Source organism: Homo sapiens, chromosome 3, assembly GCF_000001405.40.
Source record: "Homo sapiens chromosome 3, GRCh38.p14 Primary Assembly".
Classification (NCBI taxonomy): Eukaryota; Metazoa; Chordata; class Mammalia; order Primates; family Hominidae; genus Homo; species Homo sapiens.
This window is the reverse complement of record NC_000003.12, coordinates 123,940,226-124,001,173: the sequence shown is the minus strand read 5'-3', so window position 1 is coordinate 124,001,173 and position 60,948 is coordinate 123,940,226. Positions and strand designations below refer to the sequence as shown.

The window sequence follows — 60,948 nt, the reverse complement described above, 5'->3', positions numbered from 1 at the left end:
TCAATTTTTTATGCATGTTTCTTCATACCTGAGATCATACTGTATAAAAATTCTGCAATCTGCCTTTCCAGTTAACATTGTAGCTTGTAAGCATTTGAGGGGAGGATATTACAAAATCCAGCCATTTTACAGTTGAGGGAGACATCAGGCAGAAATAGCAGCAATGACAGGCACTCCTGGGCTGGCTCCCAGGAGGTCAAATAGTCCTATCCCACCCATGGTATGGTGCACCCATTTATACAACCTCATGAAGCAGTTGGCAGTGGTTGGCTCCTGGAGGTATGATCAAGGGAGTAGTTTTTTAAAAATCTCTCAAATTCTTATATTTTTCAAAATTTCATAATAAACCAGTATCACTTTTATAGTCAGAAAAAATATTTTAAAGATGTTTCCTTCCTGCTGCCAAGAAAGCAGCAAGGCATTAGAATCTGAATCAAGGCAGAAGAGCAAGTTACCCAGGCTCATCTCACCATGCTTGAGGCTCCCCATCTATGGAATGGGGACAGTGGTCACCCTGGACCCTCCCAGAGTAGAGACTGTAACACTATCTGTCACATATGGAGAAGGTGATGTCAACTCTAGGACAAGGTGAAGAGATGAGCAGCCCATGTTTGGGAGGTGCCCAAGCTTTGTGGTCCATAGCTGCCCACCCCTCCAAAGCCCTCCAAAGCCTCTCAGAGGAAGAACAGGAATTTGCCTTATTTATGATTATAACCTCCCAACTCAGCCATCATTCAGAACAGATTGGCACCTTGGTATCTTTAGACCCTGAAAAAGGAGTTAAGATACATTCTTTTCCCACTGCTCGCAAACAGGGCCAACTCATTCATTAGGCACAGGAGACACAGTAGCTAGGGACCAAAATACTCTTAGGGGTACACAAGATGTTTTAACATATTATATTCATGTATTTGCCATTATTCCAAAACAGTCATAAAATATGATTTTTCATTTTCTTAATGGAGGAAAAGGTCCAAGAAGGCAAAGTGCCTTCTGCCCACAAAAATCACAACATGGCCCTCGTCACTTAGCCTATATTTCAGCTTCATATTTGCCAAGCCTTTCCATGAAATTATCAAGGTGGACTATGAACCAAAATGTCTACTATTCCTCTCTAATCATCTCGTTCATCATTCTGGTAAAGAGGAAACAGACTTTGGGTGTAGATTTTTGGCATGAAAATAACCAGAGTCCTGAGGTTAAACGGAGACCCTCACAGCAGAATTAGGCAGATGGAGACATATTTGGCAGAGAGCAGAAGAAAAACCTTTTTAAATTGCTCCCACAAAAACCATTACAACACTGACGGATAAGACGCAATAACTCTAGGAAATGATCTGGCATTGGCCCCTTTTCCTAGGAATAATTGTCCCTCATTCCTTAGGATAACATTTCTGTGAAATGTGAACATCCCTTTCATAATTTCATAACTCTGGTCCTTTTAAAATTAGAGTTATAAATAAATAAGTATAATTTGCAAGCCATTTGATTACATCCCTGTACTTTACCAAGATTCCCTAAGAAGACACATCACTTTTTACGTCATTAAATATTTAAATAAAAACTAATTGAAGTGAATCGTGGGACAGAAAGGCATTTATGAAGCACATGTTTGATGCAGCAGCGGGCTTTAGATGTAGGGAGCACATAGAATATTTGCTCCCTGCAGACGAGGCATAGCATAACGCAGCAAAGGGCTTTGGAGGGAGGGAATACAGGTTTCAAGGAAGGAAGCCAGTAGAGAAATCCCCAGTTTTACTTAGAGTCCCTCATGCAGCATATTATTATAATTTTCATTGGTAAACATTGATTGAGCACAACACTATGTGAAGAGAGTGGAAATGTTGTATTAAATAGCCCTGACCCACAGGAGTTCGCAACATGGTTAGAAACCATGAAAATACTGGATGTAAGTGGATCAGAGCAATATCAAGGTGTACATGCTGAATGACAGAGGAATGGTCCCAACTGTAAGTTTTGTATGAGATCCAAGAGAAGAGAAACTCCTCAAGTGACTGAGCATCATTGAGGATCCAGCAGGAAGCAGATGGCATACTAGAGAGAGTTTAACTAAGGAAATATTTACTGAAGAATGGGCAGAGTTGAGCAAATCAATCACAGTGGTGAACTTAGGGACTAGCAATTGTGGGAAGCCATTACCACCCCTAGACCTGAAAGGGCAAGGGAGGAAATGATGATATTGGAGCCACATGAGAACTGATTCCATGGAAGATGAGGTGCTAGACAGTAGCTGAGGCTATGGAGGCAAGGCAAGAAGCTCAGTTTGGGAGCTGGGAAATAAGTACCCAATGTCTGATCACCTGCTGATACCTCCAATAGGCCAAATCCAACCAGTTACTAGAGAGCAAGGAAGCCCAGGAGATACAATTCTTGTGCAGATACCAGGTTAGAGAAGACTACAGAGTGGACCTAGCGGGACAAATGGAGACTAGCCCAGCACACAGGCTGGAGAGCTTGCTATGGGCCTTAAGAGAAACGGAAGATACATTGGCATAGAAAAGGAAGGGGGAGATCATCTTAAGCAGAAGTAGACATGTGCATATAGGAAATGGGAAATAATGTTTTTCCAGTGAGGAGGCAATATGCGCACAGTGCATTTTCTTAAGAAGAGTAAGGGTATATCATTCAGGAAGCTTGGAGGAATTGACATAGGTCAGAGTTTCTTTATCCCAGCACAACTGACATTTGGGGTAGGATAATTATTTGTTGGGGGGACTGTCCTCTCTTTTGTAGGATGTTTAGCAGCAGCCCTGGCCCCTACCCTCCATATGCTAACAGCAGGCTATTATCACACTCCCACTTGTGATAACCAAAAATGTCATCACACATTGCCACATGTACCCTAGAAATGCAAAACTACCCCCAAGTTGAGAACCACTGGGAGAGGAAACGGAGGAGACCGTGATCAGAAAACCACTGAAACACAGGGTGAATGTAAGATGCTAAGGGCTTAGATCAGTGTGGAGCAGTGACACTGGCAAGAAATGGACAAAGGCACGGTACCTGTAGGTGAGAAGCATATGGGCTGTGTGAGGAGAGGCAGAGGGGAGTGGCTAAGGGTGATTCTTAGCTTTGTAGTGGGGTAAGAGGGAGGAGGATGTCTCCACTGACAGCACTATGAATGTCTGAGGCTGGCCCTGGGGAAGATGATGTGCCCTTTGTGAACTTGTTTGAATGAGGTCCAGGACATTTGGACAAGGGACTGAGTTGAGCAGGGAGGTTGAGACTTTAGGTGTAGATTTGAGTCATCCACGCAGACAGCTAGCTGGAAAACTTCTATCCTTAGGAGGATAGGAATTCTCATGAAGGGAAGACAGAGAGAAAACCAAGGACTGAGGAGGTTTTCTTTTCTTTTCTCTCTCTATTTTTTTTTTTTTTTGTGTGTGTGTGTGTGATGGTGGGGAGCAAGGGAGTGTTGTGCATATTTAGAAGATGAATAATGTGGAACAGAAATAGAAGGCTCTGGAGGCAGGAAAACCAGGCAGTTTTCTGAGGGGTGAGAGTGGGCTGAAGTTCAGCTCCTACCCTACTTGTCAGGCCATATGCCCAAGGGGGTATGTCTGCCCCTGAGCGACCACCTTTTTCTAATGTATGTGAAGATGCCATACAGCCTAGGGGAGTCCTAAGTAGAATCAGGGCAGCCACAGAAGACACAGGTGTCAAGAAGGAAGGAACCGTGTCCACACAACTCACCCTGCCTCCCAGTGACAAATATTCTCCTTTCCCCCCACCCCAATCACTCAAATCCTTAAAGAAGTAGACTTTGATTAGGTAGACATTTTCATTTATGTGGAATTTTGTGGTTTGTTTCTCATAATTGAGTGGTTATAGGAGGTGTTGCTCTCCTAGGTTCTAGAAAAAGACTACACACAGAGGTAGCAGGAAGAGGAGGGGATCCAGAACCACAATGAGTAGCTGTGCTTGTCGTCTCAATGGTTTCAACTCTGAAGAGAGGTAACGGACCTTCCCATCAGTTTCTTTCATAAAGAGGCATATTGTGGTAGGCAGGATTCTAAGATGGCCTCCAACATTTCCACCCCCTGGTGTACATGCCCTGTATAATCTCATCATCGCTGTAAGTCTGGGTGAGACCTATGAATATGAGGAGATTTCATTCCTGTGATTAATATTCTGTGGCAAAAGAGAACTTTCAGATGTAATTAAGGTCCCTAATCAGTTGACTTTGAGTTAGTCAAAAGGGAGGTTATCCTGGGTGGATCTGACCTAATCCAGTAAGCCTTAAAAAACAGACAAAAGAAACAACAACAGGTGCCTCTGCTGGCCTGGAAGAAAGCAAACATCAGTGTCGTAAACTGCCATTCCAGGGCCATGGAACTACGACGTGAAAGTGGCTTCTATGAGTTGAGAACAATCCCTGACCAAAATCCAGCAAGAAAATAGGGACTTCAGTCCTACATCCCCAAGGAACTGAATTTTGTCAACAACCAATGAATATGGAAGAGGACCCTAAGGCTCATATGAGAGCACAGCCCTAGCCAACACTTGGATTTTAGCTGGGCAAGACCCTTAGCGGAGGACCCAGCTAACCCACTCAGACTCCTGCCCTGTGGAAACTGAGATCAGAAATCTGTGTTGTTTTAAGCTGCTAAGTATGTGGTAATTTGCAATGCAGCAAAAGAAAACAAATGTATATGTGAAAGGAGTTTATGTACACAGGGTTGACTGGCTCCACGGGGAGTCTAACAACCACACCCCACAGCTAAATCACAGAATTGTGCTGAACCTGAGTATGGTGTACCCATCATCACTGCTCAGCCCCAGCCTCACCATGATCCAAGCAGCAGGTGGGACAGGGTCACTCTCGTTTCCTCCTATGAAATGGCACATTTAAGATCTGGGGAAAGTGACCCACAATATAAGCCACATAGGATAGGGAGAACTGACTCTCTGAGCTCAGAGATAGTATGAGACAGTTGATATTTATTATAAGGCTGAGATGGTAAGAAGACCGTCAGGATTCCCACTCTCTGGTGCCAGACCTATGGTTACTTGGCCAGATAGAACTTTAGTCCCTAAGATACTGAACATGCAAAGCTGAATGGACACTAAAGTATCATTTTTCAGAAGGCCCTCTTAAGGAAGGAAGGGGAAACAAGGTGGAAGGAGAGAAAAAAAAGGAGAATTTAATTCAGTAAACAAATATTTATGGTACCCATTATGTGCACAGTTCTGTTCGAGGCTCTCGAAATACAGCGGTGACTAAAACAAACAGAATCGCATGCACTCCAGTGAAAAAATATAGAGAAATCAATAAAACAAAAATTTAAAAATACATAGTATGTAATGATTATAAAGCAAGGGAGGAGTTGGAAGGGATATTGGTGTTCAACTTAAAAGAGTCAGATAAGACTCCCTTAGAAGGTCACATTTGGATACAAAACCGAAGGTGCTAAGGAATGAACCCTGTGGATACCTGAGGAAATCATGTTCCAGGCAGATGAAATGCAAGTGCACAAGTCTTGAGGCAGGAGAGGGTCTGGCCTTTCTGAGGGATAATAAGATGGCCAGCATGGCTGGAGGGAAGTGATGAAGGAGAAAAGAGAAAATGATGGGTTCAGAGAGTTTAAGGGCCTGTGGGTTATTTTGACTTTTACTTGCATAAGGTGGGAGCCACTGAGGGTTCTAAACAGAGGAATGACATGATCAGTCTTAGGTTTTCAGTAATTCGATCCTGCAGCTGTGATGAGAACAGACCCCTGGAAGGGAAGGGCGGAAACAGGGAGACAGGTTAGGAAGCCATTGTAGTGGTCCGGGTAAGAGATGAAGTTTGCTTGGACCAAGGTGATGGAAGTGGAGAGAAGTGCTCCAATTCTGAATGACTTTTGGAGATACAGCCAATAGCATTTGCTCTGATTGGATTTAAGGTGTGAGAGAAAAAGCAGCCAAGGATAATGCCAAGGTTTTTAGCCTCTATGAGGAAGCCTGGAGGAACTGGTTTGGAGAGGAATCTTAGAGTGCAGTTGGGGTGTATTAAGCCTGAGAAGCCTAATAGACATCCAGTGGTGCAGAGTAAACAGTTGGATGTTCTAATGTGGTATTTAGGGAAGGATTAGGGCTGAAGACATAAATGTAGTATCCAAAACATGAAACTGGATGAGATAAAAAAGAGAGTGCATGTAGATAGAGAAGTCCAAGTGTAAATCCTAGGGCACTCCAAGATTAAAGTGCCAGGGAGAGGAGGAAGAACAAGCAAAAGAGACTGAGAAAGAACAGCCAATGAGGAAGGAGAAAAACCAAGAGTCTAATGTCCTGGAATCCAAGGAAAGAAAATGTTTCAAGCATGTGAAAGTGATCAACAGGGTCAAAGGCTGCTGATAGGTTGAGCCGAGGCTGAGAGATGATTTTGGATTTAACAGCATGTCATTGGGGACTTTAACACAAGTCATTTCAGTAGAGTGGTGGGGATGAAAGCCTGGTTCAAGTATATTAAAAAGAGATTTGGAAGAGGGAAATTAGAGGTGGCAGGTATAGGCAACTCTTTTAAAGAGCTTGGCAATAAAGGGAAGCAGAGAAAATGGTCAAAGCTGAAGAGGAAAATGATGAAGGCATGTTTTTATGTTGATGGGAATTATCTAGTAGAAAAAGGGAAATGATGAGAAAGGATATAGTCAATATTCGTTCGTACAAGAAAATAGCAGAAAACAGTGTAACCTACTTGATAAAAGATTGTATGTAATAAAAGATTTTATTGTAATATTTAAGACAGATTTTTTACTGAAACATAATAAACACCCATGAACCCATCACCCACCCCAAAACTAGACCACTACCAGTAACATCTATGTGCTCCTCCCTCTCTACTCTTACCTCTGTTTTAGAAGAAAGCAACTTTCCTGAATTATGTTATTATCATTTTCCTGTAAAATTGTATTCTCTTGACTGTATCCTGTTATATTTATTGACTAACAGATCAAGGATAATCTAACCTAGGCCTCTCAACCTGGCCTCCTACAGACAGACATCAAATCGCCTCAGTCAGACAGTCCCATGAAATTCCTCCCTTGTGTTTAACTTGCTACACTAAAATTCTATTCTGTTTCATCTCCCATCTCTAGCTGCTAGTGCTTTGTCTGAAAAACCCCTTCTTCTGCACAAAGATCATTATTATTCACTCCTGTCAGCATTATTTACTCTGCATGAAAGCAGGAAGAGATTGGCACACCTTTATCCCATGTGCATACAACAGAACAGACCCCAGTGGCCAGAGCATTCTTGTTATCCTGGAAGATGCACCTGCAGCCCTCAAGCCTCCAGCCTCCCCCTCCCAACCTAAGGCACACCCTGTTTGTCAAGTGCCTATACCAACACCTGGCAGCCCCTCCACAGAGGCCTCAGAAAGGCAGGTGATAGCTAGTGACTAGGTTTCTTTCATCCCCAGATCTTGCCCTGTGGGCAGTGGCCATCCCCAGACCATCCAGGATTCTCCAGGTGTGCAAGGACCTACAGGATTTTGACAAATGCCAGCAGAGTGGCCTCTTTACAAATGGATGACAACAGGCTGTGAAAAGCTTTCTGCATGCGTAACCCAAAAATCTAGTTCCCCCACTTGTTCACTGATGCTTAAAATTGCTTTAGGGAGAGACAAAGGCTTTCATCTCACAAACAGAGAAAGCTTTGAAGGGCCTGGGTGAACTAATCTATTTAGACTAATACACACTGTTGTATAAATGGAATGAAGGATTAGATGATGCAATGGGCCCCTTTAAAATAGGTGTGAAGTGACACGGGATGTAGCAGAGAAAGATGGGGCTTTTCTTGCCTCCTTGGGTGCTTAAAACGAACAGTCTTGAGACCAGGTGCGGTAGCTCAAACCTGTAATCCCAATACTTTGGGAGACCAAGGCAGGTGGATCACTTGAGCCCAGGGATTCAAGACCAGCCTGGGCAACATGGCAAAACCCCGTTTATAAAAATATAAAAATTAGCCTGTCATCGTGGCAAGCACCTGCAGTCTCAGCTACTTGGGAGGCTGAGGTGGGAGGATTGCTTAGACCTAGGAGATTGAGGCTGCAGTGAGTCATGATTACCCCATTGCACTCCAGCCTGGGCAACAGAGCAAGACCCTGTCTCAAAACACACACACACACACACACACACACACACACACACACACACACACACACACAGTCTTGAAACCGGAAGACCTGGAGTAAAGTTGGGCCCTGAGCCCTACTGCCAGCTGTTCGATCACAGGCAAAATTACTCGAAGCCTTGAGCCTGTTTTTTATTTCCAAAGCGAAGGTAATACCTACCTTCAGAGTTTACTGTGAAACTTTGATGTCATCATGTTTGTAAAAGTGCCCTGGCACAGTGACCACATTCTACCCTATAAATATTTTCTATCTTTCCCTGTTGTCCCCAGGCATCTCAGGCTCTGTTCCTATCCACTCCATGCCCCTTTCTTAGCATTATAAGGTCAAGAGTGAGGAATCTGGGACCACGCAACCCAGATTCAGATCCTGACTCTGTCACTTGCTGACTGTCATCTTGGACAAGTTTAACCTCTCTGTGCTCAGTTCCCTCATCTGTAAAAATGGGGATAACAATAGTACTTGCCTCATGGGGTGACAGTAAGGATGAAATGAGTTCATGTGTGTAATGCACTTAGAACAATTCCTGGCACCAAAAACTCATTGTAAGAAGTGTTGTTACTATGATTCCTGAGGAATTCTCACCTGTCCACTTTCCACAAGCCGAAAGATCAAGCTCCACTTCTGCCCTCTCACCTACAAAAGCGCACCGTCAATGGCTACACATTCCGCCCCACCCCCAACGCCCCCAGCCCGGGTTTCCTAACGTCCCCAGCCCAGTCCTTAACCCTCCAGGCCGTCTGGTCCTTCCACCACCAGCAAAGCCCAAAACAGCTTTCAGCGTCCCCTAGCAGCGCCCTAGCGGGACCCTGGGAACCCGCCGCTGCAGGAGAGGCGGGGCGGCTCTGTGACGTCGCGCCCGGCGCTACCCCTGGTGACCTGGCAGCGGAGCCCGCGCAGGGTTTGCCAGGCGAAGGCGGAGCGCTAACGTCTAACGCTAACGGCGGTCGTGCCCCGCCGCTGCTGTCACCCCCGGCCGCTGCTGCCCTCCCCGCCGAGGTTCTACTGCTCTCCTTCTTAAGAAGGGTGGGAGGCACTCGGTCTCTCCCCACACCTCTCGCCTGAGGCCAGGCGCCAGGTGTCGCCTGAAGCCAGACAGCCGGTTTGGGAGCGAGCCTGAGGTAGCCACCCCGAGGGGAAGTGGAGGGAGGGCAGGGCTCTGAGCGCCCCGAGGGCTGCGCTGGTCTGAGGGAGGAGCCCTGCCGGACGCCCCCTGGATTCTGAGCCTCTCCTTGTTCACAGGGCAAGGGGAAGGCAAGGGGATCTTCAAGAGAATGTGACTGTGGGGGATTATGGCTTTCTGGCCAATTTGTGTGCGTATTTTGTACCCAGAATACTATTATACGGTTTCTTACCCGGAGGACAGTGGTTGGGAGGCTCAAGAGTTTGGAATCAGAGCCCTCCACCGAGGAGCCACACCTCTGCTTTTTCATCAGCGACAGGGATATAAAAATACCTCTGGGTGAATTGTCATGTGGATGTCATGGGCATACCTAGCACTTCATAGACTCCTATCACACATTATTTTATACCTAGCACTTCATAGACTCCTGTCAGGCATTATTTTATACCTGGCACTTCATAGACTCCTATCACATATTATTTTATACCTAGCACTTCATAGACTCCTATCACGCATTATTTTATACCTAGCACTTCATAGACTCCTATCACGTGTTCATTTTATAGCTAGCACTTCATAGACTGCTATCACGCATTCATTTTTACTAGTACCTATTGAACACTAAGTTCCAGGCACTGGGCTAGGCACTGGGATGGTGTGGTGAGCAAAAACTGACCAGTCCTGCCGTGGAGTTTGCTGGGGGAGACACATGTTACTCAAAGAATCACACTAAGGATAGGTAAGTGATGCTCTGGAAGGGTATGTACAATGGAACTGACAGGGTAATCAGGGAAGGTTAAGCAGACCTCCAAAGGAAGAATCAACCTGTTAAGAGGAGGAGAATGTATTCCAAACAAGAGTAACCACATCCCAAACCCACCATCTCCAATTCCAAACCCAAACAGGGATGTGCAGTTGCCTGTGCTTGGTTCCAAGTGATACTCATAGAAACCCTCTGAGATTCTGCCCTGGAGCCTTTCATTCATGTTACTGGAGACTTTCATTTATGAAACGGAAGCCCTGTTTAGCCCATACCAATAAAACCAAGTGAGAGATCCCTGAAACAAGGCTATAGTCTATTTTAAGACCTACATTCTTCAGCACTTGGCAGGTATATGTTGGCCTCCATTTTACATTGAGAGGCATGTAGGTTTCACTTAGGAGGAAATGCATTGAATTGAAAGAGTTGGGGTTATGGATAAGCTCTGGAATGTATAATTGAAGAAGACCTACACTATCAAGAGATTTAAAAATGGAAAATAACTTTACAAAATGTTAGAATTGAGGAATGTTAAGATAGAATGGACCTTTCTCCCACTTCTTTGATGTGAACAAATGACCCTTATTGCCCAAAGGCAGGAAAGCTGGGCTTTGGTGCCTCTTCAACTCAGAGAGTCTATGATTTCAACTCTGTGATTCAAAAGTGCATGGAACTCCTGAAAGTAAATGGGAACATGGGGGGATAATTTGACCTGACCCTCCTTTAGTGTTTTCTATTTCTACAAGGGTACCACCACTGTGCACCCAGTCATCCAAGCTTGAAAACTGATAGTCACTCTAGACTTTTCTGTCCTTCACCTCTTCCTCCTTCTCCACCTTCTCTTCTTCCTCCTCCTCCACCTCCTCTTTTCTTCCTCCTCCTCCTCCTTCAGTAGTTACCAAATCCTGTAGATCCTATCTCCTAAATACTTGTCTCTTATATCACTCCCTATTGCAACTACTTTTCAAGGCAGTGAAGCTCCTGGGAGTTGTCAAAAGTGCTGCCATATTCTCCTAACCTGGCTCCCTGCCTGAAGCTTCACCATCCTCTCTTCAGCTCATCCACACAGCTGTCAGTCAACGTGTTTCAGAGTCCAACAAAGAGAAATAAATCATATAGTAATTTTTTGAGCATATAATTTAACAAGAGAAGTTCAATATAAAGAATTGTTAATGATGGGATTGGAGTAATGAAGGATTGGCTAATATGTCAGGAGAGATCTAAAATATACAGGAATCACAGATATAAGGGGCAACCACTACCCCTGAGATAGATCACCCAAGGAAGAAACCTTTCCCAGAGCTTGGTGCATAGGGGATGGCCACAGCTGACTGGAGAGCAGAGAAATTGCTGAGGTGCCAGGCAGGCAAAATTTACTCTCTGAAACACCAGAGAAGCCATTCACTAAAAGGTAACTCACTGACAGCACTCTGCTATAGAGCTTCCCAAGAGAGGTGCCAGGGGACACTGCTAGCCATGGAGCACTGATAGCCACTGTGTACTCCAGCAGTTGGGCACTCAAAAGATCACACACTGCATGAAACAGATGCTAGAAAAGCTGTGTGCTACAGGATCCCAGCATAGGAGAAACTACAAGTTCCTGGAGCCTAGCAAGAAGAGCATACCTAAATTCCTAAGAGAAACCTCTTCCTCCTCCAGTCCTTCCAGTGCCCTGTCCTAACAAAGCATATCCTTATGACAGCTGACAAGGGAAAAAATGTTAAAGGACCTAGTTCAATTTTTGTGGAGGAGGCAATACAAGGTGAATTTGGAGCTGAGAGGCAAATATTGATAACCGGACCTAAAGCTAACACTGATTGTGTGACTCTTGTGCTTAAATTTTCTAGTGGTTCCCCATTGCCTTCAACAAAAAGTTCAAAAGCCCAAGCCTTGAGCTATATTTCCAGCCTTAGGCCCAACCACTCCTGCTTTGTCCACTTTAGAGCTCCATAATTACAGTTCCCTGAACTTGTCACGTTTCTGACAACCCCACATCTTTGCCTAAGTCCTTCTACCTACATGAAATTCTCTCCTTACTCTCATAAGTACACATATGCTTACTGAATACCTGCCCTGTACCCGGCTGTCTTCTGAGGGCTTGCAGTACAGCAATGAACAAACCAGGTTTTTCCAAGTCTCAGTTCAGATATCTCAGATATCACCACTCTTTGAAAAGTATTTTCTGACCTCCTTCTAATACCTGCAGATGTTAGATGCCTCATCCAAGAGTTTTTCTTCTGTTTTTCTTCTGTTCTTCTATATCTAGTGCAGGCTTCTTGACACTTATTATACCTTCTTTGAGTCACTGATTTTCCTGTCACTCTCTTCCACTGGACTGTGAGCTCCATGAAGCAGAGTGTGTGACTTATTTATTCATGTATCCCAGTATTCAGCACAATTCCAATAAAACACATAAATTTTGTCAGATTAATGATTTCCTAAGGATCACATAATTAGTCATAAATAGACCCAGGGCCAAAATCCTGGACTCCTGCCTCACAGTCAAGAGTGCTTCTTCACTACAGCTTCATCTGCCCTCTAGATGTTATGCCACAACTAGCTACGAAGGATAGCAGCCCTATGTTTTGCTTTGGAAAAGGCCAGTGCAATGCTGAATATCATCAGGAATGGTAATGGAAACTGAAGAGAAACATAGCCCTAATCTTATATTGGAAACTATAGTGCATTCACCCCCTCAGAGCCCTTGCTTGTAGGTTTTAAATCTCTGACTCACAGGAATGCTATAATGAAATCAGAAGTAGGAAGGACAACTTCTGATTGTCCTTCTGACCTGATTGTCAGCCTGACCAACATGGTGAAAACCCGTCTCTACTAAAAATACAAAAATTAGCCAGGTATGGCAGCACACACCTGTAGTCCCAGCTATTCAGGAGGTTGAGGCAGGAGAATTGCTTGAACCCAAGAGGTGGAAGTTGCAGTGAGCCAAGCTCATGCCACTGCATTCCAGCCTGGGTGACAGAGCAAGACTCCATCTAAAAAAAAAAAAATGTAGGAAGGACAAGTAAAAGATGAAAATGGTGTGGGGTATTATGACACTTACTCTTAATAAAGACTTTCATACTCTTATATAAGACAGGGCTAAGGTGACCCAAGTGTGTACACCAGGTCCCCAAATCAGGGAACCATGTTGCACAACTTTACAGGACATAGTTTACATGCCAGTCTGTAAATGAGCCATGTGTCCCTAGAATTGTGGATGATGATGCGAATGAACACGAGGGAAATCTTTGAAATATGAGCATGGCTTAGATAAACCAAAAGAGGTACCTATTCATTTGTTAAATAATAAACATGTAGAACTCATGCTTTCAAGAGGTAATACTAGCATGATATATAAGCAAGTTTGGGAAATTTGCTAATAAAGCCAAAAACTACTACTCAAAAAAAGGACAAGGTCAAGTAGGACTGCTCTTAGCAATATTGCTGTTGGCATCCAAATGCTGTGTTGACTTGGCCATGGGTTTGTCTCAGGATAGAAAAAGATCCAGGCTTCTGTGAAACACAGTTGAAGAAGGAAAGTTAATACGAATAAGGCAAATTGGGGAGATCTTGAAAGTCAGACAGGGCATAATTTTTATAAGAAAAGAGATGAAGATCCATTAAACGTTTTTCAGAGTTATGTAAAAACATGAGTGGTTAAGAAATTTTATTGGAGGGCAAGATGGCCAACTAGACGCAGACAAGTGGAACAGCTCCCACAGAGGAACTGAGATGACTGGAGTGCTTTTAACATGTCTTCAGAGGGAAGGCACAGACAGTGGACAGAGGGAAGGCACAGAAGCTTGGCTGAAGGGGGAGAAAGCTGGGAACCCCATACAGGCTACCATACACTGAAGCTCATTTTTGAACCACAACAGCTCTGGGGGAACGAGTGAGTTGAACTAGCAAGGAGCAACCTGCTCTCACCAGGGTCCACTGGAACCCTGGAAGGAGGGGACCCCTCAGTCACCACAGAAACTTGAGGTGGCAGGGAGAGCTGCTTAGAGAAGTAGGGCAGCAAGCCAGCTGATGTGGACCCCAGAGAGTTTGGTGTGGGAGTGTTTGTAGTACAGCATGGCCAGGGATGGCCATTCCACTAGGCTCAACTTGCTCCAATAAGAGACTTTAGCTGTAGGGGAACTGTTGGACCTGATCTCTGCAGGGCGGTCTTGTTCATCAGATGGGGCTGGTCTGATCTGAGCACCCCTTGGTCTGCTGGCCTCTTCCAGGCACAAGCCTGGCCATGCCTGCTTACAGGGCAGTCTCAGGTGCCTTGGGGGTCCACACCATAGCTTCTGCACTGGTGGACCATGCCTGATCAGTGGAGAGCTCCAGCAAGGTGGCCCCTATGGCTGCATGCTGCAGCCAGTACTTTCCCTCCCCATACTACAGCTTCCCTGAGCCCACAACAACTACCCACATCACTTTGCTGGCCCATGTCTGCACAGGCAGGTTTTGTTTTACTTGCCCCGCCAGCACACAAGAGTGTAGTCCACCCCTGCTGACCCCCACTGACTGCCACTGCAGACAGAGCCTTGGAGGGTACAGAACCAGCAAGCACCACCCCTGCCAACACCTTCCCTCGTGCTAACACTGTGCAGAGAACAGCAGATCCTCCTCCACCCTAAGCAACCACCCCTGCTTGCAGGACACAGAGAAGTCACCTGGACTTGCACCGGCCAGCACCCCACCCCCATTCAACACCACCTCCAGTGCAACAGCACACACAGTCTCCATCAGGGACCCCTGCTCCCCACAATAGCTGCCTTGCCTCTGCCACTGTGTGGTCATTTCAGGAACTTTTGTATGTCCCTGAGGACTTTGGAAACCATTTTTGTAATAATATTAATAAAAATTATTAATATTTAATTTTAAATTACCTTTTATGATGGAAAGTAAATAATATATATAAAGTACTTAAGGAGACTATAGGCCTTTTTGACTACAACAAATCAGTTTTCAAAGAAAATATGGCTGTCCTTAAGAATATTTTTAAATAAATCACATGAAATTTTTGAAAACTTAAGCATTTGGTAAGTAAAGGGGGAATTTTGGAAACATTATTTAATTTAGTAATTACAATTCTAGATTTTCACAAAATATAAATATCATTTATTTCAAGTATAATTTAAATATTTTGATTTTTTTTTTTTTTTTTTTTTTTTTTGAGACAAGGTCTTGCTCTGTCACCCAGGCTAGAGTACAGCGGTGTGATCTTGGCTCATTGCAACCTCATCCTCCCAACTCAGCCTCCTGAGTAGCTGGGACTATAGGCATGTGCCACCATGCCCGGCTAATTTTTGTATTTTTAGTACAGACAGGGTTTCACCATGTTGCCCAGGCTGGTCTTGAACTGAGCTCAAGTGATCCGCCCACCTCAGCCTCCCAAAGTGTTGGGTTTACTGGCGTGAACCACTGCACCCAGCCAAAAAATATTTTTATAAGACTTTACTGAAGGCCTAGAGTCTCCTTTACTAAATCATTAAATTATTTTCTATTATTTTTTTAGAGGCAAATGTTTATTATTTTTGTAAACAAACAAGTCATTACAAAAGTCCATTAAGTATCAGATTTTGGATATTTGTTTAACATCAAAAGCCAAGAATAAATAAGTCACAAACAAATCAAGTCACAATGGGAAAAAAAGTGAACAAAATCTACTGTTTTCTTAGGGACAAATGATGATGATGATGGTGATGGTGATGATGAAGAAAAATCATATAACTTCTTTGTTAGGAGAAAATAATGTGAAAAATAAGAGAAAATTAAATCAAAAGTAGAGCTAAGTATTTGCAACACATATGCATAAAGATTATCATTGTCACTGATAATAAATGCATTGCAATTAAAGTAATAATCCAACGTACAGGGATTGTTTTAACAAGATGGTTGAAAGGAAAAGCCCTATAAAGGCGTCTCTGGCAGCAGGTGTTATACATAAAACCTTCGGCACAGAAACAATAGGTAATGAAATCTGGAAGTTTACTGACTGTGCCAAACAGTATCCAAATATAATTTCAACTGTTGTAAGTTTGTAAGTGGTTGTACATTTTGTATTACTATAAAAAGTTTACAACCATCAATCTTTCATGGCACACCTGTAGCCCATTCTGCCATGGCCTCTAGTGGGGAGCTCAGCTTTAGAGAGCAATGAAAGGCAGAAGAGGATTGAGTGGTAATATGCATACTACAAACAATATTTGATGATATCCAAGTTTTCTAGGAAGGCCTATGGCACAGTATGAAAAACCCTGGGGAAGTATAGGGTTTAAGCAGATGAAAGAAGAAGGGCACTTCAAGTAAGCCGGCTAGAATTAGCAAAATACTGAGGGGAAGAGAGAAAAGAAGGATAGATTACTGTTAACAGTGGGCGAGACAGTGTTAAGCTTTGGATATATAATTTTTTTTTTTGGAAAGTGGCCAGAGCAGACTGTATAGGAAATTTGTGTTGGTAAAGAGTAGCGGAAAATTTTTAGTTTAGAATTATAGGTACAAATCATAGAAAACCTTGAAAGTCAGGATATGATTGTCATTTTGTGAGCAGTGCTCTCTGACTATAAAAAGCAACTTGGAAGATAGATCTGGACACACTGAACAGGACAGGCCAGAGAATGACCTGAGACAGGGAGACTAGTCAGGAGGCTGCACAATAGGTGATAAGGGGCTGAGCCAGAGACACAGGAGTAGAAATAGAAAGGGATTAATTGAAGACACATTTCAAAGGAAATAGTGGGATTTAGTGAGATTCAGCAGACTGAAGAAAATGGATGACTCTCAGACTTTGAGGCCAAAGGACTGAGAGATTAGTGGTATCATGTTCAGAGAAGAACCTGGGAGAGAGATTTAGTTGGGAGATGGACAATGGATTCTAGTGAAGTGTCCTGGAGGCAATGGGAAGTATGAAATAGAAGCACAAGGCGAGAGGTCAAAGATGGGAAAACAAGTGCAATCCACACAGTTTTGTCGTAGATAAAGCCGTGAAGAGGCTGCGAGCTCTCCAAGAAGAGCAACAGAAAGAATGCTGAAGACCTGAGTTGGGGGAAGATTGCTAACTCTTCCTCAGAGCAAGGAAGGAGGAAGAGGAATTATGGAAGGAGGCAAAGGAGCAATGCTGAGGAAAATAGACACACAAGAATGGCGTATGCTATCAAAGGAAGAGAAAGTCTCAAGAAGGAAAGAATTGTCATGTCTAGCAGGCCACCTCCCATGTCAGACTATGTGTATTCAAATCCTGCCTCTGTCACTTATTATATGTCATTGCAAAAGTTCTGTTATCTTTTCTAGTTTCATTATCTGTGAAATAATGCTAATATATTCTACCCCATAGGGATATTTTGAGGATTACTTGAGAAAAATGTATGGTCCTGTACTTAGCACAGTACTGGTCCTGTTATGAGTGCACCTGGCACTTACAATAAATTAATAGATATAATTGATAACTTTTAAGGGAAAAATAGAATGATGAGAAGAGAAAAAAAAACTGCAAGAGGTTAAAGAAGGACCAACCCCTGAGAAAGACAATGGGTATGGAAAACTTACAAGAGATTCCTTGCCCCAAAATGAAAAGAGCTTGCAGACCAATTGTTAGAAACAGCAATGGGATGAAGTAAAGGCTTTACTTAAGTTTGCTCTATACTGACTAAGGGTTAACATTGTTACTGTTGTCATGGAAGCTTCCTTAATTAGGATTGGGGCATCTTTTCGTTTACACGAGATTATCTGAGACTCCAGGAGAGAAATTAAACAATTGCACAACCAAAAGATCCTGTCAAAATACATGGACACAGAAAATGGTGCAGCCGCTGTGGAAAACAGTGTGGCAGTTCCTCAAAAAATTAAAATACAATTACCATATGATCCATCCATTCCACTTCTGGGTATATATACCCAACACAATTTAAAGCAAGGACTTGAACACATATTTGTATACCTATGTTCATAGCAGCATTATTCACAATAGCTAAAATGTGGAAATGATCCGACTGTCCATTGACCTATGAATGGATAAAATTGTGGTACATCTAGCAAAATAGTATTCAGCCTTAAGAACAAGGAAATTCTCAGCTTGGGGCCAGTGGTGCAATGGGTAACACATCTGACTATGGATCCAAAAAAAAGGAAATTCTGACACATGCTACCACATGAATGAACCTGAAGACATTGTGCTAAGCGAAATAAACCACACACAAAGGGACAAATATTATATGCCATATGATTTTATATGATAGTCAAATTCATGAAGATAGAAGAATGGTGGTTGCCAGGAGCTGTGGGGAAGGAGAATAGGGAGTTAGTACTTAATGGGTACAGAGTTTCAGCTAGTGAAGATGAAAAAGTTCTGGAGATGGCTGGTGGTGATTGTGGCACAACAATGTGAATGTACTTAATGACACTGAACTGTACATTTAAAATGGTAAATTGTATGTATTTTTAACACAGTAAAAGAATATATATATGTGCAGACAACATGAGCAAATAAGGCACTGCTCTTTGATAGATAAAATGGGTTGAAAAGTCATCAGAAACAACTTATAAGAGTAACTTTTTAAATGATGAAATATTTCATACTGACAAAATTAAATACATGATGTAAGTAGAAGTATAAAAATAATGAAACAAGCATCTAGACAGCAACCATCCAGCTTAAAACATAGAGCATTACTAATAGTACTGAGACCCTTGTTGTATTTCCCTAATAACATCCCTCTCCATCCTCTCCCTCCTCCACCAGGGGTAACCACCATTCTGAATTTGTATTTATCATTCCTTACTCTTTATTATAATATTATAACATATATATGTCACCAGAAACAATATATTGCTTTTCCACCTAGCATGGTGAGACTCCTCCATGGTGATGTCTGTGGCATACTCATTGAGAATTGTTGTTATTGTCTTAACAATTGAAGCTTTTTATCATTTTATCAAAAACAATTGAAGCTTTCGTCACTCTTTTTTCCTAATAGTGCATTTTGCCTTAAAGTATCTTTTGTCTGGCATGAGTATGTCTACCTTAACTTTTATTGGTTATTCTTTGCTTATTTATACTCTTTTCACCTTGAGTCTTTCTGTGTCTTCATTTTTTCAGGTGTACCTATACCTGTATTTTAACTGGCACATTTAAGCCCATTTATTTTTATTGTGATTACTGATATGTATGCATTATTTTCTACCATGTTATTTGTCTACTTTTCCTGTTTTTACCCCTCCTTTCTTGCCTTCTTTTTGACTGATGAAGGGTTTTGTTTGTTTGCTTGTTTGTGTTTTTAAAAAATTCCTTTTTTCCTCTCTACAGATTTAGTGGTTACATTACTGTTATAACTTTTCTAACACTTTGCAAAGTCTAAAATTAATCATTATTTTATCCTCTTTTTCCTCCAAATAAAAGAACATAAATAAAGTAAAAGGTCATGAAGTCCCACCAACCTAAGACCACTTTAGTTTCTTGTCTTGGGATTTCCCAGCCATGCTGGTGTTGGCATAAATTGAAAACTTAGAACTAGTCTGTGGCTACCAACTCCTGGGGGACTGTTTCTCTCCTGACTAGAAGCAGCAATGGAGACAGGTTTCTTTGTTGCTTACCCCTGCCTGTAGGCGGATATTTTCAGCCACACCTTTTCACGCTGAGGGTGTAGTCCCTGGGCGGGTCTCAAGTTTAGGTCAGAAGGGGAGTCCTTTAGTCCAGACATTTGCCTTTTGTGAGCCTAATCCTTGGTCTCTATCCACCCTGCCTAGCAATTTATCTCAAAGCTGCAAGTTCCTGCCATCTACATGTGCCCAGGTGAGCCCTAGTTTCTTCATTTGCCCAGCACTGCGGGTTCCCCTTTACTCACCTCATTGGCCACTGGAAGATTTCTCTCACTTCACTGCAAGCCCAGCAAGGCAATGTGAAAGGCTTGTACTGAGATTTGTCTGGCCTCTAGGTGTTTTGAAGAGGGACAGCTTTTTAGCATATCTAGTCTGTCCCTTTCTCTACTAAAAGCAGAAAAAAATCTTTTGATCTGTTGTTTATTTGTGGAGGGAATTGTATACACTTTATGGATTTTCATATTTTGTTTCAATTTGTCCTGGAACTTTTTGAGAGAAAATGTACGAATTTTCCACCTGACAATTAGAGTGGAAAAGAACATGCAGCTGTAAAGAGAGACGCTCACCAAATGGCTGTTTAATGACTATTTTTATGTGGAAATGGCCTAATGTCAATTCACAGAGGGTTCAGAGTAAATTTTGCTACAATTCTTACCCAACTAATAAGTGCTGGACGACATGGAAAGATGTTCATGATATACTTTTGAGTAAATAAGCTGTTTTGTATAATCTTATTTTTTTATTTTACAAACATATATATACTGAAAAATTCTGGATTTTGGGGGGTGATATCATTATTTTGGGGCGATATCATTAGGGAATTTTTTGCTGACCTCCACTTTTTAAATGAACAAGGGCTGTGTAATTTTTATGTAAAGGACATAACTATTTCCAACAAAAAGTAGGGGTTAGCAGATGGTTTTCTAACCTTGGCGTTGTGTAATAATAGAATGCATTTGTCTTGCAGAGTCCCCAAAATTGAGTGTCAAACAGAGGCTGGGTGACCTCCTGTCCAGGATTGCTCTCATCGTATGAATCGAAGTTTTCATCTTAACGTATTTTTTTCTCCTGAGAATAGGCCAACCAATCAATGGCTCAGACAGATAAGCCAACATGCATCCCGCCGGAGCTGCCGAAGATGCTGAAGGAGTTTGCCAAAGCCGCCATTAGGGTGCAGCCGCAGGACCTCATCCAGTGGGCAGCCGAGTACGTGCTCCTTTCTCGCCTTCACCCCTTGGAGGACGGCCGGAGACAGAGGGTCCTGTAAAACCGCGGAGGTTGTCATGGCTGCAGCTAGGAAGTCCGGACTAACTGGCATCGTCTTTGTTTTAGCTCTTGCATTGCTTTGATGCTTTAAAATCCACACATAAATGCTACATCTAGCTGGGCAAGGATGGGATGCCTCCCCTAAGGGAGCCAGATTGAGCAGTAGGACGCCAGGTCAATAGGCCGTGTCCTGGGGCAAGCAGCAAGTTAGATGACCGCGTCACACCAGCGTATGCACACCCACCTCCTCCCTGCACGCCTTTTCCCACTCCCGGTGGAAAGAAGGGCTGGGAATCTCCGAAGCTTAATCTGCCTTTCTTCGTTCTCCTGTCTCACCACTAGATGGCAGCAGTGCAGCCGGGGGAGGGAAGCGACAGCCCTGGGTGGATGGGGTGGGACCAGTCCTGCTAGTTCACTCCTTTAAGGAGACACTTCCTCCCCTGCTGTTAAAACTCATACTTGGACCCAACCAAAGACCCTTTATATCTTGTCTTGGAGGAAATTATTGTTATTTTCTTTAGTGTTTCTCTGAACTGATTTTGTTCTGCCAACATAAAGATGTCCGCACAGTACACACTGCATTCTGGGGAAAGGCCAAGCAGAGTGATGGGGTCCTCAGGCATGGCTGAAAACAGTGTGCCTCAAACACGGGTGCCTTCTTTCAGGAGAGACCTCCAGAGGCTGCTCAGTAGATGGAGCTTACACAACAATCGCTGCGGGCCTGGATTGAAGTAGCTTTGCACAGAAAGCCTCTCAGCTATGAAATTGCTCCTTGGACAAACTTGCCTGCTTGAAACTGGGGAACCAGGACTTGAGACAGGAGTTGGAAGATAACTAGACCTCACGGACCATTTTCAGGCTATTTTTACTGTTTGATGATTCCCTGCTTAGGAGGGTTTCAGTGGGAAAGTGAGAGTGAGAGAGGCCGTTGAGAGAAAGCCAGTGAGTTGGGGAAGGGAAGATGTCCTCAGGCTGAGGTTGTGAGTGGGTGTCCTGGGCAGATGGTGGGGAGAGTGTGGACACCTTTGAGAAGACACAAAATGGCATCTAAGAGGGGCCTTTCGGAGTCTCTGGGCCAGTGCTGTGCTCCTGGACTGGATTAGGATGTAGCTTTTACAATTGGAAGGAAAATAAGCCAGTGGTGCTCATAAAAAGAAACATAAATGGGGGTTGCTTTGCCTAGTAATGAGCCCTGTTTAGTTCTCCATTTTAAATTTTATATATTGCCTCTAAGATTGAACTTTAGCTTCAGAAGACTAATTTATTTTGGCATAGTCAGATAGACAGACTTTATCTTATACGTTAGTTTCAAACCCATTTGATTGTTCTTGTGCTGCCGTTTTATAGTAAGCAAACTGACATTGCTTAGTATTGTCCCTGACATTTATGGAAGAGGCATTCCACTATTGTAGACTGCTTGCTCTCGTATTGTATCACGTGCTATAATTTTTTTAGACATCCATGAAAACTTAGTTTGTAGTTTAACCACAATGAAAAAGGAGGGCATGACCTAAGAGCCCCCTCCATTCTATCCAGACATGAAAAGCACTGCTCAGATGGTTGTATGTGACTTACTTAAAACCTGTAGCATTTTAGAGAATAAAACTCTGCAAAGTGTTTCCAAGACAAAATACGTTTTTAATCCATTGCAAGTAAGAATTTCCCTACATATGTGTTGTCAATGAAGAAACCTCTTACCAGGCATCGGCAGGACATATACTTATTTGTCCTCTGGTAGGCATGTGTTACAACACAAATTTGCAATATATGTGTATAACCATGGACCTGATCACTTGCAAATGAAGCTCAATAACCCAAAGAACGAAATCCATGATTACAGCTTTGCTTCCATGTTGTCTAACCAATTCCACAAGAAGTCCAGAGATGTTGGTGATGAGTGTTACTCTACCTGGGCAGCACTTCTGTGGAATGAGGTGCTGTGTGTCTCTGTCCCTCCCATTTATACCACCCAAGTCTGGTTTATAAAGCCTGAGGCCACACCCTGCTCCTATTGTCATATTGCACCCACACCCCGCCCACCCCAACACTGATCTGTGTGCAGAGATTTCTCATGCACATTGTTAAAGGTGCCCTTCCTGCTGATGACCTCCAAGGGGTGACTGGCAATTACTGCTTTAGTCCATGTAGCTTTCGCTCTGCCTTGCTACGTGGCTCAGAGACAGGCAATGGTTAGCCCATCATTGTATGGCTTGACCCTGAAATGGACTTTTACAAAATTCCCTCTATATTATTTTCATACTACCTGGATCTGGAGGAAGTAATGGAGGGAAAAAAGCAGGGCGGGACAGAAATTTGTGGTTCATGGATCGTCAATAACCAGGCTTTTGATGGAGACAGACCCTGCCATGCTGCATTGGTGACCCACATGTCAGCGGCTCATGTCCATTCCCTGCTGCAGGCAGCCTCTTTTCATCTTATGCCAGTCCTGAAACAGAACTCAGTACTTGTTCCACAATGCCCCCAAACGAAGTCCACTCCACAAAACATTGAGGAGCAGGCAGATTTCACTGAAAATTTTGAGGGAAGATGGAGAAACAGTTTCATTTCAGAGGCACCATATAGCTTAAGATTGTCTCAAACCTTCTTCGGCTTCTCTTCTCTCCTGAGCCTTGCAGGCTGCCCTGCCAATGCTCTCTCCCTTCCCTCTTGAAGCCCCAAGCCTCACTACCTCCAGCCAGAAACCCTTCCTGATTCACCCCAGGACACTTCCATCTCTTCCCCTTCCCTCCTTTTTTGTTTCTTCAGAGATGGGGGTCTCACTCTGTCACCCAGTCTGGAGTGTAGTGGCACAATTATAGTTCACTGCAGCCTCAAACTCCTGGGCTTAAGTGGTCCTCCAGCCTGGAGTCACCAGATTACAGGCCCTAGCCACCATTCCTGTGCTGCCTTCCCCTTTCTTACGTACATTACTTTTTAGTTCTCTTCCAACTTCTCTTCCCAATATTATATATACATATGTAATATACATCTGCGTGTATAAAACACTCAGAGATGACTGAAAAAGAAACCTGAACCCAATATGCTCCAGGGAATTGCATACCCAAACTTTTCTTGGTTCTTCCTCATCCTTAGAGAAGAACAAAGCTTTGTATTCTCTAAGCATTCTCTATGCCCTAAGTGGAGAGTAACACATTCAGACTTTTCCCATATGTAAGTGAACTAAACACAATGACACATAGAAGCCACTTAACAAAGGTTCCTTTCTCTACCTCCTTCCCTCAGAAGAAGGTGGAAGGATTGCTAGAACAGCCAGAGGCCACTGGTGTATAGGATCCTCCTACTCTCTGACTTTTTTTCTTGTAGTTATTTTGAGGCCCTGTCCCGTGGAGAGACGCCTCCGGTGAGAGAGCGGTCTGAGCGAGTCGCTTTGTGTAACCGGGCAGAGCTAACACCTGAGCTGTTAAAGATCCTGCATTCTCAGGTAAGGGCCCTGCTGCAGCATTGAGGAGAATGTAGGGACAGTGTTGAGGCTGGGTGGGTACAGACAAAAAGCCCTCTGTTCTCCTGACAGTCAGCTGACCACTTAGCACCACCCTAAAATACACTAAACCGTGGACTGAAAGTAAATCTTTCCTTGGCAAATGGGAATAATTTTGAAATAGGCTGTAGGCTGAGTCATTGGTGGGGTCATCCCAGATTTCCTTGAAGCTGGCAGAATGTACAGGGGCTCAATGCAATGCTAATCTCGTCTCTCCAGAAAAGTGCAAGTCCTCAGTCACTGGACAGTGTCTCCTTACTGATCAAGACTGTAATATGATGAAAATCACAGTTTGGGGAAGGGCATATTTTAGCTCCCCAGCTATCCAAGGTCCAGACATTGCTTTTAGCTTTTAGGGAGAGGCTGTGAGCCTCTTCATAGCCACATCATCCTGGGAGCTGCCTGGTGAATGAATGCATGAGGAAGGTGCAGCTTGAGAAAGTTTGTGGTTTGGCAAATTCCCAGGACATATGGTTGAGCACCACCAAACCCTGCTTTATGGTCCAGGACAGAGCGGTTTGGGGTGATTTAGGACTGGCTTGGCTAACCACCTTGGTCCCAGAGGCTTAGCATTTCACTAGAATCAGACAGTCAGGAAAGGTGTTGGAGCACTTCATCGGGCATCTGTGCTCTTGTTGCATTGGTGGCCAACAACCAGTCACCTTCCCTCCTTTTATCCACCAAGTACCTTGTGCAGTGAACATGACAGAGCTCTAAAATACCTGGGATCAAGCAACATTAGGCATCCAGACCAAATCCCCACAGGTCAGCCACATACCCCATATCATTCCTGGGAAAGCATGAGGGATGCACTTGAGGTCTAGAGCTAAGAACTCAGTGCAATCGGGAAGAAACAGACCTATGTCTTGTTCTAATTTTACCATTCATTAGTGGTCTCAGGTAAGCCCTCTACCCCTTGGTTTTGTTTTCAGGCTCTTCTATCTGTCATATAAGGAATAAAACAATTTAGGAATACAATAGCAGATAAAAGCATCACCAGAAATTAAAATGTAATATAAATGTATATCTTTTGCATAATTCTGACACCTAAAGTTTGAGAATTAATAAATTATATTTCAGCATGCTCTTCACTAGGATTTGCAAAGATAACTGCCACACAGAGCCATCTTTACCTTCCTAACACCCCCTCCCGCCCCTTGCCATGTGCTGGGAGATGTGGACCTGGCCTGGGGACAGGGTGTTTCTCAGGGCCTTGTCTCAACTTCTCCCACAACCTCTGTGTTGTGTCTGTCCCCTGCCCTGCAGGTTGCTGGCAGACTGATCATCCGTGCAGAGGAGCTGGCCCAGATGTGGAAAGTGGTGAATCTCCCAACAGATCTGTTTAATAGTGTGATGAATGTGGGTCGCTTCACGGAGGAGATCGAGTGGCTGAAGTTTTTAGCCCTTGCTTGCAGCGCTCTGGGAGTTGTAAGTTAGCTTGACTGTTTTTTGTTCCTGAAGGGGAAATCTCCCTCTGGGCCTGGAAGGGCAGTGCATCTATACACGCGGTCAACTCTGCAGGGCTGATGATAAACATGCCTCTTCTCCTCTTGTCCTTCTCCTCTCTAAAGCAAGGTCATTTCTGTGCTCGTCAGGCAGTGGCAGGGGTTGGGAGGAGGAGAGAGGGAAACACTGTGGTCAGGCTCTGGGGAGAGTTGACTACAGTGTAGCTCTTGGATTATTTATGAATATTGCCCTCAGATTTATTTTCACTCCGCTCCTTCCATTCATATTCCCAGAGACAACCAAGAGCCGACTGTAGAAAAAGACTTCCAGACACCTAGAATATATATCAATAGACACTGTTTAAAAGGGGTACAATCTTATCGAAAACTATGTAATAAACAGAATTGGATGCAGAACTCAGACATAAGAAAGCAAAAAAAAAGAGAGATGAGGCTATTTCTGAATTTAGTCATGACATCTCCATGGATGCAGGATGTTCATACAGATTTATGCCTTTTCCAAATTTGACTTGTTTGATATTGGAAATGCAATTTTACTGTTTTGAAGCCAAAGATGCTGAAATCAGCTTATATGTATAGATATTTAAAGCTTGGGTATCTTATATGTGGACTTACATTGCTAAACATTGTTAAAATAACTTAAAATGAATCAAAAACGTGTTTTTTTAAAAGAATCCCTGAGATACATACAAGTTTGAAAATTATTGAGAAAATAATTGCCTCTGCCAAAACCAAATGGTATGAAAAGGTAGTCTGAATCATTCAGCATATCTAAACATAATCTTGTTCTTCTCAAATATGCTTGGAATACATATTTGACAGGTTTGTTTCTGAGAAAATTTAGTGGAAATATTGTAGTCCAAATTTCCTATAGATTCCCCTACAGCCTTCATCATAATCATTTCTTTAGAGAGAAGTAAACAAGAGGACATTTGTGGCACTTTCTTCATTGTCCTTTATAGCATTTATTACTGAATAAATCACTATCCTCTGAGGAGGAAAGGAAAGTAAGCAGCAGAGGCCTATGAGTTGTCAGTCAGGACTGGGGAAAATCACAAACAGGAAGATAAAAAATGAACATATTTTATTAAATTCTCATAGGGTTACAGATTTTTTTCACACCACATTTGGAGACGTTTTTGGGGGAAAATATACCTTTAAAATTTTATCTGTAGTTAATTTGGATCTTCTTGGTCTACCCCACCCACAAAGGGTCAAATAAGAAAATAAATAAATTCAATCCAATCCTGAAATTTTAGTCTGATGCAGTAACTGAAACAGCCTAAAGGTAAATTTCCCAGTATCTCAGGTTTTTCCTCACCACGCTCTCTTCTCCAAGATGGCAGTTGAATGTAGGCAGAAAGAGCTGACTCTAGGACCACAGAGCAGTCAAGTGAAGGGTTTCTCACATCCCTTAGTCTTCCCTGGCATCTCTGGTCTCCATGGTAATGCCTGTCTGTCTGGTCGCTAGCTGCTTGCAGCTTAAGTTTTTGGTCTCGTCTCTCCCGGACTGGTGAAAGGCTGATGATGCCTCCCCAACTGGCTCATTTCAGTTCTCAATGGTGTCGAGGGCCTCCTTGATTCTCTGCCAGGCTGTCCTATCTGCTCCCTGGCTCTGGTGGTCTACTTCACAGACCCTCACCAGTGTGTGGTGTGTCTGAGTTCTTCCCTTATCCCCATACCTCACAGTAACAAAGAGTGACTTTGGAAAGTCAGATTCCAACCCTCCCTCTGCTTAGCCCACGGTGTAGATGCTAGGTTTCCTCTGATGTACCTGCCTCCCAAACTGGAGAGGGGAAACCATGAGGTGAATTGAATCTTTCTACTTCCCTTCTAAAATAAGGAGGTGGGATTCAATATTCCATGAGGTTCATCTACCTCTGACATCCTGTGATTCTATCCCCACTTCTCTGCTTCCTCTGAGACACCCTCAGGCCCACCTCTGAATAACAGTGAGCTCCTCCAATTCTAAGAGGCCTTGACATATCTGACTTTGCTCCTCATCATCCCCATGTCAAAGAACCCCTAGAGATAAAGTCAGCCTGGAGGTTAAATCTGCAAATAAAGGGTGTCCTATGAAACCAGTAATCAATACCCTTATATTCATTTCTATCATGCTGGAGCTGGACTGTTTCTGGGATCTTAAATGTGGGGTTGGCCAGTGGTACGGTGTGAATGTTTGTGTTCTCCCAAAATTCATATATTGAAATCTCAACTTCCAAGGTGATGGCCTTAAAAGTAGGGCCTCTGGGAGTTGATTGGGTCATGAGGGTGGAGCCCTCATGAATGGGATTAGTGCCCTTATAAAAGTTGCCCCTCCACCAAGTGAGGACACATAGAAGGCATCATTCATGAGGAACAGGCCCTCACCAGAGAGCAAATCTGCTGGCCTCTTGGTCTTGGACTTCCCAGACTCCAAAACTGTGAGCAATACATTTCTGTTGTTTATAAATTACCCAGTCTAAGGTATTTTATTATAGCTGAGACTAAGTCAGGGGTCACCATCTGGTGGAGACCTTGCATCCTAGTTAATTCATATATCCTTAGAGGCAAGCCCAGAATTTCTCTTTCCTTTGCCAATTCAATAGCAAGACAAGATCTCTATGCCATTCAGAAAAGCCAGTTTGTTCCTTGTAGAAGATCTAGTAACAGGAATTTTTACTCTGGTAGGTAATAGGTACATTTACTCCATCTTGAGCTCTCTGCGTCTAATACACATTATTCAGAATGCGATGGCATGCAGACCTGTATTCCTCCTCCCTTCAGCACTCCTTCCTCTGGACTGGCCTATGCCACCTCCTGTTCCACTGAACTGATTATTAAAAAAGGAAGAGATCACGTATGTAGAAAATAATCATGTTCACTGGAAGGAATGACATATTTGTTAGCAAACGATTTACATTTCAAGGCTTTCACCTCTAACTTTGAAAATGAAGCTCGCAAGATGCTTAAAGATTATGTCTGTGAAGCGGATCCCAAAAAAATATTGTGCAAGAGAATGAAGATCTGTTTACTTTAGGTTTATGTCAGTTTACCAAATAGCTCCAGTCCAAAGAGTTATTTATACACTCATCCATTTATTAAATCTTTAAAAATACTTAAAAATCTTATGAGGCAGTAGAATTTGAAGGTTTGTAGTTTGAATAATCAATAAAAGATGATGTTTAGGGTTGAAAGCCGCTATGTTAGTTTGTTGCCATGACTTGGTGGCTTGAACAACAGAAATTTGTTGTCTCTCAGTTCTGGAGGACAGTTCTGGGAACAAGCTGTCAGCAGGATTGCTTTCTTCTGAGGCATTTCTCCTTGGCTTAAAAATGGCCAGCTTCTCAAACTGTGTTCCTCTGTGCCTACATGTCTGGTGGCTCTCTCTTTATATCCTAACTCCTCTTCTTATAAAGACACCCTACTAACTTCATTTTAACTTATCTTTTTAACGGTCGTATGTTCAAATACAATCACATTCTCCAGTTCTGGGGTTAAGGCTTTGGCATGAACTTTAGGGGGAACAATTCAGCCCATACCAGCACCCCATGGGAGAGGGCAACAGAACAAAGCATTAGGGGTGCAGAGGGTTGTTTTTGTTCATTTGTTTGTTTTTTACAGAAACAGGGTGAGCTGTGGGTGGAAATTATAATGTTCAGAGTGTGCTTGCAAATCTACCCCAAACCATTCTCCCACTGACCTCATCTCACATGCATGATTTACCATCCTCCCAGACAGCCTCATATATACTAGTTGGCCCCATGCCTGCCCTCCCACCTGCTCTGAATTAAGTGAAAGTGAGTAGAAGATGCAGTGTTTCACAACAATTTCCATGAGAGGACCCCCAGGGGCAGAGGAGAGGAAAGGAAGGTGGCCTGCCTCAAACTCAATTTTTTTTGACATCATGTATTGAAGATTCTGTTTTATAAAATAACAATGCTTATTAAATGTAAAGAATCAAATTTGAAATATTAACTCAATTAAAATTAATAATTATTACAAATTATGTTTAAATTACTTGCCATCAAGTAAAACTATCACTCAAGGAAGAGTTTATTCACATCCTCAGTACCTCCTGACATAGACTTACGCTCCTGGGTAACACACACCACAGTTAGAGAAGCCTCATCTAGGCAATCATTCTGTTCTGGGAGAGGATGAGAGGAGAACAGCAGACATCAACTGCTAAGGCAGGACAAGTCTCCTCTACTAATCATGTGGGAAGATACAGCAGCTGCTTTTTCACTCACCCTAAGTCACCACTCAGAACTGATCTTTCACTGATCCCTGGAAGAGTGTCAGGATGATCCGTACATCATCAGTTTCAGTAAACCACCAAGATCTGTTGGTGACCTTCATTTCACAACTCTTTTGCTTGTAACATTTATTCAAAGGGTGGGTTATTTAAAGACATGAGATGAGTTCTGAGCATGCTCCTTTAATGTTCAAGTTTCATTGCAAGGAGGGTTTGCTTCTGTAGTAACCCTTCTATTAAAATTCCTGGCACTCATTGTCAACCAATATTTCCCCAGCAATAAAAGGGTTAGTATTATGTAGTATGAAATAAAGCACTAGCTGATTCTATTTAGATGGACCCAGATGCTTTAGAGGAACGTTTATCTTGATGTTTAAGAACATTTTTCCAGTATCTTCCTGGGACTCCATTTTCCTGGGGAAATTACCCTTCTCCTACCTTCTTCTCCTCTACTGTGTCATTGCCACAAGTATCCTGCTGGACTATATAGGCTAGACCATCTATCTCAGCCCTTTAGAGATAAGACTGGAGGGTAATAAGAAGAAATAATTCTAATTATATAGAATGCAAATCAACTTCCCTCCTTTAGTGAGGTTATTCGGGCTAAAGTAACAAATATCTTAAAGTACTTAGGAATGTATAAATTTAATTCCTTGAGTAGTCTTCCAACAAAGAAAGAAAAGAAATAAAGATACCCAATACTTAATATTTTTTAGAATGAATTAGTGACATTTGAATGTAAAAATTTCAAGCTTTCTAGAATCTTAAATTGTTCCCACTTCATTTTATAAGAGCAATATTTTTGTTTTCTTTCTTGTATCTAAACCGATCTCAGGAATATTGCCTGGAAGAGTAACTTTCTCCTCATTTTATCTAACTTTTATAGACTATTACCAAAACTCTCAAGATAGTGTGTGAGGTCTTATCATGTGACCATAATGGTGGGTCGCCCCGGATCCCGTTCAGCACCTTCCAGTTTCTCTACACGTATATTGCCAAAGTGGATGGGGAGATCTCTGCATCACATGTCAGCAGGATGCTAAACTACATGGAACAGGAAGTGTAAGTTAACTTTTGTCAAGTGGAGGTGAAAGAATACCAGGAAAAGAAATCTAGCTGGCCAAGATAGTGAGATTATTGTATTATACTGCTCTGGAAACAGAAAAGTATTGTGAGAAACATGAAATATGGATGATCTGAAAGAAAACGGGAAAGGGAAGGAGAAGAGGAAGGAAAAGAATGATATAGGAAAACAATTCTTTCAGTGCTACTGAGACTAGCAGTAGCGGCAGCAGCACCTAAGAAGATGTTAGAAATGCAGAATCTCAGGCTACACCCTGGACCTATGGAATCATAAACTCTAGGGCCAGAGCCCAGGAATCTGTGTATTTATAAGCCCCCCTAGTAACTCTGACTCACGCTTAGCTATGACCAGTGGAACAGAAGTGGAGAAGGAGGAGGAGGAGAAGCAGGCAGTCAAAGGTTAAAAGAAAAAGAGGGCCGGTCATGGCGGCTCACACCTGTAACCCTAGGGTGGGTGGATGGCTTTAGCTCAGGAGTTCAAGACCGGCCTGGGCAATCTGGTGAAACCCTGTCTTTACTAAAAATACAAAAATTAGCTAGGCGTGGTGGTATGTGTCTGTATCAGTTAATTGGGAGAATAGCTTGAGCCCAGGAGGCAGAGGTTGCAGTGAGCCAAGATTGCACCAGTTACTCCAGCCTGGATGACAGAGCCAGACCCTGTCTCAGAAAACAAAACAAAACAAAAAAAGAGAAAAAGGAGCAACAGCAGAATTAATGTGAAATGAGAGTTGTTTGCATATTGTCTTTCTTAAGATTAACTGTCAATGAACTAACTGCAGATATACCTTTTTCCAAACAGAATTGGCCCTGATGGTATAATCACAGTGAATGACTTTACCCAAAACCCCAGGGTTCAGCTGGAGTAAAAGCACAATTTTGGCAATTTTAAAGGAAGATACAGAGATGATTGTACTTCAGAATGACTGAAACCCATATACCACCCAAAATCAATTTTCTTGTACAACTGGTACACACTAATAAACAATTAAACATATGAGATCAGAAATGTGCAGAATTAAGATGTGAAATTGTTGGAACAAAACACCTTCATTACCAGATTAGTATTCTTCCCACATGGACACTGAGTAAAAGTGGCTGACAAAGCATGGATAGAAAATGCATCTTCAATCAAAGCCAGACTGTCAGATTTTAAAAGGTAGTATGTTAACCAGACACAGTGTTGTTGTTCTGTGATTGTTAGGCATAATTTAGATGAGTGTCTTTTATATGGTCAATTGAAGTTTTTACCAGTTTATTTCTCCATTTGTTGGTACTGTGCTAGTCATTCATTCATCCTCTCACTCATCAATATTTATTGAGGTTAGCTATGTGCCAGGAATAGGGTTGCAAGAAATAAATACAGGACACCCAGTTAAATTTGAATTTCAGACAAACAACAAATATGTTTTGTTTTGGTTTTTGCTAAACCTGGCAGCATTCCAGGAACTATGCTGGCTTCTGAGCACATACAAATAAATAATATCAGAATTCTGCCTTCAAGGAGCTCACAGTCTAACATTAAGATACGACATGAACATAATTCACTTTCATGCAAATGGCCTTGAGAAGAACTAACAGTATGCCAGAAAGTGTGTCAATGGATTTTTCTGAAACCATATACAGATGTCATGGAACCCACTAGAGAAAATCCCCTACATGAGCCTAAGACCTTCTGATAAGGTCTTAAAGATTTTCCTTTCTCGAAAGAAACAGATGAGATTAACAGGCTGTGATTATGGTTCTTAATGTCAGGTGTGCCAAGGTCACTGGGTCAGTCCCTTCTATTTGTAATACTATCCCCTCTTAAAAGTCACTTTTGGGCCAGGCGTGGTGGCTCACGCCTGTAATCCCAGCACTTTGGGAGGTCAAGGTGGGCGGATCACGAGGTCAGGAGATGGAGACCGTCCTGGCTAACATGGTGAAACCCTGTCTCTACTAAAATTACAAAAAATTAGCCGGGCGTGGTGGCGGGCACCTGTAGTCCCAGCTACTCGGGAGGCTGAGGCAGGAGAATGGTGTGAACCCGGGAGGCAGAGCTTGCATTGAGCCGAGATCGCGCCACTGCACTCCAGCCTGGGTGACAGAGTGAGACTCCGTCTCAAAAAAAAAAAAAAAGTTGCTTTTGCTCAAAAATAGTGTTATGTTACATGCATATATATCTCTCTCCATCAATTGAGGAGAAATTTGTCTATTAGTGTCCAAAGGTAAGAGGAGATTGTGATTGGATGTTACCATGGTCCTTAATTTCTGACCCGAGTGAAACAATAAAAGGGACTGAAACAAATTCTTCCCCCACAGCACTGGGCTGCACCTGCAGGGGATGGGCAACAACTAATGCTACCTGCTGTCTACCTTCCTAGCCAAAGTGGCCCCTCATTTCCTTTTTTTTTTTTAATTAAACTTTAAGTTCTAGGGTACATGTTCACAACGTGCAGGTTTGTTGCATATATATACATGTGAGTGGCCCCCTCATTTCTATCTGCTCTGGAACCTAAGGCTGTTTGAGAAGGCTGAAGCACTACAGGTGAAACCTGACACTGTAATTAATCAGGATTAGAGAACGAGTGAAATCCTTTAACCTGCCTCAGATTCTTGGTGTCTCTCAGTTTCTCTTTCACTGTGGCCAAAGAACTGAAATATGATCTTGTCTGCAAATAGGGAATAAAGGGGGACAGAAGAGACAGCTCCAATTTGAAAGACCTTAAAATAATAAATTAGGATCATAAATGTAACAAAAGCAGGAGTCCTTTGTACATTTGGGAAAACAGGTTGAAATCAGACACTTAGTCTTGGTAGCCTTGAACATAATCCCTCAAGACTGAGGCTAATGAAATTCCAACAACCCAGGTGTATACTAGACACAGACATGAAGTTATTGGTGCTGTAGCTATCCGTGCTTACTGAGACTAAGCACAATTGGCAATACCATTGTTCACTGCCAATTGCTCATCTTTTGAGCCACCACTTGGTGTGCACCACCTTCCTCCTCTCCTGCCCTGGCTCACTGGGGCAATGCTTGCTCTAAGCTATTGATATTGCTATGCCACAGCTGCTCACTAGGGACACAGTATCTACAGCACATCTGCCAAATCAACCTGCTTCTGCAGTCACCCCAAGGATGGAAAACAGCTTTGTGCTTTGCCCTCTACCTGGGCTATGCTGTATTAACAATATTATAAATACTGTATTAATGATAATACCCAACATTTATTAAGCACTTACCATGTGTAAGCCACTGTGTATAGTGCTTTATACATTCTCAAATTTTTCCTTACAATATGACCTTATGAGGTCAGTGTCATTATCTCTAAGAAACAATCTTAGATAAATTAAGTTGTTCAATGTCACTGGTGAGAAAGAATTTGAATCCAGATCTGACTCCAAACCTATGATGCCTTGTATATATCCTCAGTGCCTGTCTAGGTATGGGATTCCTCCCACCCCCAGCCTGAAATAATCCCTGAGACAGAGATTTACATGCAAATAGTTTATTTAGGAGGCGATCCCAGGAAAGTGGAACAGGGATAGGAAGAGTAAGATATTATAGTGATGGGAAGAAAGCTAATAAATGGTGTGTTATCCAGCCAGTTACCCCTGTACCCCAATACTGCTGGGGAACTCTGGGAGACAGCATAAAACACATCTCAGAGTTATCCCAATCGAAGGGTGAGGAAGCTCTTCATCCATCACTGGATAATCCCCACCTGTCACTGACTGAGGGCTTCTTCCAGGGGAATTAATGTCCTGCCTTTCCAGCTTGCCTCAGTTTGCTCCTTTTGCTCCAGAAAAAAGGCTCTCAGCCAGGAAGTCATAGATGTTCACAATAAGAAGCCACCTGCATCTGCTACACTGCCTTACAGATATTTTAATAAAACAAAATTTTAACATTTTAATCACTATTAATGTTTCTCTCTTTGGATCACGCAGAAGTCTTCAGGGTCTGCAGGGCAATAAGTGACTGTCATTGTGCTGTATTAAAATTCACAACTGACCCACAAACATGACACATTGTCCCCAACCATTTCTTCCTTGTGATGGGATCATTCCAAAGGGGGTCCCTTGATTCTTGCTGCCAACAGATCCTTGTCAGACCCATCCCACTGGCTTTCCTATCATAATCAGCAATATCTATACAGTCCTAGCATGACCCCAGTTAAACTGTCAAATGAAGGCCCTTGTAACATATGGTTTGTATTTCTCCTTTAAAAAAATTTTCAGGAAGCAATAAAATCAGGATTTTATAAAGCAAAAACAGTGGGCTCTTTCTTTCCTAAATTAAGCTATTTTGATTAAAGTGAAGACTGCAGATATATAAGCTTCAGTGGGAAATGCAAAGATTATGGCCCAATTCCATTTTCTCTATGCTCCATGCCCTTCCTCTCCTTGATGCTATTCCATCAGGGACCTACCATCCCTAGTTAACCAACTACTTCCAGGATCACCAGGGCCCTGCAACAGAAGGAGCTGGACACCCCAATGTGGAAGGCTGGTTTTGAATTAGGTTAGAATAGGAATCTTAACCTGAAATCCTTGGAGAGGCTCCTGAGTGCCTCTGATAACATTATATATGTAATCATGTCTCCAAAATGTGCTCATTAGCATTTTTCTGAAGAAAAAATTATAAGGCTTTGAGCAATTTCTCAAAGTTGTATATTATCTCAAAAGGCCAAGAACCTTTGGGTTCAAAATAGCCCCAGAGAGCACTAAATGGCTTGAGGAAAGACAACAGCACAGTCTCTCAGATCTTTCCAAGCAGAACTGAGCTCACGCTCCCAACATGTGACTTCTTATCCACAGCCTCTTACTTTTTGAATCTTAGATCCTGGCCATAAATCTGTGTTTTTAGTTTAGATCTTCATATACTTTCAACTTTGGTCATTTCCTATAAACTGGAACATGGTCAAACCTGAACAGAGACTTTCACACTTCAGAGGTGAGCCAATTGGCAAAGTCATTGGTCCAATGTGCTGAATTATGAAAGACTGGATAGACAAGCAGAGTTGTGTATCCATGATACTAGAGGCACTAAACCTCCGGACCAAGCTCAAAGGGCTAGTCCTGGACAATCCTGAGCCTTGGACATTCAAGTAGCTGTCAGCCCCAGTGCACCAAAGCAGTCCAAACAATGGCTGATTCATTGGTTTATTCAACAAATAATTAAGAAATTCCTACAAGTGCAAGGGATTGTGCTAGGCACTGGGGATACTGCTTTGAACAAGGTGAGGTCCCTGCTTTCATAGAGATTAAATTCTACTTAGGAAGACAGATATTACATAACTAAACACAAGTTTATAATTGTGAGAAACGATGCTACTACATAGTAGCATGAGGCACACAGTTAGTTTGCAGGGGCAGGATAGAGAGGCTTTCTTGAGGAAGTAATTTGAGAACAAGTTCGGAAGCCACAGGCAACTCGGAAAGGTGTATCTGCAGCCCACAGGTCTTTGCCACGCTCCAGACTCAACTATCCAGTAGCTAACTTGACATCTTTTCTTGGATGACTCCAAAGTACTCCCTAATTTAATAAATCCAAAAATGACTTTCCTGGTTTGCATTTTTTTCATAATAAAATGTTGGAGAGAAATGAATTCACAAGCTTCCTTCCTAAATGTGGATCTCTCCCACCACCTGCCAAGATACAAAACCCAGAAACCAGGGTCAACAAATACCTTCCCCTTGCCTGACTTTCCAACTCTTATCACCAAGTGCTCTCCATTTTACCTCCTATGCATCTCTCAAATATGTCCTCTTCACCTTCCCTCACCACCACCTCCCTTAGGTCCCCTCATCCCCTCCCAGCTACCAACATATTTCATCTGGACTTCCTATCAGTCTGGTCCTCACAGGGAACAGAAGACAATCTAGATTTTTGAGGACAATTAAAAGGTTTACGGCCGGGCGCGGTGGCTCACACCTGTAATCCCAGCACTTTGGGAGGCTGAGGCGGGCGGATCACGAGGTCAGGAGATGGAGACCATCTTGGCTAACATGGTGAAACCCCGCCTCTATTAAAAATACAAAAAATTAGCCGGGCGTGGTGGCAGGCGCCTGTAGTCCCAGCTACTCGGGAGGCTGAGGCAGGAGAATGGCGTGAACCCAGGAGGCGGAGCTTGCAGTGAGCCTACACAGCACCACTGCAGTCCGGCCTGGGCGAAAGAGCGAGACTCTGTCTCAAAAAACAAAACAAAACAAACAGAAAAAGGTTTACATAATGGACAAGGAAAACAACAAGGGAGTTGAGGCACCCAGGGACTAGCAAACCATTATCACCCCTAAGACTGAAAAGACAAAGGGAAGGACATGTTTTATTAGAGTGTGAGAGGACTGGAGCTCCAGGGGCTCCCCTGATGATGCAGAGGGCCAGTGCATCAGCCAAACGGTGCTGAGAGAGCAGGAATATCCCATTCTCTCCCTCTTCTATTGACTAAACAGAACCTGAAGCTGGAGGGCATGTCTGACTGATGTCAGTCCAAGGGGAGGACAGAGAATGGATGCAGGAGGAGAGAACTTGCTCACACCCATACTTGCCTTTCCCCCAAGCACCCTCTATGCTAGTGATCAGCAAACTTCTTCTGTAAAGGCCCAGATAGTAAATATCTTAGGCTTGGCCGGCTAGACGGTCTCTATCACAAATACTCAACTTTGGCAGTTGTAGCACAGATAATGTGTAAACACATTAGCGTGACTGTGTTCCAATAAAACTTTGTAACACTGAGATGATTTTCAGGTAACTTTTCACATCACACAATATAATTCTTTTGACTTAAAAAAAACTACCTGAAAATGTAAAAACTGTTCTCAGGCTACATCCAAGAATGGCAGACTGAATTTTGCCAGGGACTGTAGATTTCAGATTCCTGCTCTACACTACAGCCATTGATCTTTGTAAAACCCCAGTCAGTTCACTGTGTCCCCTGCTTGAACTTTTATGTATTCCCAATGGCCTTAGGATAATAAGCCAAATCATGTAGTCTATGAGGACTGCATAGTCTGGCCCTACATATATTTCCATCCCCACTGTCTATACTTCAGCAGCAAGGAACTCTCTGGGTTTCTCTTTCTCAACATCATGCTGTCTCCACATCTTTAGAATACTCTGCTCTCCACTCTCTATCTAGTTCATTTGCAGATCTCAGCTCACTGCAACATTATTTATAATAGCAAACAACAAAATGAAACGGGGTGGGGGCATAACATTCCCAACACTAGGGAAGTGAATCATGGAACACCAGGCAGCCATTTTATAATTGTAGACTAATGAGAAACAATGTTGATTAGATATTAAGAGAAAACACGCATGTTACAGTAATACCTATTATTTCATATTGTCGTAATACATTTATACATATATATGTAGGTGGAAAAAATCTTGAAGGGAATGCACCAAGCTGTTCAAAGTGATAACTCATGGGTAATGGGGTTATGGGTGGTCTTTTCCTTTTTGCTTATCTATATTTTCTAAAATAAACATGTATTAAGAAAAATCAATATGAATTCAAAAAATATCAACTTAACTAAAAAAAACCCCTTAATTTCAGGTGAATATGTCAGCAAGTTATGAAGTTATGTGAGGGCTGGGGAAGGAAAGGAGAGGTTTTCACAGTTTGATCTAATTCAAAACTAAATCTGTGAAATACTCATTTCCTAAAATCACTCAGGATAAGTGTGTGATATTTTGGTGGACATATTTTAGTTCCTGGGCTTTGACATTAATTGTAACAGACTTTTAAAGCGTAGCTCTTTTCTCCATTAAAAAGAAATGAGGCCGGGCATGGTGGCTCACCACTGTAATTCCAGCACTTTGGAGGCCAAGGCGGGCGGATCACCTGAGGTCAGGAGTGTGAGACCAGCCTGGCCAACAGGGTGAAACCCTGTCTCTACTAAAAATACAAAAATTAGCCGCGTGTGGTGGCACGCACCTGTAATCCCAGCTCTTCAGGAGGCTGAGGCAGGAGAATCGCTGGAACCCAGGAGGCAGAGGTTGCAGTGAGCTGAGATTGCGCCACTGCACTCCTGCCTGGGTGACAGTTGAAATGGAATAAACTGAGTTATCTCTCTTCAACTTGATTTAAATCATTAACCCAAAACTCAATGCCTTAAAAACCAATGACTAAAATCCTCATTAAAATGAGTGCACATGCCAATACTAAGAATGTTGTGTCATTTTTCATCAAAAGTAATTACCTCAACATAAGAGGAGACAAGTACGCATGGAAGTAAACCCAAAATCCCAACTAATGAACACCGTTCTGAGATCAGTGGCCACAGGGAATAATTCTGCAATTTCCATCACACGCAAAGGTAACAACCCCGAGGTCTTATTTTTATAGAATATCAAGAACAAAATCTTCCAAAAGGCACACGATGCCAAACTAAAAATAAAGAGCGAAAACCCAAAAAGTCGCGCTCAATTCCTTCTGAAACCTATTCGCCTCCTACCCCTGTCCCATCCTCTGGCGCTGGCGGGTCCTCGTCCCCGTTTTCCCCACCGCAAGTCCTGGAACCTCCGCTTAACTCTTTTCTCGGCGGCTCCGCCCCGGCCCCGCCCCAGCCATGCCTTGGCCCCGCCCCGTTCGCCGTTTATTGGCTTCTCCCAACCCCTGCCGGTGGGTGACAAGCCGGGAAGCTTGGAGGGGTCTATTGCGTACGCCCAAGGCGCTGGGCCTGGAGCAGGAGAAAGGGAGTGGAGGCGCGTCGGAGACTATGAAGCGCGGCATTCGGCGGGATCCTTTCCGGAAGCGGAAGCTCGGCGGGCGGGCCAAGAAGGTCCGGGAGCCCACGGCGGTTAATTCTTTTTACCGTGAGGCTTCACTTCCCTCGGTCTGGGCTTCTCTGAGGCGGCGAGAGATGGTCAGGTCTGGAGCTCGACCGGGCCAGGTGAGGGCTGAGGACCTGAGGAGTCCGCTGTGGGGATGGAGAGGGACAGGGGGGTTTTCGGGCCAGGAACTTGTAAAACTCTGCTCGAAAAAAGACAAAGACAATGCGGCGACATTAAAGTGCTGGGACAGAGGTGCAGGGAACACCTAATCTTCCCGTCGTAACACGGCCGCTCGGTCTCTAGATGTTTCTGTTTAAATCGTCGTAGCCCTAGTCTAGAGCGCCGGCTTTGGGGTCAGGCCCGGGTTCGAGTCCCAGCCTTCGCCGCTGCGTCGAGTGACTTAACCTCTCCTAGCTTCAGTCACCTGCAGATTGAGAGTCTACTACTTTTTACTGCTCAGAACTTCCTATTCCTTAGCTGCAAAATAGGCAGAAATAAGCATAAAATCCTGTCTCAAAGAATTGAGAAGGTTAAATAAGAGAACCCGGTAAAAACATCGATCACACAGTTGTTGTAGACATACAACAAAATTTAGTTCCCTTTAAAACACGTAGTTTGCCACCATCTTAATGATAACAGCAGCCAACATTTAGATAGGACTTATGTGGCAGATGCTACTGTAAGTGCTTTTATGTATTACATAGAATAACTCATTTAATAGTCACGATATCCTTATGAGGTAAGTACTATTATCCCTATTTTATATATGAGGAAATCGAGGGCTGGAGGATTCAAATAACTTGGCAGTTACACAGCTGTGGAAACAAGATTCAGACTCACAAAACTGATGCCAGAGTCCATTCTTCTTTTAAACATTTTACCTAGTAGATGTATGACTTTGAACAAACCACTTTTCTGAAATTTAGGTTCCCACCTCACAAATAATAACTCACAGGGTATGGATTAAGTGAAAATGAAAGACCTTAGCACACTGTAAGTCATTCTACAAAGGCAGTATTATCTTGTACTTGTTGGTAGGAGATATGACTACTAAGAAATGCTTATATGATTCTCAAATAGCAAAATTAAAAGTTTAATGATAATAACCTCGTAGAAGTAAGTGTAAAATAAAGCAAACTGATTCTCCTGTATTGTGATTAGGACACTCCTTTTGGAGAGCAGCTTTGCAGTTTGTATCAAGGGTTATTAAATTGCTAATAACCTTTCACCAAATAATTTTCTTTTTAATCCTAAATATAAAAAGGCTGTTTTCAGTAGATAGAAAGGCTTATTCCAGGTTTGTTTTTTTAATTGTGAAAAATATGAAGCAAACCAAGACCATTATTATATTACTTCCACTGAAGGAAATATTATACAACCATTAAAAATTTATGAATATGAAAAAGATTTAAAAGTAGAAAACACAGGATTTAAAATTGCAAATATCTAGGTATTATGACTAAGTAAAAAATGCATATGAAAAAAGATTGGAGGCCCCAATAGCAAAGAACACATCTAGTACCTAGATCTTGGTTTCCACGTACCACTGTCCACTAAGGAGTCATGGCTTCTTGGAGAAATGACCAACTCCAGGGCTGAGCAGGGGTAATATAAGAAGAGCATGGACACATCAAACTAAAAAGCTTCTGCACAGCACAGGAAATGATTAATGGAGTGAAAAGGCAATCTACAGAATGGGAGAAAATATTTCCAAGCCATGTATCTGATAAATAATATCCAAAATACATATAAGGAATTTCTATAACTCAAAAGCAGAACAACACATAACCTGGTTAAAAAACGAAAAAAGGATTTGAATAGACATTTCTCCAAAGAAAATGTACAGATGGCCAGCAGGTATATGAAAAGATGCTCAACATCACTAATCCAGGAAATGCAAATTAAAACCACAATGAGCTATCACCTAACCCCTGTTAGGATGACATTAAAAAAATGAAAACAAGTGTTGGCAAGGATGTGGAAGAATTGGAACCCTTGTACACTGTCAGTGGGAATGTAAAATGGTATAGCTGCTATGGAAAACAATATGGAGATTCCTCACCAAATTAAATATAGAACTATATCACCCAGCAATTCTACTTCTGGGAATTTATCCAAAAGAATTGAAATCAGGATATAGAAGAGATATTTGCACTCTTGTGTTCATTGCAGCACTATTCACAATAGCCAAATGTGGGAACAACCCAAATTCTATCTGCAGATGAACAGATAAAGAAAATATGGTATATACATACAATGGACTATTATTCAACCTTTAAAAAGAAAGAAATAGCTGTCATATGCAACAACAGAGACAAAACTTGAAGACATTATGCTAAGTGAAATAAGCTAGTCACAGAAGGACAAATACTGCATGATTTTACTTACATAAAGTACCTAAATAGTTAAAACTCATAGAAACAGAATGTGAGCATGGATTGGGCGTGAACCAGAGGGATTTTTGTTTTTTGGGTTTTTTTTTGTAAAGAACAGTATTGGGATAATTGGCAACATGTGAATAAGGTCTGAATATTAGATTGTAATTCTGTATCAATGTTAATTTCCTGGTTTTGATAATTATACTGTGGTTATGTTAGAGAATGGCCTTGTTTTTAGGAAACATTTAGGAGTAAAGGAGTATTGTATCTGCAAACTTAACTCTAATGGTTCAGGCAAAAAGTACTGCTGTGTATATATATTGAGAGAGAATATGGAAAATGTCAAGGTTCACAGAATCTGAGTGAAGCATATATAGGGCATCTTTGTACTATTATTTCATAGTAGAAACTACAAAAAAAAATTGAAAGGAATTGTTCCAATATGACAGTTACTGTTTCAAGGTGCTTTTATCATGGGTAGTTTTCTTTACCAGATTTTCTATAATATAGCCTTGTGTATATTTTTTGGAGAAACACCATATGTAATCTTACAGTTATGCCAGACATATACCTCAGACAGTGTACTTTAATTGTGGTAGTTGTTTTTGGACTCGATCCAGGGTATAGTATTATAGTGTCATGGCTTGGATTTTTTATTATGATTCCAGCCAAGACATCGACATAAATATACCAAAGGGAAGGACCCTGAGAGTGTGATGCAGAGACCAGTGGTGTGATGTTATACAAGGTCTTATTTCCTACATTGTTGGTTCTCACTGCTGGCTTCATGACCCTCCATCATAATCCAAGTTATCTCAAGACGTATAACTCTTACCAACCCAGTTTTTAAAAAATGTATTCTCAGTGACATTCTTAGAAGGATGGAGCACATATTCAAGCATATAATAGAATGCCGTATAACTTTAGAAAGTTTGGTAGTTACAGCTCAAAGCTATCTGGAGATGAAATTAAATATGTGAAGAGAAATTATAAATAAAACTGCCAACAGTGACTACATCTGGAGGGTGGAACTAGGGGGGGAATCAGGGACTTTCTCATGTCTATTTAAAATTATTTTGAATAAAGATTATATTTATCTGATATAAAATTATTAAGATATAAAATAGTATACCATGGAAAGTGTCCCTTCTCGCTCTGTCCCCCAGATACTCTGTTTCCCTCCCCAGAGGCAACCATGATTAACTGTTTCTGGCATAACTCCCAAGATACTGGATGCATGTAAAAGCAAATGCTTATTTTTTCCTGTTTTTCTACACAAAAGGTTGTCCATTATTGTCACTTTTAAAACAAAAAAGTTTAAGAAAACAACAGTGGTATATGAATTTAAAAAGAAAAATTAAGACAGTGAGATGTAGATAAAGAGACAGGGTAGAGTTCTCACTTCCTGGTCTAATCAGGCATTCTAAAGAATGTACATAAAAGGAACCAGAGTTAAGAACTCTGTCCTATATCATGAATTAACTTGCATGTTTCAAAGAATTTGGGACTATAGAACATATTTTGGGATTAATATAGTCTGAACTTAGTGTAGTAGTTACTTCTGGTTTAAAATAGTATCTCAATTTCCTTTTCACCTTAAATAGACTTAAGGAACAAATATATGTGTAGTTTGCTTGACGTTTTACATAAAAGAAATTTAATATATGAATTAAATTATAATTGTGTATTTTTAGGATATATCACATTAATTAAAACAGTGAATAATGTGGTACATACATATAATGGAATATATTTGACCTCAAAAAGGAAGAAAAATTTTGACACATGCTACAATATAGATGAAGCTTGAAGACATTATGCTAAGTGAAATAAGCCAGTCACAAAAGAACAAATATTGTATTATTTCAGTTATATAAAGTTTCTAGACTAGTCAAATTCATAGAAACTAGGATGATAGTTGCTAGGGTCAGGGAGAAGAGGGGATGGAAAGGTATTGTTTAATGGATGCAGAGTTTCAGTTTGAGAAGATGAATAAAAGAAAAAAATGACATTAAATTTTGTCAAGATAGCATATTGAAAATATAATAGAAAAATATTTGTTTATCTGCTATAATATATTATGTCATAGGTGTTATCTTCAGGAAGGCACACTGGACCTGCTAAATTAACAAATGGAAAGAAAGCGTAAGTACTTGAAGACGTTTACAACTTCAGATTTCAAGGAATTTTTCAGGTCTTTGGGCTGGATGACATGTCGTCTACCCCAGAAAATTAGGTAGGCCTCTACCATCACAAGCTCTGAGGAACAATTTTTCATGTCTACCCATGTTAATCATTTTAGTATTTAACAGTCTTTCTGATCTTCAGAATGTGTTTATAAATTCATCTTGTACATGGTTGGACAAGCTTTCTTGTCTTTGCTGGAAAGAAAATGACTACTTACTAATATATTTTGGGAAAAATATTTGTAAGAATATTAATAAGCTTGTTTTCCAGGACCTATTTAAGAAAAATACCACGTTTTAATGCAGATTCTGGCTATTCCATCCATTCTGATTCAGAAAGTCAGGTAAGATTGAATAGATACAATACACACTATTTTAATTAGTTTTCAAATAGTAGCTAAAAAGTAGGAATAAAATGCAAAGTATTAATTGCTCTAAGGAAGTATGAAGTCTGTTGCTTTAAAACATCTTTTCTACCAATAATAGTTTGTAAATAAACAAATTTTAAAACTACATAATTTATATTTTTTCCTACACTAACAGTCATATACAAATGTATTCTAAATGACTTTATTTCTTACAGGCTGAAACTGTACACGGGCTTGATGGTTGTGCTTCTTTGCTGAGGGACATTTTGAGAAATGAAGATTCAGGTTTTTTTTTTTTAATTCTTTGCTGATCACCTTATCTCAAGTCATTATTTTGATGTAACAAATTTTTGTTTTATTAATAGGTTCAGAAACAGCATATTTAGAAAACAGATCTAATTCTAGACCTTTAGAAAGCAAAAGATACGGATCAAAAAAGAAAAGACATGAAAAACATACTATTCCTTTGGTAGTCCAGAAAGAAACATGTAAGCCTTTTTTCTCTTAGTTATTTAAAGATAATCCTTAATTGTGGGTATTTTGATCAATTATCAGGATTATACAGTTGATTTTCATTTTAATAATCAGTATTAGTTAGGTTTATGTGTGCTTATGCCTTTCTGTATTCAGCTTCTAATCACTGAGTAGTCCACTTTGCTTGCTATCATTTTCTCAAGAAGAAAAATAGAAAAAGAGACTGTCAGGGTTTTGTAGGAGAAAAAGTTCAAACTCAGAATGACATTTGGGAGGTATATAGAGTGATCTTAGTTTCCCCTGCCACTTGTTTTCATAGATAATCATAAATTGGTTGTATTTCAAGTGTATACTTCTAGTAGTTGCTTTAAAATTATTATATTTATATATATATATATCCTAAGTTGGTCAAGCTGAACTTGTCAAGCTACACAGTTAGGATACATGGTACATAGGAAGGTAAAATCGGATGAATAAGGAAAGGCTGCTGCTGATTGGTGGTGAGTATAGCCAAGGGTACTTTACACCCTCACGGCTAACTTTTCCTAGTTTAGAACAAGAAAGTTTTGATTATGTTGTCCCTTGGAGGCCTAGAAAACAAGATAGCCCAAAATGAAGATGAAAAAGTCCACAGTGGGAATTCAGATGGACTAGAATTAGACTAGCCAGTTCTATAGTTCAGGTGGGCCAGAAATGTCAGCACTGTAGTACGTGCTTAGATTCAGCTTGGGCAAGGAATGAAGTTTAGAAAGTCATATAAAGCAGTAGCCCTATAAAGAGATCAGGATTTAAGCAAGGAGGCTGAGAAAGTGTCAGTAGAGCATTCATGGGACTAGAGGTTGATGTTTCAGATAGTCCCAAGGTAGAGAACTAAGGCAAGGGAAACCTAACTCATCTTGGAGGCCAGTAATGATAGCTTTATATTATCTTGACCTGTGCTATTCAAGATGGTAGCCACTGGCCACATGTGGCTATTCAGCACTTGAAATGTGACTAGTACAACCAAGGAATTGAATTTTAATGTTATTTAATTTAATTTAATTTAAAATTAAATTAGAAAACTGATAATTGATCCAGTTATTATAAAACTTTTAAGTATGTTTGGAATAACTTGGGCATGTGAACCTACCTTTTCAAGTGTAAATTTTATTAAATCTAAATATAGACCAAGTATTTCTGATGAGAATTTAGCATCTAGATTGTGCTTTGTGTAAAATATATGCTAGATTTAGAAGATTTAATACAAAATTTCAGTTATTTATATTATACACTGAAATGTTAATATTTTGGATATATTGATTTAAATATTATGAAAAGTAATTTTACCTATTTTATATGGTTACTGGAAATTTCAAGTTACATATATGGTTTGTATTATATTTCTATTGGACAGCATTGGTCTAAGCTCAATACACTACAGCCAGTTTTATAAGTAATGTTTAGTTATTTTATTGTGTAAATAAGATTTTATTAGAATGCAGCCAAGCTAATTTATTAATGTGTTTTTATTAGCTGTTTTTGTGCTGCAGTGTCAGAGTTGAGTAGTTTTGACAGAGATCATCTGGCCTGCTAAACCTAAAATATTTATTTGACCTTTGAAGAAAGAGTGCTAAACCCTGGCCTTAACTCTTTAAAGCAGAGGCCTTTTTATTGGGGCCCAACTGAGAAAGAAAGGAGCGGTAGCACCTGTTCCTCCAGTCTCCTACTTTTTGTCTGTAGGCAGGTTATTTCTTATCCAGGGCACCTTTCCTCAAGGAACTATTATTTGCAATATATGTGACTGGCAGTGGGTGTCATGGTATCAACTTACTGGATCCTGACTTAACTGCCTCTGTCGGTCAGAGTTCCAACAAGAAACAGATGGCAACACTCAAATTGAGGTAATTTTAGGAGGGTTTATTTACAAAGGGACTCATAAAGGTATGAATAGGGTATAGGAAAACCACAGGTTTTGCCTACTAGGTCATGCGAGCCTAGTGCTAGCAGCAGAGCAGCAGAGCTGTTATCATCTCTAGGCCATAAGGGATTAGGAGAGAGAGAGGTTACTGGATCTAGAAAGAGATACTGTTTATAGAATACGCTACCTTGAGAAGAGCAGTGAGCTTCATTGAAATGACGAAGGCAGCCCAAGGTGGCCTTATAGAAAGGGAGCAGGAATAAGTGTATATCCTGACTTCATGCTTCTTCCTTTCCTTGATATGCCAAGACTCCCATTGGATTGAACCCAACTGAAGCCCTACTGATGTATATCAGGTCTGGGATTTGACTCTTACAAGCTAGTAAGTTAGTCTTACTGTGTCATGGATGCTAGCAGAAGACAAGACTGCTGGGTCAGAGACAAAGGACTTTATTACTCACAGCACAGGAAGCAGTATGTGCATCAGCATATTGTGTTGGTTCTCATTCACCCTAGTTCCCATTGGGGTGATATGGTGGACCCATATGGATGCTGCACATGCCTTAGGTTTAGGTTGCAGCTGAGGAACACTGAGCTTGGGGAATCCGTCACTTTGGTAGTAAGCAGTAATCAAGCCTGTGCTTGTCCCAGAGGGAAACATTACCTCATCCTTCAAGGTTGCTCACTGCAGACACAACCCTGAGAAGCGGCCCAGGTAAGGAGTTTAGGTCAAAGCCTTGCTTTTTTGGTATATACAGCAAGACATATTGAAGGACTGTCTTTTTGCAGCCCATATGGATCAGCATTCCAGGGAGACCAGGGTGAAGACCAGTAGAGGTGGGTTTGGATTGGCAGATGGAAGATTCTGGCATTCTGGGTCCATAGCGTTAAATTCTTATTTGGATTACAGCCGAATCAGCAGTTCTGGCCTGTGATCAGGGTGCAATATTCTTATTGTTCTTTCTCCCATATTTTCTTAATCAGAAGGAAGGACCTACTTCCACAGGACAATCTTCTTTAGGGTTGCAATATTAGAAATTAGTTTCTAGTTGTGTGTGTGTGTGGTTGGCAGCTGTTAACCAATAATACAAGATTTTGCTTTGTTACCACAATGCTCAAAAATACACAAAATCCAAGCTCATAACTTGTTCTCTTTACCGTCTCCAAGTGAAGTAATCATAAAGAACTTTAAGCGATCTATTACAGCATGTTAACTAGTATCCATGTATTATTTTACTTTTAACACACATTATCTTGCTATTTTGTGTTAACTGTCTTCTGGGGAGTGGCCTCCTTATGTACTTTCTATCTGGGATGATATGATCATTGAATGCCTACCTGATCACTGAATGCCTATGGAGTCAGGTAAGCACACCATGATGCATTCTGGGACTAAGGAGGCAGAGAAGCCCTTCCAGAATTGTATTGAGCTTATTTGAGAGTGCTTCTGGCATTTAAAAAAAATATGTATTTTTTAAATAAGCAACTTTTACATGTGATAACTGTGTTGAATGCTTTCATGATTTTGCTTTTAGTAACATACATTGCTGTCTTCATCTTGGGGAACTAAACCAACCACAGGCAAAAATCCTTTGAGCATTGATTGCCACTCATAAAGGCCAGGTGTTCTTACGTATTTCAAATTATAGTAGGCATCTAGTGGCTCTTACCTGCACTGGATGTTTGTTCTATATTCGAGTGGCAGGAATAACTTCCTGTCAGACAGTGCTTGCACAGCAGCTAGACTTCAGGGACTGAAAAAGTTTTGTGGACTGAGTAAATGAATACTTTCCTTTCATGAATTCTAGTTATCACCTGACATCACTTAAACATTGCCAGACCAATAGCTAAAATTTTCATGTAGAGTGCGTTGGTGTAATTAACAAGAGCAAGAAAATATACTTCATTTGTATTTGTGTAGTAACAGGCTCATTTGATCATTGGTTTGTTTTATTTTAAAACTGTGTAGTAGTCATATAACTGCAGTCCTTCCCTTATGGTTTCTAACTTGTCTTGGATTGTTTGCTTTAAGACTTCATATCGTTAAGTAAAGTTACTCAACATTATCCGTAGAGATTTGTGTGGACTGAGTTTATAAAGGAGCAGAATATGTCATTTTAGTTCTAAGGCTTTGATTTTGAAGAAATAGGTTTGGAATTTATTAATTTATGTTAGTTGATGACATCTGCTGGCTGAGGCATAATGTAGCTCAGCTTTATTAGAAACTGTGAAAACCACGCCTTGAAAAGAAAGTAAATGAGAGCCTGATGCTGTGACCTGTGTGTGAAATCTGAGAATTCTTCAAACTAGCCAATTCTTAAGGACCAGAGGAAATCCAAGAGCAGAAGGAAAGACCCAGGAATCAAGAGGAAAGGACTTGTGGTATGCTAGATGGCCATGGGCTATGATCTCACCCTCTATCATTTTAGATTTCAAAGTTAAAATATTTTAGAGGGCACTTTTCCATTTGATTTATTATAAAATTGTATTTCTGGTAAGAAATAGTATTTGCTTTACAAAAGTTTATTAACCAGTTTTGTTTGAGCTGATCAGATAGTGAAGGTAACTCTTATTACTTTTGATTTTAATCATCTCAGAGGGGACATGTTCAGAGGTTTATTACTGACATCAGATAGTATGATTTATGAATATGATATATTTACTTGTCTATTGTAAGAGTGCAGCTATTTGGTGATATTTAACATTGAGTTTTTACTGTGTGGTAGACATTGCTTTAAGAAATTTACAAGTGTTACGTCATTTACATCTCTCAATAATCTTATAAAATAGGCATTATTAAAATTTTTCTGATGAGGAAAAACAGGTCAAGAGAAGTTAATTTGCGCAAGGTTACTCAGCTAATAAGTGTTAAAGCTTGTATTTAGGTCTGGAAAGTACATTTATAGGAGTAGATCATCTGAAAAGGAAGCATACCCCAAGTCAAAAGGGAAGCATCTGATATCTTCAGCCATTTTCGTAGTCAAATATTGTCTTTTTCTTTAAATTTTTTTTCTATTTTCACTGGTTATAGTATTAAATCTGCCTTTAACTTTTTCTGTTTTTGCTTTTACATGGAAGTTTTACACTTTTAGTAATATTTTTATTTTCAATAAACTATATTTGAGGGATTCTCTACTTTTAAATTTTTAATTATTTTGTTTTTTAAAAAATTAAGGAATACTTCTCATAAATAATTTTAAAGTACATAAATCTCAATAAATTTTTGCATACGTATACACCCCTGTAGCCACCACCTAGATCAAGATACAGACAATTTTTAGCACCCTGCGAGGCTCCCTCCCTGTCAGTACCCTCACCATCACCTAGACCCTCATCCCTGTGTAACCATTTTCCTGACATCTGTTTCCATTTGTGACTTTTACCTGTTTGATGACTTCCTATAAATGTGATTGAACACTGTGCGCCCTTGTGTTTGACCACTTTCAGTCAGCCTTAAGTGTATTAAACATCCAGGTAGTTGTATATATCAGTACTTTGTTGGTTTTTTAATGCTGTATAGTATTCCAGCCTGCGAGTATACCACAGTTTATCCATTTCTGCTATTCATGGCTATTTGGTGTTTTCAGCTTTGGGCTACTGCAAATCAAGCTGCTGTGAACATTCTTGCACATGTCTTTCAGTAGACATAAGCACTCATTTCTATTGGTGTATACCTGGGAGTGGAATTGTTATTTCATAGAATATATGTACGTTTAGCTTTGGTAGGTGTGACAAATATCCATATATTTTTCTAAATTTATTTTGTATACTGATAACCTATGATTTACCAGAATATTTTCATTTCTGTTAATAGTGTTTTAAAAAACCTTTGGGAAGGGGACCTAATTAGGGAAATAGTATTCAGATTGTTATACCAATCTATAGGTAGTGCTATGTAGAAAACTTTGTTGTTTTTTACTTATTACTTTGTTAATACCGATTTCTACCTTGTTCATAGACTAATACTAGGTTCTGTAAGAGAAAACAATGAAGTACAGCCCTGCTTAGAGAAACTTGTGGTTTAGTCAGAAAGGCAGGAGGATGAAAGATAAGCAATATAAGGCAGTGTGTCAGTGGCATATGATTTCTATAGACAATATGTGCTCTAGGGTGGTGAAGAGTAGTCACTAGACTGGAATGATTGGATTGGAAAAGGCTTCATGGAAGAAGAAAACTCAGATGAGCCTTGGTGAGTGGGTAGAATTGGATTGGTAGGAATGGTTCATGAACAATGTTATTGGAAGGTGAGAAAAGCTTGTTGGGTAACTAAATTGGCCTGCCTGAAATGAAAAATTGGAGTTGGGAGTGATGGGGCGATAGTTGGAAAAGTAGCTTGTGGTCAAGCTTTGGAAACTTTAAATGCCAGGCCAAGATTTTGTTTGTTTGGTTGGTTTTGTTTTGTTTTGTTTTTGAGGACCCAAAGCATCAGAATTGTACAAACTATTCTCTTTCCTATTGCATTTTCCCTTGAGAACATGAACTGACAAGGAACAAGGTGAAGGAGTTTGACTGGACTTTAGGGATAATATAACTCCCTTAAAAGAAGTGTTAAAATGAAGGAGAGATTTTACAAATGGCAAGTAGCATAAAAAATGGGAATTGTAAAGAATTAGTATAGATGATTTTTGACTGGGGAAACTTAAACACTAATTACTTTCAGAAAGAATTTGAGATGATTTTCTTTAGTAGGGGTGATAGTGGTAAAGCCCTTCTATGAAGTATGTGATGGATTGGACTACTTCTGAGAGCCCTTTCTTCTCTTAAAATCTTACGGTAAAAGTTTTTGAAGAATCATATTTCAAGAACTTTTTTCTTCTTCCACATTAGCATCTTCAGATAATAAGAAACAGATACCTAATGAAGCTTCTGCTAGAAGTGAAAGAGACACATCAGACCTAGAGCAAAACTGGTCATTGCAAGATCATTATAGAATGTATTCACCCATAATATACCAAGCCCTCTGTGAGCACGTGCAGACTCAGATGTCACTGATGAATGACTTGACTTCAAAGAACATCCCTAATGGAATTCCTGCTGTACCATGCCATGCTCCCTCTCATTCTGGTGAGTACGAATGCTGTTTAAAAATCGTGAGTGTAAGTTCTAATTAAATTGCTTGGTTACTGTATAAAAAGTAGGATATGTGATTAATTTTTTCTCCCTCTTACTTACAGAATCTCAGGCAACTCCTCATTCTAGTTATGGCTTATGTACCTCCACCCCAGTCTGGTCACTTCAGCGGCCACCCTGCCCTCCAAAGGTTCATTCTGTGCGTACAGTTCTTATACTACATAAGTAACTATTTGCTTATAGCAGTCATTCAGGAGGGACTGTTGAATTTATTGCTTATAACTTAATGCACTAGGATTTAAAGACCAGTTGTTTATTTTTTTTTGCTATAAAAGTTTTACATGTTTATGGCCGAGCGCCGTGGCTAAACGCCTGTAATCCCGGCACTTTGGGAGGCCGAGGTGGGTGGATCACGAGGTCTGGAGTTCAAGACCAGCCTGGCCAACATGGTGAAACCCCACCTCTACGAAAAATACAGAAATTAGCTGGGCATGGTGGCACATGCCTGTAATCCCAGCTACTCGGGAGGCTGAGGCAGGAGAATTACTTGAACCGGGACCCAGGAGGCAGAGGTAGCAGTGAGTGAGATCGCGCCACTGCACTCCAGCCTGGGCTACAGAGTGAGACTCTATCTCAAAAAAAAAAAAAAAGAAAAGAAAGAAAAGTTTTACCTATTTATTAATGACAATAATGAAGGAGAAAGAGGGGAAGAGATCAGTAGGAGGAAAAAAATCAACCATACTGACCACCCAAGTACAACTGCTGTTGACACACTGATAGAGTTCTTTCCAATCGTTTAATCCTCTGTATAGGTTTTAGTTTCTGGTTTGTATTTGTTAACATTTGCTTTCCTTTTAAAATAAAGTTATAAGTCAACAATACAGTCTTATATACTGCTGCTTTCACTTAATACTTTATTAAAAACATGTTTATTAATATATACCCTTTGAATTTTTAATAACTTGTTAATACTGTATTTTTTGGATATACCATAGTCTGTGTAACTACTATATGGTTAGGAGTAGTAACCATATATTTGAGTTTCTTATAATTAATATTATTATTAATAAGCAAGTTTTTAATATCAGAAACTTACTAATATTTTTAGCTTAAAAGTAAGTTGGATTTTTTTCCTCAGTGCAATAAAGATTCTTGTTTTTTAAAGCTTAATTTACCCTGTAATATGGGAGCATTACAAGGCCATGACTAAAATAGACTGTTTACAAATACCACAGATGGTTTAAAAGCATCAAAAATTAGTCCACTTTGGGAAATTACATCATAAGAAAATAAGTTTAAACATACAAAAAGTTTTTGCACAAACATATTTACAGAAATGTTTCAGCAGTGAAAAACTGGCTGTTACTTAAATGTCTAACTGTATGGGAGTAGTTACACAGACTATAGTATATCCTCAAAATATAGTGGTAACTACTTATTAAATATTCACAAAATGAATATATTAATAAACATGTTTTAATAAATATATTTCATATATTTGAGTTTGTTGTAATTAATACCTACAAATGAGTGCTCATACTTCTGAAGACTTGTTTTTATCTTTCTTTAGGAAGTTCAAACTGATGGCAACAGTCAGTTTGCATCACAAGGTAAAACAGTTTCTGCAACCTGTACTGATGTTCTACGGAATTCATTTAATACCAGTCCTGGAGTTCCATGTAGCCTGCCCAAAACTGACATATCAGCTATTCCAACATTGCAGCAACTGGGCCTTGTTAATGGAATTCTGCCACAACAAGGAATTCATAAGGAAACAGACCTACTAAAATGTATTCAAACATATTTGTCTCTTTTTCGATCTCATGGAAAAGAAACGCATCTGGACAGTCAGACACACCGAAGCCCTACTCAGTCACAACCAGCTTTCTTGGCCACTAATGAAGAAAAATGTGCCAGAGAGCAAATTAGAGAGGCCACAAGTGAAAGAAAGGATTTAAACATACATGTGCGAGATACAAAAACAGTGAAGGATGTACAGAAGGCAAAAAATGTGAACAAGACAGCTGAAAAAGTTAGAATTATAAAATATTTGTTGGGAGAGCTCAAGGCCCTGGTAGCAGAACAAGGTAGATGGGACTTATAACTTTCTGTAGTATGGTGTTATACTAAATAGCAATGTCATGTTATTTAGCTATCATTTAAATGGAGTTTGTGGTATTTTCCATAGAACTGTGTTTTGAGCTAATAAGAAAATGAGTTCTACTTATTGTATTATTTTTTAAGTTTTGATCCCTTCTTTCCTGTGGATTTAAAATGCGTTTGAGAATGTCAAACATTCAGTCTTTTGCTTGCAAGTGTGTATTTATTCTGCTTGATAATAGACCTTGAAAAGAGTCAACCAAAGAGAATTTGGACAGATAAAAATTTTAATTAGAGAATGCCTATAAATGATTAACTCCCTGAGTAGACTGATTATTCTTCCTGTTTTAAAAAGATGCAGAGAATTCTTTCCTGTCACTTCTTTAATAGCCAACTGTTAGATTGTTTAACAAATCTCACTTTGAGAAGTAACGCATACCTTCTTATGCCCTTTTCAGTGTATTTTTAGGACTTTTTTTCTTAAATCAAGGTGTTTCTGAGCCAGATTCTATTCATTTGTTTCCATTCTGTATATGTATTCTATAGTAATGGCTTTTGCTTGAAATGAGTTACAGTTTTGTCATCTTGGAAACACAGTAATTGATTTTGGAAGCATTGATTGAATACCTAACGTTTGCAGACCAAAAAAAAAAAAAATCTTAAAATGCTATATAAATGTAGCACCATTAGACCAAAGATTTAGTATATTAAAATTGCTCTGTTTTCAGACCTTCAACTTATTACCATTTTCACAGTCAGATACATAATCATGGTAATAATAATAATACCATTAGCTGTCATTTATTGAACACTTACCATGTGTCCAGCACAGTGCTAAGTGTTTTATATGCATTATCTCATTTAATCCTCCCAGCAGCCCTATGTGGTACTGTTACCACTCCCATTTTACTGATGAGGAAACTGAGACTCCGTCTCAAAATAAATAAATAAATAAAGATTGGTAGAAGACTGCTTGATCATTGAACACAGTTGTTTACTGTGTACATATACTTTTCATGAGGATGTTAAAATATCTGTGAAACTGAATACATTTTTGTAACTTAGAATACACTTTCAACTTCTAGGTTATCAGATGATTAATAAATAATTTTAAGTACTTTCAGCCCGTAGTAAATATGAATGGGAATGAGGGGACAAAGATAAAAGGCAAAAGAATTAATATCTACCTTCTATGCCTGTGTCTGTTTGCAATCTCCAAAAACATCTACTGTCCACAATTATTAACAAACTTTTGATGTCACATCAAATGAGATGTGGCTGCTTGTGTTCAATCTACTTTAGAAAATTAAGTAATGAAACTATCTTAGCAGACCCTCACTCAATATTTTGCCATATTAACCCCCTAAAGTAAATTGTTTGCTTATGCCAGGATCAAAGGTTGTATTATAAATGTTAATACTATAACCAGTTATAGGAAACCCTATAGCAATCATAGGAGTCCACTGTGGTCCTTTGTAACTATGGACTAAGAGTTTTGTGTAAGCCACATTCCTACTTGACTCTTGAACTGAAAAAAAAAAAATCACTTATGTAATAATCCTGTGATTTAAGATTAATCTTTAGTTTACTGAACTTAATTTCTTTAGAATTCTGAGGAAACAAATACCAGCAGCATGAAAGAGAAAAATGGAACCTGTATAATAAATTTATAAATAATTGAGTTGAATTTATAACAAGAATGTACATATCTATAAAGATTTTCTTTTTTAGTAATACATACTAATAATCTTGTCCAAAAATATAATATTGATTTTACTCATTTCTGTTGCCTTCTATAGAGGATTCAGAAATTCAGAGGTTGATTACAGAAATGGAGGCATGTATATCTGTACTTCCAACAGTAAGTGGAAACACAGATATTCAAGTTGAGATAGCACTGGCCATGCAACCATTAAGAAGTGAGAATGCTCAGTTACGAAGGTAAGAATTGCTCTTTGAATATTTTTGTCTGTATGCAAAGATGTCTCCTGGCCAGAACAAAGGTGCAAATGACATACCTAGGACTTCATAAGTAAAATTTATTTGCTGTCTTACTGTATTTCTACTTTTCTTCCTCATTTTTCAGAGATTTCCAGCATTCTCTAACTCTTCCTTCTGCCCACTTGTATGTATTTTCTCCCACTTATTTTACCCCTGTTGTCACTTGGTAGTGTGTAGGCAGAAAAATGAAGTACCTCTGTATATTTATCAGACTAGTCTAAGTTATGCTGCAGAAACGAACTTCTAAATCTCATTTGCATAGCACAGCAAGTTTCTTTCTCCCTCATGCCAAGACTAACATGGATCATTGGTGGCTCTTTCATCATGTGACTCAGGATCCAGACTGCCTCCATTTTATGAAGCCACTGTCTCAGTATGTGTTGTCTAGGAAAAAGAGAATGTGGATGTGGTAATGGGGGAGTCTTACATGGCTCAACCCAGAAGTGATCGTTTCGCTACCACTTATATTTTATAGGCTGAAACAAGGCACATGGCCCTGCCTAATAGAAAGGTCTGGGACATTATGTTAAAAGCAAACTGTTTTTCTTCTGCTCTCACACCACAGCAATCGACACAGAACACTTATATGACCAAATGTGTAGGGATTTCTCCCCACCAGCAAGCAAACAATCAGTTCTGCAACAGACACCAGTTGGGTGTCCTCCAGTTCAATTCCAACACTATCTACCTGGAAATGGTATCAGATCCCACAGGTTGAGAGCTCAGTTCCACAAGACTGAGCTCTACTTCCAATGCCAATCACAAGCCCCAGGTTATTTTGCCTGTGTTTCTGACTGATTGGCTATAAATCGAAGTTCCCTTGACCTCCTTCTTTGGGCTCAGTTAATTTGCTAGAGCGGCTCACAGAACTCACGGAAACACTTAGTTTACCACTTTATTATAAAGGATATTATAAAGGATACAGATGAAGAGATGCAGAGGGCAAGGTATTGGAGAAAGGGCATGGAGCTTCTATGCCCTCGGTGGGTGCACCACCCTCTAGAAAGCTCCATGTGTTTATCTGGAAGCTCTCCATACCCTGTCCTCTTGGGCCTTTTATGGAGGCTTCATTGGATAGTCATGGTTGAATCATGGTCAGCTGTGAAGAAATGTGATTTGACAAAAAGGGTATGATCTAATAGACAGAGTGGGGAAACCCAAGAAGTTCTGTCTGTTCAAATTCTGTTTGACCTCTCTGGGGAGCATTCCTTTCTCCTCAGTATGAGGCAGGTCTCCTTCAGAAATGGGGTTCTTATGACCTACAAACAGACAAGGTAGGTCAGAGAATTTCCTTATGGCCAGCTGTAAGAAAGGTGGGAGAAGATTAGAGTATATTTTTAGTTCCTATGGCCTACAATGGGGAGGAAAAAGGAGCAGGTGAAAGGATGGCAAGAGAAGGTTAGAGAGAGAGATTCTGTTTTCTGAGGCCTGCTTCTGAGGCCTAAAGTACCTGAATATTAACAAACGACTGTCTTTCACCTTTATCACTGAAGCTGGTCTGAAGCTGCTTCAGGAACCAGGGACAAAAGGCCAAATATTTTAATAAAAGGTATGTTTTTGGTTTTGACTGCTTAACAAATAACAAGGGCTGTGGGTGTTGACAGCCAGGAACTGTGAATGAAAACATATATATATATGTATGTGTATATATACGTATATATATGTGTATGTATGTATATGCAGTAATAAACATACACACACACCACACACATTTATATACAATATGTATATATAAAAATATATAAAATAATGTCACAGATATATACTTACTTCTATACACCCAGGAAGGAAAGGAGAACCTTAGTAAGCACTCGTGTAGCCCCACCACACTTAGACATAGAAAAAAGTAAAATTCTTTGATATTTTTTCTTTTGGTCATCTTAACTTGTTGGAATTACATTCTTAATTTGTTTAGGAAAGATGTAGAACAGGGATCTAATCTTGAAATATAAAAGGAATCACCCACATATTAGCAATAATATCTTAACTTTGAATGTTTCAGTGATGACCATCAAGGCCAACACTTCAGTGTCTATTTATTAATACACTTTGCAAAATATTGGAGTACATATCAGGTGCTTCTGCAGCACTGCAATGCGAATGTGCCCTGAGAGAGTGTTACAGCTGCATAAGTTATAGACATTGTGTAAGATATGACCTGCAAGGATCTACACAAATTTTTAAAGAAACTGGAAAGCAATTAAATAGTTGGAGCATAGCTAAAATATACGTATCTGGAGCCTGTAGAGGCATGATAGCTAGTGAGATGCACTCATTTAGGATTCTTTGTCTAGAGGTCATTATCCTGTAGCTACTACGATATAAGATGGGGTTGCTGGGTTTAAGATCTAATATCATCTTTAGTCTTGACCTAAGGAATTCCTATTACCAGCATAAATTTTTAAAACCAAAAGTGAGTAAATAATAAAATAATGAACAGCAAATACTGCTAACATTTATTGAATGTTTTATATATGCCAGACTATTGTCCTCGATATGTGTCACCTCTTTATATCTTCACAACAGCTTTGTGAAATAGGTGCTATTTACTCGCATTTACAGATGAGGAAATGAAGGCACAAAGAGTTTATGTAACTTGCCCAAGGTTATATATCTAAGAAGTTAAGAGTCAAGACTCGAACCCAGGCAATTTGGTTTTAGAGTACAGTGATCTTAACTTGTAGACTTTTACACTGTCTCGGTTAGGAAGTAGAGATTTAATTATACCTCACTATTTAGGTGTATTTTGTGGAACATAGAATGTATTGTAAGCCATTCAAAGTAAACAAGCATATTATTTAAAGGAATGACAATCAAATAATTGGTTCCTTAAATAAGGATACCAAAACTTAGTCTGAGAATATTGTATTTTAACATTGTCACCATGGAAAATATTAGTGGTTCTTATTTATTTCGGTTCCTTAGAACATTTTTAAATTGCCTTAGGAGCTAATTCATAAGCCACTCAAGAAAATGAAGTTTACTATTTTATGGGCCACCACTTGTTTCTAGTTTTTTTAAAAGGTATTTGTTTGATGTCTGACCTAATTCTTCAACTGGCACCAGAGCTATTTGGCTGGCTGTCTTTACAGGACAAAGATTATATAGCATGCTATTGCCACTGTTGTTTACTTGACCTTCTAAAAGATGAAATAACTAAAAAATGAAGAATTTATTAGATATGTTCTTTTTAGCAGAATGAGGTTTCTGGCAGTAGTGTAGGAAAGTTTGTGCCACTTTGGTAATCTATTTGGAAAGAATTACCCATTATCTCCATTACAAATAAAAATTGGAATACATTGGTTCATTCGAAAGTGTTTCTCATCATTTTCAATTTTTAAAGAAGTATTTTTTTTTTCCTGTTTAGATATTTGGAAACTACATGTTTCTTTTTAACCACATCTTTCAGGACTTTCTTGGAGTTTATTGCCATCTTGTGGCTTAAAAAATAGCTAGATGCATCGTTTCTATGATATTTTGGCATTTTTGGCATTTAGGCTAGACAGTTTTTAATGTGTCTTCTGATATAGTTATTCAGCATTTAGCCTTCCTGGTCCCCAACCACTAAATGTCTGTGGTGCCCCATTAATTTTGACCACCAGAAGGCCTGGCACATTTCCAAATTTCCTGGATGGGAGTTTGGTGGGTATTACCTCCAGTTAAGAGCCATTGAGCTAGAGAGTGCCAAGAATTCATGACCACCTCCTGATATTAAACTCAACTATGAGACCATTATGTAGCCACACAGAACATAAAAATGAAACGGGAGTGAATGGAAGGAGTCAAGGATGATGTTCAGGTTCTGTCTTCATAATTTAACAAATGTTAGCATAATTCTTCCAGATGGGAGCTACTAGAGGAAGAATAGATTTGTTTTATTTCATACTGTTAATGTTTTTTGAGTTAGGCAAGGTAATAGGAGAGCCTGTGAGTTAAGATTTAGACCTGCTGAGTTAGACTGTCTGGAGTACAGGAACAAGATGAAAGATGGAAATGTAGACTCGGGAATTATTCTCTGAACATGTTTTTATTGAGCTTTTTGTATAGATCTGGCACTGTTGTAGACACTGGAGACAATCTGATTGAAAGTAAGTGATCTGTTACCAGCATATAAGTAAGTGGTATATTCACCAAGAAGGTAGAGTGTGTGAATGCAGTGAAAGGTGAATTGCTGGGGAGTAACAACTTTTTAAGGAAAGAACAGAAGATTAAAATTAGGAGAGTGACATCACAAAAGTCACAGGAAGAAAACAATTTATAGGAGAGATTTTGCATAGCATTAAAATAAACAGACAACAAGAACAAAGGTAGGTCCAGAATAAATATCACAAGACAAATTACTCAAAGAACTTCAGAAAAACTTAAAACAGTATTCCATAGTCTCAAGGAAATTAAAGATAGTAGGATCTCTTACAGGGAGAAAGACTGAGATTGAGACAAAGTGCTCAAAGAAGAAAAAGAAAAAGAGAAGAAAAGTGAGTTAAGTGAACTCAGAAAAATAAAGCAAAAAAATTACAAAAATGAAAGAAACAAATGTAAAATCATTAATAAACAGACAAACTC

At 40.4% G+C, this 60,948-nt stretch overlaps 2 protein-coding genes across 41 annotated transcripts in view, besides 3 other annotated features; both read left to right on the top strand.

The window, feature by feature from the left end:
- Positions 8,762-9,278: an enhancer, noted in NCBI's record as "H3K4me1 hESC enhancer chr3:123710743-123711259 (GRCh37/hg19 assembly coordinates)". NCBI's record gives its function as "activates a minimal SCP1, AML or CMV promoter by ChIP-STARR-seq in naive H9 embryonic stem cells {active_cell/tissue: H9 hESC(naive)}" and the evidence as "EXISTENCE:reporter gene assay evidence [ECO:0000049][PMID:30033119]".
- ROPN1 (rhophilin associated tail protein 1) lies at positions 9,050-32,159 on the top strand. Of its 12 annotated transcripts, none has more exons than NM_001394219.1 (8): positions 9,050-9,252; positions 9,881-9,993; positions 19,750-19,795; positions 20,681-20,808; positions 24,193-24,310; positions 25,634-25,795; positions 30,957-31,132; positions 31,953-32,159. In NM_001394219.1, exons 4-8 carry the CDS (start codon positions 20,693-20,695, stop codon positions 32,017-32,019), a joined length of 639 nt encoding a protein of 212 aa, NP_001381148.1. In that variant the 5' UTR covers positions 9,050-9,252; positions 9,881-9,993; positions 19,750-19,795; positions 20,681-20,692; the 3' UTR covers positions 32,020-32,159. The 12 variants fall into 12 exon arrangements, 7 of the variants coding, with proteins under 7 accessions (NP_001381148.1, XP_047304326.1, NP_001381146.1 ...); XM_047448370.1 differs by having other exon boundaries at positions 9,863-9,993; positions 20,570-20,808; NM_001394217.1 differs by lacking the exon at positions 9,881-9,993.
- Positions 20,435-20,934: an enhancer, noted in NCBI's record as "H3K4me1 hESC enhancer chr3:123699087-123699586 (GRCh37/hg19 assembly coordinates)". NCBI's record gives its function as "activates a minimal SCP1, AML or CMV promoter by ChIP-STARR-seq in primed H9 embryonic stem cells {active_cell/tissue: H9 hESC(primed)}" and the evidence as "EXISTENCE:reporter gene assay evidence [ECO:0000049][PMID:30033119]".
- Positions 39,627-39,937: a silencer, noted in NCBI's record as "fragment chr3:123680084-123680394 (GRCh37/hg19 assembly coordinates)". NCBI's record gives its function as "represses an EF-1alpha promoter that drives an FKBP-Casp9 reporter gene in an ReSE screen in K562 erythroleukemia cells {active_cell/tissue: K562}" and the evidence as "EXISTENCE:reporter gene assay evidence [ECO:0000049][PMID:32094911]".
- The window catches only part of CCDC14 (coiled-coil domain containing 14), a 76,054-nt gene continuing 55,050 nt past the window's right edge, over positions 39,945-60,948 (top strand). For 6 of the 29 annotated variants that reach the window (XM_011513081.3, XM_005247715.5, XM_005247716.5 and 3 more), the window contains exons 1-9: positions 39,945-40,030; positions 44,379-44,434; positions 44,747-44,819; positions 45,059-45,128; positions 45,209-45,331; positions 52,042-52,278; positions 52,389-52,483; positions 53,855-54,371; positions 56,184-56,325. In XM_011513081.3, coding sequence (XP_011511383.2) covers positions 40,001-40,030; positions 44,379-44,434; positions 44,747-44,819; positions 45,059-45,128; positions 45,209-45,331; positions 52,042-52,278; positions 52,389-52,483; positions 53,855-54,371; positions 56,184-56,325 — 1,343 coding nt within the window. In that variant the 5' untranslated portion in view covers positions 39,945-40,000. Of the gene's footprint in view, positions 52,279-52,388; positions 52,484-53,854; positions 54,372-56,183; positions 56,326-60,948 lie in introns of all 29 variants that reach the window. The other 23 variants (XM_047448748.1, XM_047448738.1, NM_022757.5 and 20 more) reach the window with 19 other exon arrangements.

What these genes read in the sequence shown, in the direction of transcription:
- ROPN1 (NM_001317774.2), top strand. Translation starts at nt 20,693, where the DNA reads ATGGCTCAGACAGATAAGCCAACATGCATCCCGCCGGAGCTGCCGAAG. An exon ending in CTCATCCAGTGGGCAGCCGA is followed by an intron (nt 20,809 to 24,192) that starts GTACGTGCTCCT and finishes TTTTTCTTGTAG; the next exon opens with TTATTTTGAGGCCCTGTCCC. An exon ending in CTTGCAGCGCTCTGGGAGTT is followed by an intron (nt 25,796 to 30,956) that starts GTAAGTTAGCTT and finishes TAACTTTTATAG; the next exon opens with ACTATTACCAAAACTCTCAA.